General features: G+C 41.3%; 15 non-coding genes across 15 annotated transcripts; all 15 read right to left on the bottom strand.

Annotated features, from left to right (window-relative positions):
- Positions 1-19,702: 19,702 nt before the first annotated feature.
- Positions 19,703-19,775, bottom strand: TRNAV-AAC (transfer RNA valine (anticodon AAC)). The gene has a single exon. It is a non-coding gene; the product is annotated as a tRNA-Val (tRNA).
- A 2,432-nt stretch (positions 19,776-22,207) lies between these two features.
- Positions 22,208-22,280, bottom strand: TRNAV-AAC (transfer RNA valine (anticodon AAC)). The gene has a single exon. It is a non-coding gene; the product is annotated as a tRNA-Val (tRNA).
- A 1,395-nt stretch (positions 22,281-23,675) lies between these two features.
- Positions 23,676-23,748, bottom strand: TRNAV-AAC (transfer RNA valine (anticodon AAC)). The gene has a single exon. It is a non-coding gene; the product is annotated as a tRNA-Val (tRNA).
- Positions 23,749-24,412: 664 nt separating this feature from the next.
- Positions 24,413-24,485, bottom strand: TRNAV-CAC (transfer RNA valine (anticodon CAC)). Its single transcript has one exon. It is a non-coding gene; the product is annotated as a tRNA-Val (tRNA).
- A 1,011-nt stretch (positions 24,486-25,496) lies between these two features.
- TRNAV-CAC (transfer RNA valine (anticodon CAC)) lies at positions 25,497-25,569 on the bottom strand. The gene has a single exon. It is a non-coding gene; the product is annotated as a tRNA-Val (tRNA).
- Positions 25,570-26,490: 921 nt separating this feature from the next.
- Positions 26,491-26,563, bottom strand: TRNAV-AAC (transfer RNA valine (anticodon AAC)). Its single transcript has one exon. It is a non-coding gene; the product is annotated as a tRNA-Val (tRNA).
- Positions 26,564-28,063: 1,500 nt separating this feature from the next.
- On the bottom strand, positions 28,064-28,136 carry TRNAV-CAC (transfer RNA valine (anticodon CAC)). Its single transcript has one exon. It is a non-coding gene; the product is annotated as a tRNA-Val (tRNA).
- A 1,630-nt stretch (positions 28,137-29,766) lies between these two features.
- Positions 29,767-29,839, bottom strand: TRNAV-CAC (transfer RNA valine (anticodon CAC)). The gene has a single exon. It is a non-coding gene; the product is annotated as a tRNA-Val (tRNA).
- A 1,157-nt stretch (positions 29,840-30,996) lies between these two features.
- On the bottom strand, positions 30,997-31,069 carry TRNAV-AAC (transfer RNA valine (anticodon AAC)). The gene has a single exon. It is a non-coding gene; the product is annotated as a tRNA-Val (tRNA).
- Positions 31,070-31,484: 415 nt separating this feature from the next.
- Positions 31,485-31,557, bottom strand: TRNAV-CAC (transfer RNA valine (anticodon CAC)). Its single transcript has one exon. It is a non-coding gene; the product is annotated as a tRNA-Val (tRNA).
- A 1,143-nt stretch (positions 31,558-32,700) lies between these two features.
- TRNAV-AAC (transfer RNA valine (anticodon AAC)) lies at positions 32,701-32,773 on the bottom strand. Its single transcript has one exon. It is a non-coding gene; the product is annotated as a tRNA-Val (tRNA).
- A 3,536-nt stretch (positions 32,774-36,309) lies between these two features.
- On the bottom strand, positions 36,310-36,382 carry TRNAV-CAC (transfer RNA valine (anticodon CAC)). The gene has a single exon. It is a non-coding gene; the product is annotated as a tRNA-Val (tRNA).
- A 1,112-nt stretch (positions 36,383-37,494) lies between these two features.
- TRNAV-AAC (transfer RNA valine (anticodon AAC)) lies at positions 37,495-37,567 on the bottom strand. The gene has a single exon. It is a non-coding gene; the product is annotated as a tRNA-Val (tRNA).
- A 4,340-nt stretch (positions 37,568-41,907) lies between these two features.
- On the bottom strand, positions 41,908-41,980 carry TRNAG-ACC (transfer RNA glycine (anticodon ACC)). Its single transcript has one exon. It is a non-coding gene; the product is annotated as a tRNA-Gly (tRNA).
- A 663-nt stretch (positions 41,981-42,643) lies between these two features.
- TRNAV-CAC (transfer RNA valine (anticodon CAC)) lies at positions 42,644-42,716 on the bottom strand. The gene has a single exon. It is a non-coding gene; the product is annotated as a tRNA-Val (tRNA).
- Positions 42,717-60,948: the final 18,232 nt, after the last annotated feature.

The following is a 60,948-nucleotide window of genomic DNA, read 5'->3' as shown; positions in this document are numbered from 1 at the left end:
CAAACACTCACTGTACCTAGTTGTATCCTAAACGTGGCTATTGTACTTTTGTCTATTCACAGTATTGGAACGTTATTTGCAGCACGTCTGCCTGCATTGCACACTCAAACTTTTTTAAACTCAGCCATTATACTAGCAAACACTCAGTGTACCTAGTGGCATCCTAAACGTGGCTATTGTACTTTTGTCTATTCACACTATTGTAAACATATTTGCAGCATGTCTGCCTGCATTGCACACTCAAACTTTTTTAAACTCAGCCATTATACTAGCAAACACTCAGTGTACCTAGTTGTATCCTAAACGTGGCTATTGTACTTTTGTCTATTCACAGTATTGGAACGTTATTTGCAGCACGTCTGCCTGCATTGCACACTCAAACTTTTTTAAACTCAGCCATTATACTAGCAAACACTCAGTGTACCTAGTGGCATCCTAAACGTGGCTATTGTACTTTTGTCTATTCACACTATTGTAAACATATTTGCAGCATGTCTGCCTGCATTGCACACTCAAACTTTTTTAAACTCAGCCATTATACTAGCAAACACTCAGTGTACCTAGTTGTATCCTAAACGTGGCTATTGTACTTTTGTCTATTCACACTATTGTAAACATATTTGCAGCATGTCTGCCTGCATTGCACACTCAAACTTTTTTAAACTCAGCCATTATACTAGCAAACACTCAGTGTACCTAGTTGTATCCTAAACGTGGCTATTGTACTTTTGTCTATTCACAGTATTGGAACGTTATTTGCAGCACGTCTGCCTGCATTGCACACTCTAACTTTTTTAAACTCAGCCATTATACTAGCAAACACTCAGTGTACCTAGTGGCATCCTAAACGTGGCTATTGTACTTTTGTCTATTCACACTATTGTAAACATATTTGCAGCATGTCTGCCTGCATTGCACACTCAAACTTTTTTAAACTCAGCCATTATACTAGCAAACACTCAGTGTACCTAGTTGTATCCTAAACGTGGCTATTGTACTTTTGTCTATTCACAGTATTGGAACGATATTTGCAGCACGTCTGCCTGCATTGCACACTCTAACTTTTTTAAACTCAGCCATTATACTAGCAAACACTCACTGTACCTAGTTGTATCCTAAACGTGGCTATTGTACTTTTGTCAATTCACAGTATTGGAACGTTATTTGCAGCACGTCTGCCTGCATTGCACACTCAAACTTTTTTAAACTCAGCCATTATACTAGCAAACACTCACTGTACCTAGTTGTATCCTAAACGTGGCTATTGTACTTTTGTCTATTCACACTACTGCAAATCTATGTGCAGCACCTCTGCATGACAACCTCCTGCTCTGTTTTTAATAAGCTATAATGATAGCACAAAATACTGCCATTTAGTGGCATCATAGAACTGGCTGTTGTATTCCATTAGTGCCCCACTGGTGACAAGCTATTTCTAGCACCTCTACATTACACCCCCATGCACATTTTGATACGCTAATGTTATAGCAAACTCATGGAATTCATTGCTGCATTTCATAATTCGGAGGGATAGAAAGTCAGGCTTCCTTTAGCTTTTCCTTCTGTTCATAGACAGCATCTCCAAGACAAATTTCCCCTCCACGTCTAAGTGTGGAGAGTCAGCTAGTGCGCATGCGTGTGCCGATGTACCCCAGCTGCAGCATAATTACAGTGTTTCGCGTAGTGAGTATGCTCAGCCTGACTGTGTTATTCCTGACGCTAAGTCTTCGTTTCGGGATACAGCGCATGCTCCCACACTAAGTGTGAAAAGCCTCTTTGCACAGGTGCTTGCATTCCGTGCCGGGTCTAAGTCCTGTTTTGTGCCTAGACACCATGCTAAAGCTGATAGTCTTTTTTCAGAGACTGTATTTCATGCTACTGAGCATGCTCAGGCACTTCCTGCATCAGAGACTAGGTCCGGTAATGAACTCTTTGGCCCTGGCCCTGATGTGGGGGTCCCATATAGACCACAGGGCATCAGGTGTCCTCCCAAATGGCTTGCAGAGGCCCAAACCTATGACTTGTCACCGCATTATTGATGGTCAGACGATGACTGGTGAGGTGTTTGGGTCATGGCAGCCATGAGGTCATCATTGAAGTTGCGTTTCCAAATAGGACGCTAGTTATGCCACTGATGACGTGTCACTCTACTTTTGTCTCCAGGAGGTGCATTGTGGTTCACCCTGGTTTGGGGCGGACCCAGGTTATAAAAGGGGCTGGAGCCAACAAGGAGGTGCGCAGTCTTCTATTATGCTCCGAAAGAGCACACCTCCATGTGTTGAACCCATTGCGGCTTTAGGCCAGAGGTAGGCAGGGATAGGGTGGTGGATGCAGGCCACCACCACAGTTGGTAACGCAGAACGGTTAAGACCAGCTCCTGTCCTAACAGTCCTGCTTGTGCAGCCCAGTGGCATTAACAGGCCTGCTGCTGCTGATGCGCCTGCTGTCCACAGGTGTGGCCCCTACGCACACGGTCAGCGTACTCAATGGCCCCTGTGTTGTTAACAGGGAGTTCCTGGGCTGGGTGGGCATGTGGACCCTGTGACGCTAACAGGGCTCACAGTCTCCAGATCCGAATGGCGTCTAACTCGGTTCAGGCTACTATTAGTTTCATAGCCACACAGCTCTGTATCCTCCACCAAACCTTCAAGTTGCCAACCTCTCCTTTTCCAACTGGGAGCACGGTGGACACTGACTGCTGATGGGGATATATACCTTTCTCTTTCTTTTCTTATTAATTTTCGTTATATAGCGGTCACAGATTATATACCACTTTATCCAAATCTGCCAGTCCCACTGTAACAGATGTTGTTTCTTCAGCAAATGTTACAGTTGCTTAACCACCAAATCCACGGACCAAAACTTTTTTCCCCTTTCCAACACACCTGTTCCCCTTTCCAACAGCATCTGTCCTTTTTCAACTCATTTTGGGATATGACCAAAAGTGCAACTGTGCAGGGACACCGTACTCAACGCCATCTCAGCACAGCAGCCATCCCTCGGTCCCTCCCATGTAGACAAGTAAAAGACCATTTCCTCCTATCCATGACAAAGCGTTGAGATTCACTCTGTGCAGCACTGGTGTTTAGTGGAAAAGTAGATCTAAGATTGCGTACCACATTCTGCAGATACTCCTGTATACGTGCGTCTATTTCTATGGCAGGAATTAGTTAGCCAAATTTTGTCTTGTACCGGGGATCTAACAGTGTGGCAACCCAGTATTCAGGATTACTTCAAATTCATACAATCCGAGGGTTATGTAGGTAGTGCAGCAAGAAGGCGCTCATGTGTCTTGTGCATCCAGGAGGACCAAGTCCTTGGTGTGTTGGTGGCAGAGAGGTGAGAATCGTGCCTCCTTCCTCTGCCCTCTCCCCACAACCTCGCACAACCGAAATGTGAGCAAGCTCTTACTCATCTGCTGAGTCTTCCATGCCCATCGCCAGTTCGTCCTCCATTTCTTCATGGGCTCCTGCACTTTCATCAACACTTTTTGCTGATACTATGCGCCCTTGTTAATCCCTCTCCCTCACCATGACTGCCGCATAGGTGCCGCTGACCATCTGGACCTCGTAGATCTTGTTATCCCTTCCGCATATGACTCCTCCTGTACTTCCTCCCCTTCCTCTTGTCCCAACACCTGACTCCGAATAATAATTACAGTGTGCTCCATCATGTAGATGACCAGAATTGTCACGCTGAGAATGACATTGCCAGTGCTAAACATCTTCGTCGACATTTGTGAACTGTGTAGAAGGGTGCATAGGTCCTTGATCTGACACCACTCCAGCAGCGTGATCTGCACCACCTCTTGATCAAGTTATCCCAGGCTATATGTCATACCGTATTTCAGCAGGGCTCTGCGGTGCTGCCACACATGCTGCAACATGTGCAGATTCCAATTCCTGCGTGTCGGAACATCGCATTTCCGGCGTTTAACTGCCAGACCCTAAGACTTCCGGAGTGATGAAAGTTGTGGAGCTGCTGTGTGCGCACGATGGAAGTGAGCACATAGCGAGCGTGCATGCTGCACAAGGCCATGTAGGCCGTGATGGTGTTTTAAAAATTGCTGGAGAATCAGATTCAACACGTGAGCCATACAAGGCACGTGTGTCACATTGCCCTGAGGATGGCCCGCAGCCAGGTTTGCATCATTGCCGCACACGGCTGTTAAGTCACCAACGGAGTCCGCTCCGGCAATTTGTACTCCAGTCGCCAGGTGACAACGTGTTCCTTTCATGCATAGTGCTGATGATGGGAGAGGAGTCGATGCCAGCGGCGCAGGTGGACGCAGGTTATGCTCACCCACTGGGCTGCATTACCTTGACAGATGCAGAATCTCTGGCTGAATGTAGCTGGTGGGTATCTCACAGATGAAATACCATCATTCAGCTACAACCAATGTGAAGACACCACACCCTTTTTTATGCCCATCCTGTCTGCAGACCACTGCCAGACATAGCTATGAACCTCTGGTTAATTTTACCCCCAGTTCAGTTTTATGATTTTGTGTGCTTGTTACCTGACTACTTTTCCTGCTTGCTGTTTATGTACCTTGTTGGCCGATCCGCATTTCACCTCTGCTTGTTTTCTGATTAAGTCATGGCCGTCCCATTCTGTTCCTGTTCCTCAATTAATGTTTTGACCCTGCCTGACTACTATTCTCTGGAATAGCGGTGTGACTCACATTTCCCATACATTTCAAAGTAAAACTTTGACCACCTGATGGCATTGAGCTCTGCTGCCAGCATAGTAAGGAGGTGTGTGGTAGTCCTTGTGCGCAGTTGCAAGGAAGGGTGGCCTGACCACACAGGGTTTGCGCCAAGGTGGAGGACCCACACGAGGTTGAAGAGGCAGAAGCAGTGTATTAACTTCTACATACAGAACAAGGATTGAAACAACTCGTGGGGACGGCAAGACTTGTACAGCAGACCCTTCTCCATCTCTCACCATAGTTTGCCAGTGCCCAGTCAGCGACATGTAACATCCCTATCCATGCTTACTGGTCCAAGTATCGGTGGTGAAATGCACCTGTTCACACACAGAGTTTCTCAAGGAAGCGGTGATGTTGTGTGCGACATGCTGGTGTAGCGCAGGCACACCTTTCTTAGAGAAGTAGTGGCGACTGGGCATCTGATACTGGGGCACAGTGACAGACATAAGGTCTCTAAAATCCTGTGTGTCCACCATGCGGAAAGGCAGCATTTCGGTAGCCAACAGCTTACAGAGGGATAGAGTCAACCTCTTAGCTTTGTCATGGGTCGCAGGAAGTGGCCTTTTATTTGACCACATCTGAGGGACAGAGATCTGGCTGCTGTGTGTAGACGGTGTTGAGTAGGGTGTCCCTGGAAAAATGCAGGTTTGTGAGGAAAGTGCAGGCGGAGACATGATGTTGCCTTCATCTTGCCTTCAGATCTGTTCATCTTGTATCATTTTTAAAAAACACAGCAAGCAAGGGTTACTCCAAGCGGAGTCTACCTTTTTTCCAAAACTTGGGCACACAGACACCCCATCAGTGGCAGCACTTGTGCCATAGCTGCAAACAGGATGTTTTGATTTGCATCAAGCACATTCAAAAATACGCCATAATTAACCGTCTCCAGCATGACACCGGGGTAGGTAGGTAAAGTCTTTGCTGAACCATGACTTGGTCATCTTGTCTCCTTTTAAAAACAATGTAAGCAAGGGTTACTCCAAGCGGAGCCTCCCTTTTTTCCAAAAATTGTGCCCCACACACACCCACCCATTCAGTGGCAGCACTTGTGCCCTAGTTGCAAACAGGATGTTTTGATTTGCATCAAGCACATTCCAAATCCACAAGCATTTACTCTCCCCAGGATGACACAGGGGTAGTAAATTCATTCTGGATCCATGACTTGTTCATTTTGATGAACGTCAGTCTGTCCACATTGTCACTGGAAAGACGCGTGCGCTTATCTGTCAGCACAGACCCAGCAGCACTGAAGACACGTTCAGAGACAACGCTGGCAGCTGGACACGACAAAATCTTCAAGGCGTAACTGGAGAGCTCTGGACATTTTTCTAGATTTGAAGCCCAAAAGGAGCAAGGCTCCATTTGAAAAGTCATTGCATCGATGTTCATTTGGAGATACTCCTGTATCATCCTCTCCATCCGTTGACTATGTGTCAGACTTGTTGTCTCTGGTGGCCTTGCAAAGGAGGGTCTAAAAAAATTATTAAAAGATTCCATAAAATTGCTGTTACCAGCACCAGATCCGGTCCTACTGGTACGGGTAGACTGTTGAAGATGACGAGGCCGTCCCATGTTTGTCAAGTTCCAACTGGAAGAATCACTCCCTTCACCTGCACGGTTGTTTGGTGGAAAAGCCGAGCTAAGATCGAGTAACAGCTTCTGCTGATACTCCTGCATACGTGCGTCCCTTTCTATGGGTGGAATTATGTCACAAAATTTGGACTTGTACCGGGGATCTAATAGTGTGGCAAGCTAGTAGTCATCATCACTTCTAATTTTGACAATACGAGGGTCATGTTGGAGGTAGTGCAACAAGAAGGCACTCATGTGTCTTGCGCAGCCATGCGGACCAAGTCCACGCTGTGTTTGTGGCATAGAGGTGCTAACCGTTCTTTCTTCCTCTGACATCTCCCCCCAACCTCTTTCAACTGAAACTTGACCAAGCTCCCCCTCATCTGCTGAGTCTTCCATGTCCATGGACAGTTTGTCCTCCATATCTTCATGTCCTCCTGCACCTTCCTCAACATCTCTCCTGCTACCATGCGCCCTTGTTGATCCCTGTCCCCCATGGTCCCATGCCTGCCGCGTTGGTGATGATGAACGTCTGGACCTTGGTGATGTTGTTGTGTCTTGCGCATATGAATCCTCCTGTAGTTCCTCCCCTTCCTGTTGTCCCACCCCCTGACTCCGAATAGTGTTTAGCGTGTGCTCCAGCATGTAAATGACTGGAATCGTCATGATGATAATGGCATTGTCAGCGCTAAACATATTCGTCGCCATGTCGAAACTGTGCAGAAGGGTGCATAGGTCCTTGATCTGAGATCACTCCATCAGGGTGATCTGCCCCACCTCTGCATCTCGTTGGCCCAGGCTATACGTCATGACGTATTGCACCATGGCTCTGCGGTGCTGCCACAGTCGCTGTAACATGTGGAGAGTTGAATTCCAGCGTGTCGCCACATCGCATTTCAGGCGATGAACCGGCAGGCCGAAAGACTTCTGGAGCGATGCAAGTCGCTCAGCTGCGGCGCTTGAACGGCGGAAGTGAGCAGACAGTTTTCGTGCCCTGTTCAGAAGGCCATCTAGGCCGGGATAGTGTGTTAAAAATTGCTGGACGACAAGGTTCAACACGTGAGCCATACAAGGTACGTGTGTCACCTTGCCCAGGCGAAGTGCCGCACCCAGGTTTGCAGCATTGTCGCACACGGCCTTACCAGGCTGCAGGTTGAGTGGAGACAACCATTTATGAAACTCGGACCGCAGAGCTGACCACAACTCCTCAGCTGTGTGACTCTTATTCCCAAGACATGTCAAGCTAAAGACCGCCTGATGCCGTTGCGCTCTGCTACCAGCATAGTAATGAGGGTTGCGTGATTCCTTCTGCGCAGTGAGAACGCTGGTGGCCTGACCAGGCAGGCTTGGGGCGGAGGTGGAGGACCCAGATGAGGTGGAGGATGCAGAAGCAGTGGCGGAACTTGGACAGACAGAGGATTGACACACAAGTCGTGTGGACGGCAAGACTTGTGCAGCAGACCCTTCACCAACACCTATCACCATAGTTACCCAGTGGCCAGTCAGCGACATGTAACGTCCCTGTCCATGCTTACTGGTCCAAGTATCGGTGGTGAAATGCACCCGTTCACACACAGAGTTTCTCAAGGAAGCGGTGATGTTGTGTGTGACATGCTGGTGTAGCGCGGGCACACCTTTCTTAGAGAAGTAGTGGCGACTAGGCATCTGGTACTGGGGCACAGCGACAGACATAAGGTCTCTAAAATCCTGTGTGTCCACTAGGCGGAAAGGCAGCATTTCGGTAGCCAACAGCTTACAGAGGGATAGAGTCAACCTCTTAGCTTTGTCATGGGTCGCAGGAAGTGGCCTTTTATTTGACCACATCTGAGGGACAGAGATCTGGCTGCTGTGTGTAGACGGTGTTGAGTAGGGTGTCCCTGGAAAAATGCAGGTTTGTGAGGAAAGTGCAGGCGGAGACATGATGTTGCCTTCATCCAACGTTGGTGCTATCGATGTTTGAGAGAGCTGTACACAATCACTTGTTTCCCCTTCCAAACCAACTGACGACCTACCAAGCAAACTGCCTGTTGCGGTTACAGTGGTGGAAGTTGTGGGTGGAAAAACAGGTGTGACAGCTGTCCCCACAGTCCTAGAAGATGACGAGCGCGCGGATGCACTGGAAGGGGCAGGCGGTGGATGGTTGGCTCCGCTAGGCCGCATTGCAGCACGGTGAGCTTCCCACCAGGCCATATGATATTTATTCATGTAACGATTCATGGAAGAAGTTGTCAAACTGCTGAGGTTTTGACCTCTACTAAGATAACCATGCCAAATGTTACAGATCACATAATTAGGGCGATCTTTTTTTATGTCAAAAAAGGACCAGGCTAGGCAAGGCTTAGAGGCCATGCGACCTGTTGATCCACCCCGAATAATGCTCAGAGGCAGAGTGTTGGCTGAGGATGCAGTTGTAGACGTGCTACCAGTGCTCCGACTGTGTCCAGGAAGGCGCAAGGTTACTTCGACGTCGGTTGCATCCTCCTCCACCGCCTCTGTTGACCTCCTCGAGTGTCTGACTTTGGGTTGACAGTAGGTGGGATCTAGGACTTCATCATCAATTGTTGTGTTTGCACTCCCCTCCCCCTCAGACAGAGCCTCTTCTTGCCCTGACCGAATATTTAAGTTGTCATCCCAATCGGGTATCTGCGTCTCATCTTCATCAGTATGTTCCTCATTGTCTATAACCACATTTGTTGGAAAGGCAGCATTTTGGTAGCCAACAGTTTGCAGATGATGAAAGTCAACCTCCAAGCCATGTCATGCCCTTCTAAAAGCATGTAAAACACAGCGAGGGGACTCCAACCACAGTCTCCCTCGTTTCCACTAACTGGGCCACACACACCCCACTTGACTGGCATCGGTTGAGCCCCCTTTTGAAAAAGAAATAGATGCTTTGCATGAAGCACTCTAAAAATACGCGTGCCTTTCCCGTCCCCTGGCTGACCCAGGGGAAGAAAAGTCCTCTGAGAGCCATGACTTGTTCATCTTGGTTCTTTTAGAGACACAGCGAGGGGACTCCAACCACAGTCTCCTTCGTTTCCACTAACTGGGCCACACACACCCCACTTGACTGGCATCGGTTGAGCCCCCTTTTGAAAAAGAAAAAGATGCTTTGCATGAAGCACTCTCAAAAATACGCGTGCCTTTCCCGTCCCCTGGCTGACCCAGGGGAAGAAAAGTCCTCTGAGAGCCATGACTTGTTCATCTTGGTTCTTTTAGAGACACAGCGAGGGGACTCCAACCACAGTCTCCCTCGTTTCCACTAACTGGGCCACACACACCCCACTTGACTGGCATCGGTTGAGCCCCCTTTTGAAAAAGAAAAAGATGCTTTGCATGAAGCACTCTCAAAAATATGCGTGCCTTTCCCGTCCCCTGGCTGACCCAGGGGAAGAAAAGTCCTCTGAGAGCCATGACTTGTTCATCTTGGTTCTTTTAGAGACACAGCGAGGGGACTCCAACCACAGTCTCCCTCGTTTCCACTAACTGGGCCACACACACCCCACTTGACCGGCATCGGTTGAGTCCCCTTTTGAAAAAGAAAAAGATGCTTTGCATGAAGCACTCTCAAAAATACGCGTGCCTTTCCCGTCCCCTGGCTGACCCAGGGAAAGAAAAGTCCTCTGAGAGCCATGATTTGTTCATTTTGGGTCTTTTAGAAACACAGCGAGGGGACTCCAACCACAGTCTCCCTCATTTCCACTAACTGGGCCACACACACCCCACTTGACTGGCATCGGTTGAGCCCCCTTTTGAAAAAGAAAAAGATGCTTTGCATGAAGCACTCTCAAAAATACGCGTGCCTTTCCCGTCCCCTGGCTGACCCAGGGGAAGAAAAGTCCTCTGAGAGCCATGATTTGTTCATTTTGGGTCTTTTAGAAACACAGCGAGGGGACTCCAACCACAGTCTCCCTCGTTTCCACTAACTGGGCCACACACACCCCACTTGACTGGCATCGGTTGAGCCCCCTTTTGAAAAAGAAAAAGATGCTTTGCATGAAGCACTCTCAAAAATACGCGTGCCTTTCCCGTCCCCTGGCTGACCCAGGGGAAGAAAAGTCCTCTGAGAGCCATGACTTGTTCATCTTGGTTCTTTTAGAGACACAGCGAGGGGACTCCAACCACAGTCTCCCTCATTTCCACTAACTGGGCCACACACACCCCACTTGACTGGCATCGGTTGAGCCCCCTTTTGAAAAAGAAAAAGATGCTTTGCATGAAGCACTCTCAAAAATACGCGTGCCTTTCCCGTCCCCTGGCTGACCCAGGGGAAGAAAAGTCCTCTGAGAGCCATGACTTGTTCATCTTGGTTCTTTTAGAGACACAGCGAGGGGACTCCAACCACAGTCTCCCTCATTTCCACTAACTGGGCCACACACACCCCACTTGACTGGCATCGGTTGAGCCCCCTTTTGAAAAAGAAAAAGATGCTTTGCATGAAGCACTCTCAAAAATACGCGTGCCTTTCCCGTCCCCTGGCTGACCCAGGGGAAGAAAAGTCCTCTGAGAGCCATGACTTGTTCATCTTGGTTCTTTTAGAGACACAGCGAGGGGACTCCAACCACAGTCTCCTTCGTTGCCACTAACTGGGCCACACACACCCCACTTGACTGGCATCGGTTGAGCCCCCTTTTGAAAAAGAAAAAGATGCTTTGCATGAAGCACTCTCAAAAATACGCGTGCTTTTCCCGTCCCCTGGCTGACCCAGGGGAAAAAAAGTCCTCTGAGAGCCATGACTTGTTCATCTTGGTTCTTTTAGAGACACAGCGAGAAGACTCCAACCACAGTCTCCTTCGTTGCCACTAACTGGGCCACACACACCCCACTTGACTGGCATCGGTTGAGCCCCCTTTTGAAAAAGAAAAAGATGCTTTGCATGAAGCACTCTCAAAAATACGCGTGCCTTTCCCGTCCCCTGGCTGACCCAGGGGAAGAAAAGTCCTCTGAGAGCCATGTCCACATTGTCAGTGGACAGACGCGTGTGCTTATCTGCCAGCAGACCACCAGCAGCACTGAAGACAGGTTCCGAGAGAACGCTGGCTGCAGGACATGACAAGATCCCCAAGGCGTACGTGGCGAGCTCAGGCAATTTATCCAGATTGGAAGCCTAAAATGAGCAGGGCTCAAGTTGCACAATAATGGAATCGATGTTTCCTTGCATATACTCATATATCTGTGTGTCCTCCTCTTTTCCCTTGTCCAGCTCTTTTGTTTTCACATGAGTATATGTCCTTGTCACTTTCCCATGTGTTGTGAGTTGTTTGTCACCTTTTAAACACCTTTGAGGGTGTTTTCTAGGTGTTTTTCTGTGTTTGTGATTGCCTGCCATTGTTTCCTATGCAGTTCGAGTTCGGTTCGTCGAACGTTCGACGAGCCGAACTCGAACGGGAGCTCCGTTCGGCGAACCGACCTCGAGCCGAACCGGGACCGGTTCGCTCATCTCTACCCAGGACCTTCTGCGTGTTAAGCAGACGTGATGACCACTACACTATGAAACCTGATGAAATGTTACTGTGTATTGGCTAGCAGAGCAGAATTGTGACTGACGGGGCCTTTTTATTGCTGAAGGAAAGTATTTTTGGTAATGAAACATTTACAATTTTTATTACATATTTTACCAGTTTTATTCCTACAAAGGGATATTGCTTAAATTGAAGTTTACATTGAATGTGTTACTTTTTTCTACATAGTTTAGTCGTTTGCTTTTGTATTTATGGGAACTATATATTTTAAAACAAACAGGATTTTTTATAATATGGGATTATGTTTTCTGCTAAAATGTTCAATAAAAAAGAAACCCAAAATCGTAGTTCTCCTTGTGATAGAAGCCAAAATGTATTGTCATTTTTGCAACGAAACCAAGAATTTCATACTTTACAGGTTGATAGGAAATTACTTCAACACGGAAAACAGATTGGTTTAACTGGGTATTGATTCCAGAACGTTCTGTATATGAAGCAGACTTGATGACCACCACACTTTAAAACCTGTGAAATCCTGCAAAGTAATGGCAATTAGAGACGAGTTTTGACTGCCAGGAAAAAAAAAAATTCGTAGTTCTGTTGGTTATGAAAGCTAAAACATCCAGTCATTCGGCAACAAAGCCAAGAACTTCATGTATTGTAGTTGGATAGGGTATTATTTCAACACCAAGAGCAGACTGGTTTTACTGGGGATTAAACCAAGGACTTTCTGCGTGTTAAGCAGACGTGATGACCACTACACTATGAATACTAATGAAAAGTTTCTGTGTATTGGCTAGCAGAGCAGAATTGTGACTGACGGTGCCTTTTTATTGCTGAAGGAAAGTATTTTTGGTAATGAAACATTTACAATTTTTATTACATATTTTACAAGTTTTATTCCTACAAAGGGATATTGCTTAAATTGAAGTTTACATTGAATGTGTTACTTTTTTCTACACAGTTTAGTCATTTGCTTTTGTATTTATGGGAACTATATATTTTAAAACAAACAGGATTTTTATAATATGGGATTATGTTTTCTGCTAAAATGGTCAATAAAAAAGAAAGCCAAAATCGTAGTTCTTTGTGATGGAAGCCAAAATGTATTGTCATTTGGCAATGAAAGCAAAAATTTCATACTTTACAGGTTGATAGCAAATTACTTCAACAGCGAAAACGGCTTGTCTTTACTGGGGATTGAACCCAGGACATTCTGCGTGTGAAGCAGATGTGATGACTACTACACTTTGAAATCTGTGAAATCCTGCAAAGTAATGGCAATTAGAGAAGAGTTTTGACCGCCAGGGGAAAAAAAATAAATTATTAGTTCTGTTGGTGATGGAAGCCAAAACATCCCATCATTCGGCAACAAAGCCAAGAACTTCATATATTGTAGTTTGATAGGGTATTATTTCAACATCAAGAGCAGATTGCTTTTACTGGGGATTGAACCAGTGTTAAGCAGACGTGATGACTACTACACTATGAAACCTTCTGGAAAGTTACTGTGTATTGGCAAGCAGAGCAGAATTGTAACTGACGGGGCCTTTTTATTGCTGAAGAAAAGTGTTTTTGGTAATGAAACATTTACAATTTTTATTACATATTTTACCAATTTTATTCCTACAAAGGGATATTTCTTAAAATGAGGTTTACATTGAATGTGTTACTTTTTTCTACACAGTTTAATCGTTTGCTTTTGTATTTATGGGAACTATAAATTTTTAAACAAACAGGATTGTTATAATATGGGATTATGTTTTCTGCTAAAATGTTCAATAAAAAAGAAACCCAAAATCGTAGTTCTCATTGTGATAGAAGCCAAAATGTATTGTCATTTGGCAACGAAACCAAAAATTTCATACTTTACAGGATGATAGGAAATTACTTCAACACCGAAAACAGATTGGTTTCACTGGGTATTGAACCCAGAACGTTCTGCATATGAAGCAGACTTGATGATAACCACACTTTAAAACCTGTGATTCCTGCAAAGTAATGGCAATTAGAGACGAAATTTGACTGCCAGGAAAAAAAAAAAAATTCGTAGTTCTGTTGGTTATGGAAGCTAAAACCTCCCGTCATTCGGCAACAAAGCCAGGAACTTCATGTATTGCAGTTGGATAGGGTATTATTTCAACACCAAGAACAGATTGCTTTTACTGGGGATTAAACCCAGGACCTTCTGCGTGTTAAGCAGACACGATGACCACTACACTATGAATCCTGATGAAAAGTTACTGTGTATTGGCTAGCAGAGCAGAATTGTGACTGACGGGGCCTTTTTATTGCTAAAGGAAAGTATTTTTGGTAATGAAACATTTCCAATTTTTATTACATATTTTACCAGTTTTATTCCTACAAAGGGAAATTGCTTAAATTGAAGTTTACATTGAATGTGTTACTTTTTTCTACATAGTTTAGTCGTTTGCTTTTGTATTTATGGGAACTATATATTTTAAAACAAACAGGTTTTTTTATAATATGGGATTATGTTTTCTGCTAAAATGTTCAATAAAAAAGAAACCCAAAATCGTAGTTCTCCTTGTGATAGAAGCCAAAATGTATTGTCATTTGGCAACGAAACCAAGAATTTCATACTTTACAGGTTGATAGGAAATTACTTCAACACCGAAAACAGATTGGTTTAACTGGGTATTGAATCCAGAACGTTCTGCATATGAAGCAGACTTGATGACCACCACACTTTAAAAACTTGTGAAATCCTGCAAAGTAATGGCAATTAGAGACGAGTTTTGACTGCCAGGAAAAAAAAAAATTCGTAGTTCTGTTGGTTATGAAAGCTAAAACATCCAGTCATTCGGCAACAAAGCCAAGAACTTCATGTATTGTAGTTGGATAGGGTATTATTTCAACACCAAGAGCAGACTGGTTTTACTGGGGATTAAACCCAGGACTTTCTGCGTGTTAAGCAGACGTGATGACCACTACACTATGAATACTAATGAAAAGTTACTGTGTATTGGCTAGCAGAGCAGAATTGTGACTGACGGGGCCTTTTTATTGCTGAAGAAAAATATTTTTGGTAATGAAACATTTACAGTTTTTATTACATATTTTACCAGTTTTATTCCTACAAAGGGATATTGCTTAAATTGAAGTTTACATTGAATGTGTTACTTTTTTCTACACAGTTTAGTCGTTTGCTTTTGTATTTATGGGAACTATATATTTTAAAACAAACAGGATTTTTATAATATGGGATTATGTTTTCTGCTAAAATGGTCAAAAAAAAAGAAAGCCAAAATCGTAGTTCTTTGTGATGGAAGCCAAAATGTATTGTCATTTGGCAATGAAAGCAAGGATTTTAGATATTACAGGTTGATAGCAAATTACTTCAACAGCGAAAACAGCTTGTCGTTACTGGGGTATGAACCAAGGACATTCTGCGTGTGAAGCAGACGTGATGACTACTTCACTTTGAAACCTGTGAAATCCTGCAAAGTAATGGCAATTAAAGACGAGTTTTGACCACCAGGGAAAAAAAAAATAATTCGTAGTTCTATTGGTGATGGAAGCCAAAACATCCCGTCATTCGGCAACAATGCCAAGAACTTCATATATTGTAGTTGCATAGGGTATTATTTCAACACCAAGAACAGACTGGTTTTTACTGGGGATTAAACCCAGGACCTTCTGCGTGTTAAGCAGACGTGATGACCACTACACTATAAAACCTGTGAAATCCTGTTGATAGCAAATTACTTCAACAGCGAAAACAGATTGGTTTCACTGGGGATTGAACCCAGGACCTTCTGCGTGTGAAGCAGACATGATGACCACTACACTATGAAACCTGTGAAATCCTGCAAAGCAATGGCAATTGAAAACGAGTTTTGACCGCCAGGGGAAAAAAAATATTAGTTCTGTTGGTGATGGAAGCCAAAACATCCCATCATTCGGCAACAAAGCCAAGAACTTCATATATTGTAGTTTGATAGGGTATTATTTCAACACCGAGAACAGATTGCTTTTACTGGGGATTGAACCAGTGTTAAGCAGACGTGATGACTACTACACTATGAAACCTTCTGGAAAGTTACTATGTATTGGCAAGCAGAGCAGAATCGTAACTGACGGGGCCTTTTTATTGCTGAAGAAAAGTGTTTTTGGTAATTAAACATTTACAATTTTTATTACATATTTTACCAGTTTTATTCCTACAAAGGGATATTGCTTAAATTGAAGATTACATTGAATGTGTTACTTTTTTCTACACAGTTTAATCGTTTGCTTTTGTATTTATGGGAACTATAAATTTTGAAACAAACAGGATTGTTATAATATGGGATTATGTTTTCTGCTAAAATGTTCAATAAAAAAGATTGAACCCAGGACCTTCTGCGTGTGAAGCAGACGTGATGACCACTGCACTATGAAACCTGTGAAATCCTGCAAAGCAATGGCAATTGAAAACGAGTTTTGACAGCCAGGGGAAAAAAATTATTAGTTCTGTTGGTGATGGAAGCCAAAACATCCCATCATTCGGCAACAAAGCCAAGAACTTCATATATTGTAGTTTGATAGGGTATTATTTCAACACCAAGAACAGATTGCTTTTACTGGGGATTGAACCAGTGTTAAGCAGACGTGATGACCACTACACTATGAAACCTTCTGGAAAGTTACTGTGTATTGGCAAGCAGAGCAGAATTGTAACTGATGGGGCCTTTTTATTGCTGAAGAAAAGTGTTTTTGGTAATGAAACATTTAAAATTTTTATTACATATTTTACCAGTTTTATTCCTACAAAGGGATATTGCTTAAATTGAAGATTACATTGAATGTGTTACTTTTTTCTACACAGTTTAATCATTTGCTTTTGTATTTATGGGAACTATAAATTTTGAAACAAACAGGATTGTTATAATATGGGATTATGTTTTCTACTAAAATGTTCAATAAAAAAGAAACCCAAAATCGTAGTTCTCCTTGTGATAGAAGCCAAAATGTATTGTCATTTGGCAACGAAACCAAGAATTTCATACTTTACAGGTTGATAGGAAGTTACTTCAACACCGAAAAAAGATTGGTTTCACTGGGTATTGAACCGAGAACGTTCTGCATATGAAGCAGACTTGATGACCACCACACTTTAAAACCTGTGATTCCTGCAAAGGAATGGCAATTAGAGACGAAATTTGACTGCCAGGAAAAAAAAAAATTCGTAGTTCTGTTGGTTATGGAAGCTAAAACATCCCGTCATTCGGCAACAAAGCCAAGAACGTCATGTATTGCAGTTGGATAGGGTATTATTTCAACACCAAGAACAGACTGGTTTTTACTGGGGATTAAACCCAGGACCTTCTGCGTGTTAAGCAGACGTGATGACCACTACACTATAAAACCTGTGAAATCCTGTTGATAGCAAATTAGTTCAACAGCGAAAACAGATTGGTTTCACTGGGGATTGAACCCAGGACCTTCTGCGTGTGAAGCAGACATGATGACCACTACACTATGAAACCTGTGAAATCCTGCAAAGCAATGGCAATTGAAAACGAGTTTTGACCGCCAGGGGAAAAAAAATATTAGTTCTGTTGGTGATGGAAGCCAAAACATCCCATCATTCGGCAACAAAGCCAAGAACTTCATATATTGTAGTTTGATAGGGTATTATTTCAACACCGAGAACAGATTGCTTTTACTGGGGATTGAACCAGTGTTAAGCAGACGTGATGACTACTACACTATGAAACCTTCTGGAAAGTTACTATGTATTGGCAAGCAGAGCAGAATCGTAACTGACGGGGCCTTTTTATTGCTGAAGAAAAGTGTTTTTGGTAATGAAACATTTCCAATTTTTATTACATATTTTACCAGTTTTATTCCTACAAAGGGATATTGCTTAAATTGAAGATTACATTGAATGTGTTACTTTTTTCTACACAGTTTAATCGTTTGCTTTTGTATTTATGGGAACTATAAATTTTGAAACAAACAGGATTGTTATAATATGGGATTATGTTTTCTGCTAAAATGTTCAATAAAAAAGATTGAACCCAGGACCTTCTGCGTGTGAAGCAGACGTGATGACCACTACACTATGAAACCTGTGAAATCCTGCAAAGCAATGGCAATTGAAAACGAGTTTTGACAGCCAGGGGAAAAAAATTATTAGTTCTGTTGATGATGGAAGCCAAAACATCCCATCATTCGGCAACAAAGCCAAGAACTTCATATATTGTAGTTTGATAGGGTATTATTTCAACACCAAGAACAGATTGCTTTTACTGGGGATTGAACCAGTGTTAAGCAGACGTGATGACTACTACACTATGAAACCTTCTGGAAAGTTACCGTGTATTGGCAAGCAGAGCAGAATTGTAACTGATGGGGCCTTTTTATTGCTGATGAAAAGTGTTTTTGGTAATGAAACATTTACAATTTTTATTACATATTTTACCAGTTTTATTCCTACAAAGGGATATTGCTTAAATTGAAGATTACATTGAATGTGTTACTTTTTTCTACACAGTTTAATCATTTGCTTTTGTATTTATGGGAACTATAAATTTTGAAACAAACAGGATTGTTATAATATGGGATTATGTTTTCTACTAAAATGTTCAATAAAAAAGAAACCCAAAATCGTAGTTCTCCTTGTGATAGAAGCCAAAATGTATTGTCATTTGGCAACGAAACCAAGAATTTCATACTTTACAGGTTGATAGGAAATTACTTCAACACCGAAAACAGATTGGTTTAACTGGGTATTGAATCCAGAACGTTCTGCATATGAAGCAGACTTGATGACCACCACACTTTAAAACCTGTGAAATCCTGCAAAGTAATGGCAATTGGAGACGAGTTTTGACCGCCAGGGAAAAAAAAAAAAATTCGTAGTTCTGTTGGTTATGGAAGCTAAAACATCCCGTCATTCGGCAACAAAGCCAAGAACTTCATGTATTGTAGTTGGATAAGGTATTATTTCAACACCAAGAACAGACTGGTTTTACTGGGGATTAAACCCAGGACTTTCTGCGTGTTAAGCAGACGTGATGACCACTACACTATGAATCTTAATGAAAAGTTACTGTGTATTGGCTAGCAGAGCAGAATTGTGACTGACGGGGCCTTTTTATTGCTGAAGGAAAGTATTTTTGGTAATGAAACATTTACAATTTTTATTACATATTTTACCAGTTTTATTCCTACAAAGGGATATTGCTTAAATTGAAGTTTACATTGAATGTGTTACTTTTTTCTACACAGTTTAATCGTTTGCCTTTGTATTTATGGGAACTATAAATTTTGAAACAAACAGGATTGTTATAATATGGGATTATGTTTTCTGCTAAAATGTTCAATAAAAAAGAAACCCAAAATCGTAGTTCTCCTTGTGATAGAAGCCAAAATGTATTGTCATTTGGCAACGAAACCAAGAATTTCATACTTTACAGGTTGATAGGAAATTACTTCAACACCGAAAACAGATTGGTTTCACTGGGTATTGAACCCAGAACGTTCTGCATATGAAGCAGACTTGATGACCACCACACTTTAAAACCTGTGATTCCTGCAAAGTAATGGCAATTAGAGACGAAATTTGACTGCCAGGAAAAAAAAAAAATTCGTAGTTCCGTTGGTTATGGAAGCTAAAACATCCCGTCATTCGGCAACAAAGCCAAGAACTTCATGTATTGCAGCTGGATAGGGTATTATTTCAACACCAAGAAGAGACTGGTTTCACTGGGGATTGAACCCAGGACCTTCTGCGTGTTAAGCAGACGTGATAACCTTTACACTATGAAACCTGTGAAATCCTGCAAAGCTATGGCAATTGGAGACGAGTTTTGACCGCCAGGGAAAAAAAAAAAAATTCAAAGTTCTGTTGGTGATGGAAGACAAAACATCCTGTTATTCGGCAACAAAGCCAAGAAATTCATATATTGTAGTTGGATAGGGTATTATTTCAACACCAAGAAGAGATTGGTTTCACTGGGGATTGAACCCAGGACCTTCTGCGTGTTAAGCAGACGTGATGACCACTACACTATAAAACCTGTGAAATCCTGTTGATACCAAATTACTTCAACAGCGAAAACAGATTGGTTTCACTGGAGATTGAACCCAGGACATTCTGCGTGTGAAGCAGACGTGAGGACCACTACACTATGAAACCTGTGAAATCCTGCAAAGCAATGGCAATTGAAAACGAGTTTTGACCGCCAGGGGAAAAAAATTATTAGTTCTGTTGGTGATGGAAGCCAAAACATCCCATCATTCGGCAACAAAGCCAAGAACTTCATATATTGTAGTTTGATAGGGTATTATTTCAACACCAAGAACAGATTGCTTTTACTGGGGATTGAACCAGTGTTAAGCAGACGTGATGACTACTACACTATGAAACCTTCTGGAAAGTTACTATTTATTGGCAAGCAGAGCAGAATTGTAACTGACGGGGCCTTTTTATTGCTGAAGAAAAGTGTTTTTGGTAATGAAACATTTACAATTTTTATTACATATTTTACCAGTTTTATTCCTACAAAGGGATATTGCTTAAATTGAAGATTACATTGAATGTGTTACTTTTTTCTACACAGTTTAATCGTTTGCTTTTGTATTTATGGGAACTATAAATTTTGAAACAAACAGGATTGTTATAATATGGGATTATGTTTTCTGCTAAAATGTTCAATAAAAAAGATTGAACCCAGGATCTTCTGCGTGTGAAGCACACGTGATGACCACTACACTATGAAACCTGTGAAATCCTGCAAAGCAATGGCAATTGAAAACGAGTTTTGACAGCCAGGGGAAAAAAATTATTAGTTCTGTTGGTGATGGAAGCCAAAACATCCCATCATTCGGCAACAAAGCCAAGAACTTCATATATTGTAGTTTGATAGGGTATTATTTCAACACCAAGGACAGATTGCTTTTACTGGGGATTGAACCAGTGTTAAGCAGACGTGATGACTACTACACTATGAAACCTTCTGGAAAGTTACTATGTATTGGCAAGCAGAGCAGAATTGTAACTGACGGGGCCTTTTTATTGCTGAAGAAAAGTGTTTTTGGTAATGAAACATTTACAATTTTTATTACATATTTTACCAGTTTTATTCCTACAAAGGGATATTGCTTAAATTGAAGATTACATTGAATGTGTTACTTTTTTCTACACAGTTTAATCGTTTGCTTTTGTATTTATGGGAACTATAAATTTTGAAACAAACAGGATTGTTATAATATGGGATTATGTTTTCTGCTAAAATGTTCAATAAAAAAGATTGAACCCAGGACCTTCTGCGTGTGAAGCACACGTGATGACCACTACACTATGAAACCTGTGAAATCCTGCAAAGCAATGGCAATTGAAAACGAGTTTTGACAGCCAGGGGAAAAAAATTATTAGTTCTGTTGGTGATGGAAGCCAAAACATTCCATCATTCGGCAACAAAGCCAAGAACTTCATATATTGTAGTTTGATAGGGTATTATTTCAACACCAAGAACAGATTGCTTTTACTGGGGATTGAACCAGTGTTAAGCAGACGTGATGATTGCTACACTATGAAACCTTCCGGAAAGTTACTGTGTATTGGCAAGCAGAGCAGAATTGTAACTGATGGGGCCTTTTTATTGCTGAAGGAAAGTATTTTTGGTAATCAAACATTTACAATTTTTATTACATATTTTACCAGTTTTATTCCTACAAAGGGATATTGCTTAAATTGAAGTTTACATTGAATGTGTTACTTTTTTCTACACAGTTTAATCGTTTGCCTTTGTATTTATGGGAACTATAAATTTTGAAACAAACAGGATTGTTATAATATGGGATTATGTTTTCTGCTAAAATGTTCAATAAAAAAGAAACCCAAAATCGTAGTTCTCCTTGTGATAGAAGCCAAAATGTATTGTCATTTGGCAACGAAACCAAGAATTTTATATATTACAGGTTGATAGCAAATTACTTCAACAGCGAAAACAGATTGGTTTCACTGGGTATTGAACCCAGAACGTTCTGCATATGAAGCAAACTTGATGACCACCACACTTTAAAACCGGTGATTCCTGCAAAGTAATGGCAATTAGAGACGAAATTTGACTGCCAGGAAAAAAAAAAATTCGTAGTTCCGTTGGTTATGGAAGCTAAAACATCCCGTCATTCGGCAACAAAGCCAAGAACTTCATGTATTGCAGCTGGATAGGGTATTATTTCAACACCAAGAAGAGACTGGTTTCACTGGGGATTGAACCCAGGACCTTCTGCGTGTTAAGCAGATGTGATAACCTTTACACTATGAAACCTGTGAAATCCTGCAAAGCAATGGCAATTGGAGACGAGTTTTGACCGCCAGGGAAAAAAAAAAAAATTCAAAGTTCTGTTGGTGATGGAAGACAAAACATCCTGTTATTCGGCAACAAAGCCAAGAAATTCATATATTGTAGTTGGATAGGGTATTATTTCAACACCAAGAAGAGATTGGTTTCACTGGGGATTGAACCCAGGACCTTCTGCATGTTAAGCAGACGTGATGACCACTACACTATGAAACCTGATGAAAAGTTACTGTGTATTGGCTAGCAGAGCAGAATTGTGACTGACGGGGCCTTTTTATTGCTGAAGGAAAGTATTTTTGGTAATGAAACATTTACAATTTTTATTACATATTTTACCAGTTTTATTCCTACAAAGGGATATTGCTTAAATTGAAGTTTACATTGAATGTGTTACTTTTTTCTACACAGTTTAGTCGTTTGCTTTTGTATTGATGGGAACTATATATTTTTAAACAAACAGGATTTTTATAATATGGGATTATGTTTTCTGCTAAAATGGACAATAAAAAAGAAACCCAAAATAGTAGTTCTCTTTGTGATGGAAGCCAAAATGTATTGTCATTTGGCAACGAAACCAAGAATTTTATATATTACAGGTTGATAGCAAATTACTTCAACAGCGAAAACAGATTGGTTTCACTGGGTATTGAACCCAGAACGTTCTGCATATGAAGCAAACTTGATGACCACCACACTTTAAAACCGGTGATTCCTGCAAAGTAATGGCAATTAGAGACGAAATTTGACTGCCAGGAAAAAAAAAAATTCGTAGTTCTGTTTGTTATGGAAGCTAAAACATCCCGTCATTCGGCAACAAAGCCAAGAACTTCATGTATTGCAGTTGGATAGGGAATTATTTCAACACCAAGAACAGACTGGTTTTTACTGGGGATTAAACCCAGGACTTTCTGCGTGTTAAGCAGACGTGATGACCACTACACTATGAATCTTAATGAAAAGTTACTGTGTATTGGCTAGCAGAGCAGAATTGTGACTGACGGGGCCTTTTTATTGCTGAAGGAAAGTATTTTTGGTAATGAAACATTTACAATTTTTATTACATATTTTACCAGTTTTATTCCTACAAAGGGATATTGCTTAAATTGAAGTTTACATTGAATGTGTTACTTTTTTCTACACAGTTTAATCGTTTGCCTTTGTATTTATGGGAACTATAAATTTTGAAACAAACAGGATTGTTATAATATGGGATTATGTTTTCTGCTAAAATGTTCAATAAAAAAGAAACCCAAAATCGTAGTTCTCCTTGTGATAGAAGCCAAAATGTATTGTCATTTGGCAACGAAACCAAGAATTTCATACTTTACAGGTTGATAGGAAATTACTTCAACACCGAAAACAGATTGGTTTCACTGGGTATTGAACCCAGAACGTTCTGCATATGAAGCAGACTTGATGACCACCACACTTTAAAACCTGTGATTCCTGCAAAGTAATGGCAATTAGAGACGAAATTTGACTGCCAGGAAAAAAAAAGAATTCGTAGTTCCGTTGGTTATGGAAGCTAAAAGATCCCGTCATTCGGCAACAAAGCCAAGAACTTCATGTATTGCAGCTGGATAGGGTATTATTTCAACACCAAGAAGAGACTGGTTTCACTGGGGATTGAACCCAGGCCCTTCTGCGTGTTAAGCAGACGTGATAACCACTACACTATGAAACCTGTGAAACCCTGCAAAGCAATGGCAATTGGAGACGAGTTTTGACCGCCAGGTAAAAAAAAAAAAAATTCAAAGTTCTGTTGGTGATGGAAGACAAAACATCCTGTTATTCGGCAACAAAGCCAAGAAATTCATATATTGTAGTTGGATAGGGTATTATTTCAACACTAAGAAGAGATTGGTTTTACTGGGGATTGAACCCAGGACCTTCTGCGTGTTAAGCAGACGTGACGACCACTACACTATGAAACCTGATGAAAAGTTACTGTGTATTGGCTAGCAGAGCAGAATTGTGACTGACGGGGCCTTTTTATTGCTGAAGGAAAGTATTTTTGGTAATGAAACATTTACAATTTTTATTACATATTTTACCAGTTTTATTCCTACAAAGGGATATTGCTTAAATTGAAGTTTACATTGAATGGGTTACTTTTTTCTACACAGTTTAGTCGTTTGCTTTTGTATTTATGGGAACTATATATTTTTAAACAAACAGGATTTTTATAATATGGGATTATGTTTTCTGTTAAAATGGACAATAAAAAGAAACCCAAAATAGTAGTTCTCTTTGTGATGGAAGCCAAAATGTATTGTCATTTGGCAACGAAACCAAGAATTTTATATATTACAGGTTGATAGAAAATTACTTCAAGAGCGAAAACAGATTGGTTTCACTGGGGATTGAACCCAGGACCTTCTGCGTGTGAAGCAGATGTGATGACCACTACACTATGAAACCTGTGAAATCCTGCAAAGCAATGGCAATTGAAAACGAGTTTTGACAGCGAGGGGAAAAAAATTATTAGTTCTGTTGGTGATGGAAGCCAAAACATCCCATCATTCGGCAACAAAGCCAAGAACTTCATATATTGTAGTTTGATAGGGTATTATTTCAACACCAAGAACAGATTGCTTTTACTGGGGATTGAACCAGTGTTAAGCAGATGTGATGACTACTACACTATGAAACCTTCTGGAAAGTTACTGTGTATTGGCAAGCAGAGAAGAATTGTAACTGATGGAGCCTTTTTATTGCTGAAGAAAAGTGTTTTTGGTAATGAAACATTTACAATTTTTATTACATATTTTACCAGTTTTATTCCTACAAAGGGATATTGCTTAAATTGAAGATTACATTGAATGTGTTACTTTTTTCTACACAGTTTAATCGTTTGCATTTGTATTTATGGGAACTATAACTTTTGAAACAAACAGGATTGTTATAATATGGGATTATGTTTTCTGCTAAAATGTTCAATAAAAAAGAAACCCAAAATCGTAGTTCTCCTTGTGATAGAAGCCAAAATGTATAGTCATTTGGCAACGAAACCAAGAATTTCATACTTTACAGGTTGATAGGAAATTACTTCAACACCGAAAACAGATTGGTTTCACTGGGTATTGAACCCAGAACGTTCTGCATATGAAGCAGACTTGATGACCACCACACTTTAAAACCTGTGATTCCTGCAAAGGAATGGCAATTAGAGACGAAATTTGACTGCCAGGAAAAAAAAAAATTCGTAGTTCTGTTGGTTATGGAAGCTAAAACATCCCGTCATTCGGCAACAAAGCCAAGAACTTCATGTATTGCAGTTGGATAAGGTATTATTTCAACACCAAGAACAGACTGGTTTTACTGGGGATTAAACCCAGGACCTTCTGCGTGTTAAGTAGACGTGATGACCACTACACTATGAAACCTGTGAAATCCTGTTGATAGCAAATTACTTCAACAGCGAAAACGGATTGGTTTCACTGGGGATTGAACCCAGGACCTTCTGCGTGTGAAGCAGACGTGATGACCACTACACTATGAAACCTGTGAAAGCCTGCAAAGCAATGGCAATTGAAAACGAGTTTTGACCGCCATGGGAAAAAAATTATTAGTTCTGTTGGTGATGGAAGCCAAAACATCCCATCATTCGGCAACAAAGCCAAGAACTTCATATATTGTAGTTTGATAGGGTATTATTTCAACACCAAGAACAGATTGCTTTTACTGGGGATTGAACCAGTGTTAAGCATTAATCGTTTGCTTTTGTATTTATGGGAACTATAAATTTTGAAACAAACAGGATTGTTATAATATGGGATTATGTTTTCTGCTAAAATGTTCAATAAAAAAGAAACCCAAAATCGTAGTTCTCCTTGTGATAGAAGCCAAAATGTATTGTCATTTGGCAACAAAACCAAGAATTTCATACTTTACAGGTTGATAGGAAATTACTTCAACACCGAAAACAGATTGGTTTCACTGGGTATTGAACCCAGAACGTTCTGCATATGAAGCAGACTTGATGACCACCACACTTTAAAACCTGTGATTCCTGCAAAGTAATGGCAATTAGAGACGAAATTTGACTGCCAGGAAAAAAAAAAAATTCGTAGTTCCGTTGGTTATGGAAGCTAAAACATCCCGTCATTCGGCAACAAAGCCAAGAAATTCATGTATTGCAGTTGGATAGGGTATTATTTCAACACCAAGAAGAGACTGGTTTCACTGGGGATTGAACCCAGGACCTGCTGCATGTTAAGCAGACGTGATAACCACTACACTATGAAACCTGTGAAATCCTGCAAAGCAATGGCAATTGGAGACGAGTTTTGACCGCCAGGGAAAAAAAAAAAAATTCAAAGTTCTGTTGGTGATGGAAGACAAAACATCCTGTTATTCGGCAACAAAGCCAAGAAATTCATATATTGTAGTTGGATAGGGTATGATTTCAACACCAAGAAGAGATTGGTTTCACTGGGGATTGAACCCAGGACCTTCTGCGTGTTAAGCAGACGTGATGACCACTACACTATGAAACCTGATGAAAAGTTACTGTGTATTGGCTAGCAGAGCAGAATTGTGACTGACAGGGCCTTTTTATTGCTGAAGGAAAGTATTTTTGGTAATGAAACATTTACAATTTTTATTACATATTTTACCAGTTTTATTCCTACAAAGGGATATTGCTTAAATTGAAGTTTACATTGAATGTGTTACTTTTTTCTACACAGTTTAGTCGTTTGCTTTTGTATTTATGGGAACTATATATTTTTAAACAAACAGGATTTTTATAATATGGGATTATGTTTTCTGCTAAAATGGACAATAAAAAAGAAACCCAAAATAGTAGTTCTCTTTGTGATGGAAGCCAAAATGTATTGTCATTTGGCAACGAAACCAAGAATTTTATATATTACAGGTTGATAGCAAATTTCTTCAACAGCGAAAACAGATTGGTTTCACTGGGGATTGAACCCAGGACCTTCTGCGTGTGAAGCAGACATGATGACCACTACACTATGAAACTTGTGATAGCCTGCAAAGCAATGGCAATTGAAAACGAGTTTTGACAGCCAGGGGAAAAAAATTATTAGTTCTGTTGGTGATGGAAGCCAAAACATCCCATCATTCGGCAACAAAGCCAAGAACTTCATATATTGTAGTTTGATAGGGTATTATTCCAACACCAAGAACAGATTGCTTTTACTGGGGATTGAACCAGTGTTAAGCAGACGTGATGACTACTACACTATGAAACCTTCTGGAAAGTTACTGTGTATTGGCAAGCAGAGCAGAATTGTAACTGATGGGGCCTTTTTATTGCTGAAGAAAAGTGTTTTTGGTAATGAAACATTTACAATTTTTATTACATATTTTACCAGTTTTATTCCTACAAAGGGATATTTCTTAAATTGAAGATTACATTGAATGTGTTACTTTTTTCTACACAGTTTAATCGTTTGCTTTTGTATTTATGGGAACTATACATTTTGAAACAAACAGGATTGTTATAATATGGGATTATGTTTTCTGCTAAAATGTTCAATAAAAAAGAAACCCAAAATCGTAGTTCTCCTTGTGATAGAAGCCAAAATGTATTGTCATTTGGCAACGAAACCAAGAATTTCATACTTTACAGGTTGATAGGAAATTACTTCAACACCGAAAACAGATTGGTTTCACTGGGTATTGAACCCAGAACGTTCTGCATATGAAGCAGACTTGATGACCACCACACTTTAAAACCTGTGATTCCTGCAAAGTAATGGCAATTAGAAACGAAATTTGACTGCCAGGAAAAAAAAATAATTCGTAGTTCTGTTGGTTATGGAAGCTAAAACATCCCGTCATTCGGCAACAAAGCCAAGAACTTCATGTATTGCAGTTGGGTAGGGTATTATTTTAACACCAAGAACAGACTGGTTTTACTGGGGATTAAACCCAGGACCTTTTGCGTGTTAAGCAGACGTGATCACCACTACACTATGAAACCTGTGAAATACTGTTGATAGCAAATTACTTCAACAGCGAAAACAGATTGATTTCACTGGGGATTGAACCCAGGACCTTCTGCGTGTGAAGCAGACGTGATGACCACTACACTATGAAACCTGTGAAAGCATGCAAAGCAATGGCAATTGAAAACGAGTTTTGACCGCCAGGGGAAAAAAATTATTAGTTCTGTTGGTGATGGAAGCCAAAACATCCCATCATTCGGCAACAAAGCCAAGAACTTCATATATTGTAGTTTGATAGGGTATTATTTCAACACCAAGAACAGATTGCTTTTACTGAGGATTGAACCAGTGTTTAGCAGATGTGATGACTACTACACTATGAAACCTTCTGGAAAGTTACTGTGTATTGGCAAGCAGAGCAGAATTGTAACTGATGGGGCCTTTTTATTGCTGAAGAAAAGTGTTTTTGGTAATGAAACATTTACAATTTTTATTACATATTTTACCAGTTTTATTCCTACAAAGGGATATTGCTTAAATTGAAGTTTACATTGAATGTGTTACTTTTTTCTACACAGTTTAATCGTTTGCTTTTGTATTTATGGGAACTATAAATTTTGAAACAAACAGGATTGTTATAATATGGGATTATGTTTTCTGCTAAAATGTTCAATAAAAAAGAAACGCAAAATCGTAGTTCTCCTTGTGATAGAAGCCAAAATGTATTGTCATTTGGCAACGAAACCAAGAATTTCATACCTTACAGGTTGATAGGAAATTACTTCAACACCGAAAACAGATTGGTTTCACTGGGTATTGAACCCAGAACGTTCTGCATATGAAGCAGACTTGATGACCACCACACTTTAAAACCTGTGATTCCTGCAAAGTAATGGCAATTAGAGACAAAATTTGACTGCCAGGAAAAAAATAAAATTCGTAGTTCTGTTGGTTATGGAAGCTAAAACATCCCGTCATTCGGCAACAAAGCCAAGAACTTCATGTATTGCAGTTGGATAGGGTATTATTTCAACACCAAGAAGAGACTGGTTTCACTGGGGATTGAAATCAGGACCTTCTGCGTGTTAAGCAGACGTGATGACCACTACACTATGAAACCTGTGAAATCCTGCAAATCAATGGCAATTGGAGACGAGTTTTGACCGCCAGGGAAAAAAAAAATAATTCTTAGTTCTGTTGGTGATGGGAGCCAAAACATCCCATCATTCTGCAACAAAGCCAAGAACTTCATATATTGTAGTTTGATAGGGTATTATTTCAACACCAAGAACAGACTGGTTTTACTGGGGATTAAACCCAGGACCTTCTACGTGTTAAGCAGATATGTTGACCACTACACTATGAATCTTGATGAAAAGTTACTGTGTATTGGCTAGCAGAGCAGAATTGTGACTGACAGGGCCTTTTTATTGCTGAAGGAAAGTATTTTTGGTAATGAAACATTTACAATTTTTATTACATATTTTACCAGTTTTATTCCTACAAAGGGATATTGCTTAAATTGAAGTTTACATTGAATGTGTTACTTTTTTCTACACAGTTTAGTCGTTTGCTTTTGTATTTATGGGAACTATATATTTTTAAACAAACAGGATTTTTATAATATGGGATTATGTTTTCTGCTAAAATGGACAATAAAAAAGAAACCCAAAATAGTAGTTCTCTTTGTGATGGAAGCCAAAATGTATTGTCATTTGGCAACGAAACCAAGAATTTTATATATTACAGGTTGATAGGAAATTACTTCAACAGCAAAAACAGATTGGTTTCACTGGGGATTGAACCCAGGACCTTCTGCGTGTGAAGCAGACGTGATGACCACTACACTATGAAACCTGTGAAATCCTGCAAAGCAATGGCAATTGAAAACGAGTTTTGACTGCCAGGAAAAAAAAAAAATTCGTAGTTCTGTTGGTTATGGAAGCTAAAACATCCCGTCATTCGGCAACAAAGCCAAGAACTTCATATATTGTAGTTTGATAGGGTATTATTTCAACACCAAGAACAGAATGCTTTTACTGGGGATTAAACCCAGGACTTTCTGCGTGTTAAGCAGAAGTGATGACCACTACACTATGAATCTTAATGAAAAGTTACTGTGTATTGGCTAGCAGAGCAGAATTGTGACTGACGGGGCCTTTTTATTGCTGAAGGAAAGTATTTTTGGTAATGAAACATTTACAATTTTTATTACATATTTTACCAGTTTTATTCCTACAAAGGGATATTGGTTAAATTGAAGTTTACATTGAATGTGTTACTTTTTTCTACACAGTTTAATCGTTTGCTTTTGTATTTATGGGAACTATAAATTTTGAAACAAACAGGATTGTTATAATATGGGATTATGTTTTCTGCTAAAATGTTCAATAAAAAAGAAACCCAAAATCATAGTTCTCCTTGTGATAGAAGCCAAAATGTATTGTCATTTGGCAACGAAACCAAGAATTTCATACTTTACAGGTTGATAGGAAACTACTTCAACACCGAAAACAGATTGGTTTCACTGGGTATTGAACCCAGAACGTTCTGCATATGAAGCAGACTTGATGACCACCACACTTTAAAACCTGTGATTCCTGCAAAGTAATGGCAATTAGAGACGAAATTTGACTGCCAGGAAAAAAAAAAAATTCGTAGTTCCGTTGGTTATGGAAGCTAAGATATCCCGTCATTCGGCAACAAAGCCAAGAACTTCAAGTATTGCAGTTGGATAGGGTATTGTTTCAACGCCAAGAAGAGACTGGTTTCACTGGGGATTGAACCGACGACCTTCTGCGTGTTGAGCAGACGTGATAACCACTACACTATGAAACCTGTGAAATCCTGCAAAGCAATGGCAATTGGAGACGAGTATTGACCGCAAGGGAAAAAAAAAAAAATTCAAAGTTCTGTTGGTGATGGAAGACAAAACATCCTGTTATTCGGCAACAAAGCCAAGAAATTCATATATTGTAGTTGGATAGGGTATTATTTCAACACCAAGAAGAGATTGGTTTCACTGGGGATTGAACCCAGGACCTTCTGCGTGTTAAGCAGACGTGCTGACCACTACACTATGAAACCTGATGAAAAGTTACTGTGTATTGGCTAGCAGAGCAGAATTGTGACTGACGGGGCCTTTTTATTGCTGAAGGAAAGTATTTTTGGTAATGAAACATTTACAATTTTTATTACATATTTTACCAGTTTTATTCCTACAAAGGGATATTGCTTAAATTGAAGTTTACATTGAATGTGTTACTTTTTTCTACACAGTTTAGTCGTTTGCTTTTGTATTAATGGGAACTATATATTTTTAAACAAACAGGATTTTTATAATATGGGATTATGTTTTCTGCTAAAATGGACAATAAAAAAGAAACCCAAAATAGTAGTTCTCTTTGTGATGGAAGCCAAAATGTATTGTCATTTGGCAACGAAACCAAGAATTTTATATATTACAGGTTGATAGCAAATTACTTCAACAGCGAAAACAGATTGGTTTCACTGGGGATTGAACCCAGGACCTTCTGCGTGTGAAGCAGACGTGATGACCACTACACTATGAAACCTGTGCAATCCTGCAAAGCAATGGCAATTGAAAACGAGTTTTGACAGCCAGGGGAAAAAAATTATTAGTTCTGTTGGTGATGGAAGCCAAAACATCCCATCATTCGGCAACAAAGCCAAGAACTTCATATATTGTAGTTTGATAGGGTATTATTTCAACACCAAGAACAGATTGCTTTTACTGGGGATTGAACCAGTGTTAAGCAGACGTGATGATTGCTACACTATGAAACCTTCCGGAAAGTTACTGTGTATTGGCAAGCAGAGCAGAATTGTAACTGATGGGGCCTTTTTATTGCTGAAGGAAAGTATTTTTGGTAATCAAACATTTACAATTTTTATTACATATTTTACCAGTTTTATTCCTACAAAGGGATATTGCTTAAATTGAAGTTTACATTGAATGTGTTACTTTTTTCTACACAGTTTAATCGTTTGCCTTTGTATTTATGGGAACTATAAATTTTGAAACAAACAGGATTGTTATAATATGGGATTATGTTTTCTGCTAAAATGTTCAATAAAAAAGAAACCCAAAATCGTAGTTCTCCTTGTGATAGAAGCCAAAATGTATTGTCATTTGGCAACGAAACCAAGAATTTCATACTTTACAGGTTGATAGGAAATTACTTCAACACCGAAAACAGATTGGTTTCACTGGGTATTGAACCCAGAACGTTCTGCATATGAAGCAGACTTGATGACCACCACACTTTAAAACCTGTGATTCCTGCAAAGTAATGGCAATTAGAGACGAAATTTGACTGCCAGGAAAAAAAAAAAATTCGTAGTTCCGTTGGTTATGGAAGCTAAAACATCCCGTCATTCGGCAACAAAGCCAAGAACTTCATGTATTGCAGCTGGATAGGGTATTATTTCAACACCAAGAAGAGACTGGTTTCACTGGGGATTGAACCCAGGACTTTCTGCGTGTTAAGCAGATGTGATAACCTTTACACTATGAAACCTGTAAAATCCTGCAAAGCAATGGCAATTGGAGACGAGTTTTGACCGCCAGGGAAAAAAAAAAAAAATTCAAAGTTCTGTTGGTGATGGAAGACAAAACATCCTGTTATTCGGCAACAAAGCCAAGAAATTCATATATTGTAGTTGGATAGGGTATTATTTCAACACCAAGAAGAGATTGGTTTCACTGGGGATTGAACCCAGGACCTTCTGCATGTTAAGCAGACGTGATGACCACTACACTATGAAACCTGATGAAAAGTTATTGTGTATTGGCTAGCAGAGCAGAATTGTGACTGACGGGGCCTTTTTATTGCTGAAGGAAAGTATTTTTGGTAATGAAACATTTACAATTTTTATTACATATTTTACCAGTTTTATTCCTACAAAGGGATATTGCTTAAATTGAAGTTTACATTGAATGTGTTACTTTTTTCTACACAGTTTAGTCGTTTGCTTTTGTATTGATGGGAACTATATATTTTTAAACAAACAGGATTTTTATAATTTGGGATTATGTTTTCTGCTAAAATGGACAATAAAAAAGAAACCCAAAATAGTAGTTCTCTTTGTGATGGAAGCCAAAATGTATTGTCATTTGGCAACGAAACCAAGAATTTTATATATTACAGGTTGATAGCAAATTACTTCAACAGCGAAAACAGATTGGTTTCACTGGGTATTGAACCCAGAACGTTCTGCATATGAAGCAAACTTGATGACCACCACACTTTAAAACCGGTGATTCCTGCAAAGTAATGGCAATTAGAGACGAAATTTGACTGCCAGGAAAAAAAAAAATTCGTAGTTCTGTTTGTTATGGAAGCTAAAACATCCCGTCATTCGGCAACAAAGCCAAGAACTTCATGTATTGCAGTTGGATAGGGTATTATTTCAACACCAAGAACAGACTGGTTTTTACTGGGGATTAAACCCAGGACCTTCTGCGTGTTAAGCAGACGTGATGACCACTACACTATAAAACCTGTGAAATCCTGTTGATACCAAATTACTTCAACAGCAAAAACAGATTGGTTTCACTGGGGATTGAACCCAGGACCTTCTTCATGTGAAGCAGACGTGAGGACCACTACACTATGAAACCTGTGAAATCCTGCAAAGCAATGGCAATTGAAAACGAGTTTTGACCGCCAGGGGAAAAAAATTATTAGTTCTGTTGGTTATGGAAGCCAAAACATACTATCATTCGGCAACAAAGCCAAGAACTTCATATATTGTAGTTTGATAGGGTATTATTTCAACACCAAGAACAGATTGCTTTTACTGGGGATTGAACCAGTGTTAAGCAGACGTGATGACTACTACACTATGAAACCTTCTGGAAAGTTACTATGTATTGGCAAGCAGAGCAGAATTGTAACTGACGGGGCCTTTTTATTGCTGAAGAAAAGTGTTTTTGGTAATGAAACATTTACAATTTTTATTACATATTTTACCAGTTTTATTCCTACAAAGGGATATTGCTTAAATTGAAGATTACATTGAATGTGTTACTTTTTTATACACAGTTTAATCGTTTGCTTTTGTATTTATGGGAACTATAAATTTTGAAACAAACAGGATTGTTATAATATGGGATTATGTTTTCTGCTAAAATGTTCAATAAAAAAGATTGAACCCAGGACCTTCTGCGTGTGAAGCACACGTGATGACCACTACACTATGAAACCTGTGAAATCCTGCAAAGCAATGGTAATTGAAAACGAGTTTTGACAGCCAGGGGAAAAAAATTATTAGTTCTGTTGGTGATGGAAGACAAAACATCCCATCATTCGGCAACAAAGCCAAGAACTTCATATATTGTAGTTTGATAGGGTATTATTTCAACACTAAGAACAGATTGCTTTTACTGGGGATTGAACCAGTGTTAAGCAGACGTGATGATTGCTACACTATGAAACCTTCCGGAAAGTTACTGTGTATTGGCAAGCAGAGCAGAATTGTAAATGATGGGGCCTTTTTATTGCTGAAGAAAAGTGTTTTTGGTAATGAAACATTTACAATTTTTATTACATATTTTACCAGTTTTATTCCTACAAAGGGATATTGCTTAAATTGAAGATTACATTGAATGTGTTACTTTTTTCTACACAGTTTAATCGTTTGCTTTTGTATTTATGGGAACTATAAATTTTGAAACAAACAGGATTGTTATAATATGGGATTATGTTTTCTGCTAAAATGTTCAATAAAAAAGAAACCCAAAATCGTAGTTCTCCTTGTGATAGAAGCCAAAATGTATTTTTATTTGGCAACGAAACCAAGAATTTCATACTTTACAGGTTGATAGGAAATTACTTCAACACCGAAAACAGATTGGTTTCACTGGGTATTGAACCCAGAACGTTCTGCATATGAAGCAGACTTGATGACCACCACACTTTAAAACCTGTGATTCCTGCAAAGTAATGGCAATTAGAGACGAAATTTGACTGCCAGGAAAAAAAAAAAATTCGTAGTTCTGTTGGTGATGGAAGCTAAAACATCCTGTCATTCGGCAACAAAGCCAAAAACTTCATGTATTGCAGTTGGATAGGGTATTATTTCAACACCAAGAACAGACTGGTTTTACTGGGGATTAAACCCATGACCTTCTGCGTGTTAAGCAGACGTGATGACCACTACACTATGAAACCTGTGAAATCCTGTTGATAACAAATTACTTCAACAGCGAAAACGGATTGGTTTCACTGGGGATTGAACCCATTACCTTCTGCGTGTGAAGCAGACGTGATGACCACTACACTATGAAACCTGTGAAATCCTGCAAAGCAATGGCAATTGAAAACTAGTTTTGACCGCCAGGGGAAAAAAAATTATTAGTTCTGTTGGTGATGAAAGCCAAAACATCCCATCATTCGGCAACAAAGCCAAGAACTTCATATATTGTAGTTTGATAGGGTATTATTTCAACACCAAGATCAGATTGCTTTTACTGGGGATTGAACCAGTGTTAAGCAGATGTGATGACTACTACACTATGAAACCTTCTGGAAAGTTACTGTGTATTGGCAAGCAGAGCAGAATTGTAACTGATGGGGCCTTTTTATTGCTGAAGAAAAGTGTTTTTGGTAATGAAACATTTACAATTTTTATTACATATTTTACCAGTTTTATTCCTACAAAGGGATATTGCTTAAATTGAAGATTACATTGAATGTGTTACTTTTTTCTACACAGTTTAATCGTTTGCTTTTGTATTTATGGGAACTATAAATTTTGAAACAAACAGGATTGTTATAATATGGGATTATGTTTTCTGCTAAAATGTTCAATAAAAAAGAAACCCAAAATCGTAGTTCTCCTTGTGATAGAAGCCAAAATGTATTGTCATTTGGCAACGAAACCAAGAATTTCATACTTTACAGGTTGATAAGAAATTACTTCAACACCGAAAACAGATTGGTTTCACTGGGTATTGAACCCAGAACGTTCTGCATATGAAGCAGACTTGATGACCACCACACTTTAAAACCTGTGATTCCTGCAAAGTAATGGCAATTAGAGACGAAATTTGACTGCCAGGAAAAAAAAAAATTCGTAGTTCTGTTGGTTATGGAAGCTAAAACATCCCGTCATTCGGCAACAAAGCCAAGAACTTCATGTATTGCAGTTGGATAGGGTATTATTTCAACACCAAGAACAGACTGGTTTTACTGGAGATTAAACCCAGGACCTTCTGCGTATTAAGCAGACGTGATGACCACTACACTATGAAACCTGTGAAATCCTGTTGAAAGCAAATTACTTCAACAGCAAAAACAGATTGGTTTCACTGGGGATTGAACCCAGGACCTTCTGCGTGTGAAGCAGACGTGATGACCACTACACTATGAAACCTGTGAAATCCTGCAAAGTAATGGCAATTGAAAACGAGTTTTGACCGCCAGGGGAAAAAAGTTATTAGTTCTGTTGGTGATGGAAGCCAAAACATCCCATCATTCGGCAACAAAGCCAAGAACTTCATATATTGTAGTTTGATAGGGTATTATTTCAACACCAAGATCAGATTGCTTTTACTGGGGATTGAACCAGTGTTAAGCAGATGTGATGACTACTACACTATGAAACCTTCTGGAAAGTTACTGTGTATTGGCAAGCAGAGCAGAATTGTAACTGATGGGGCCTTTTTATTGCTGAAGAAAAGTGTTTTTGGTAATGAAACATTTACAATTTTTATTACATATTTTACCAGTTTTATTCCTACAAAGGGATATTGCTTAAATTGAAGTTTACATTGAATGTGTTACTTTTTTCTACACAGTTTAATCGTTTGCTTTTGTATTTATGGGAACTATGAATTTTGAAACAACCAGGATTGTTATAATATGGGATTATGTTTTCTGCTAAAATGTTCAATAAAAAAGAAACCCAAAATCGTAGTTCTCCTTGTGATAGAAGCCAAAATGTATTGTCATTTGGCAACGAAACCAAGAATTTCATACTTTACAGGTTGATAGGAAATTACTTCAACACCGAAAACAGATTCTGCATATGAAGCAGACTTGATGACCACCACACTTTAAAACCTGTGATTCCTGCAAAAAAATGGCAATTAGAGACGAAATTTGACTGCCAGGAAAAAAAAAAAATTCGTAGTTCCGTTGGTTATGGAAGCTAAAACATCCCGTCATTCCTCAACAAAGCCAAGAACTTCATGTATTGCAGTTGGATAGGGTATTATTTCAACACCAAGAAGAGACTGGTTTCACTGGGGATTGAACCCATGACCTTCTGCGTGTTAAGCAGACGTGATAACCACTACACTATGAAACCTGTGAAATCCTGCAAAGCAATGGTAATTGGAGACGAGTTTTGACCGCCAGGGAAAAAAAAAAAAATTGAAAGTTCTGTTGGTGATGGAAGACAAAACATCCTGTTATTCGGCAACAAAGCCAAGAAATTCATATATTGTAGTTGGATAGGGTATTATTTCAACACTAAGAAGAGATTGGTTTCACTGGGGATTGAACCCAGGACCTTCTGCGTGTTAAGCAGACGTGATGACCACTACACTATGAAACCTGCTGAAAAGTTACTGTGTATTGGCTAGCAGAGCAGAATTGTGACTGACGGGGCCTTTTTATTGCTGAAGGAAAGTATTTTTGGTAATGAAACATTTACAATTTTTATTACATATTTTACCAGTTTTATTCCTACAAAGGGATATTGCTTAAATTGAAGTTTACATTGAATGTGTTACTTTTTTCTACACAGTTTAGTCATTTGCTTTTGTATTTATGGGAACTATATATTTTTAAACAAACAGGATTTTTATAATATGGGATTATGTTTTCTGCTAAAATGGACAATAAAAAAGAAACCCAAAATAGTAGTTCTCTTTGTGATGGAAGCCAAAATGTATTGTCATTTGGCAACGAAACCAAGAATTTTATATATTACAGGTTGATAGCAAATTACTTCAACAGCGAAAACAGATTGGTTTCACTGGGGATTGAACCCAGGAACTTCTGCGGGTGAAGCAGACGTGATGACCACTACACTATGAAACCTGTGAAATCCTGCGAAGCAATGGCAATTGAAAACGAGTTTTGACCGCCAGGGGAAAAAAACTTATTAGTTCTGTTGGTGATGGAAGCCAAAACATCCCATCATTCGGCAACAAAGCCAAGAACTTCATATATTGTAGTTTGATAGGGTATTATTTCAACACCAAGAACAGATTGCTTTTACTGGGGATTGAACCAGTGTTAAGCAGACGTGATGACTACTACACTATGAAACCTTCTGGAAAGTTACTGTGTATTGGCAAGCAGAGCAGAATTGTAACTGATGGGGCCTTTTTATTGCTGAAGAAAAGTGTTTTTGGTAATGAAACATTTCCAATTTTTATTACATATTTTACCAGTTTTATTCCTACAAAGGGATATTGCTTAAATTGAAGTTTACATTGAATGTGTTACTTTTTTCTACACAGTTTAAACGTTTGCTTTTGTATTTATGGGAACTATAAATTTTGAAACAAACAGGATTGTTATAATATGGGATTATGTTTTCTGCTAAAATGTTCAATAAAAAAGAAACCCAAAATCGTAGTTCTCCTTGTGATAGAAGCCAAAATGTATTGTCATTTGGCAACGAAACCAAGAATTTCATACTTTACAGGTTAATAGGAAATTACTTCAACACCGAAAACAGATTGGTTTCACTGGGTATTGAACCCAGAACGTTCTGCATATGAAGCAGACTTGATGACCACCTCTCTTTAAGACCTGTGGTTCCTGCAAAGTAATGGCAATTAGAGACGAAATTTGACTGCCAGGAAAAAAAAAAATTCGTAGTTCTGTTGGTTATGGAAGCTAAAACATCCCGTCATTCGGCAACAAAGCCAAGAACTTCATGTATTGCAGTTGGATAGGGTATTATTTCAACACCAAGAACAGACTGGTTTTACTGGGGATTAAACCCAGTACCTTCTGCGTGTTAAGCAGACGTGATGACCTTCTACGTGTTAAGCAGACATGATGACCACTACACTATGAATCCTGATGAAAAGTTACTGTGTATTGGCTAGCAGAGCAGAATTGTGACTGACAGGGCCTTTTTATTGCTGAAGGAAAGTATTTTTGGTAATGAAACATTTACAATTTTTATTACATATTTTACCAGTTTTATTCCTACAAAGGGATATTGCTTAAATTGAAGTTTACATTGAATGTGTTACTTTTTTCTACACAGTTTAGTTGTTTGCTTTTGTATTTATGGGAACTATATATTTTTAAACAAACAGGATTTTTATAATATGGGATTATGTTTTCTGCTAAAATGGACAATAAAAAAGAAACCCAAAATAGTAGTTCTCTTTGTGATGGAAGCCAACATGTATTGTCATTTGGCAATGAAAGCAAGGATTTTAGATATTACAGGTTGATAGCAAATTACTTCAACAGCGAAAACGGCTTGTCTTTACTGGGGATTGAACCCAGGACATTCTGCGTGTGAAGCAGATGTGATGACTACTACACTTTGAAACCTGTGAAATCCTGCAAAGTAATGGCAATTAGAGACGAGTTTTGACCGCCAGGGGAAAAAAAATAAATTATTAGTTCTGTTGGTGATGGAAGCCAAAACATCCCATCATTCGGCAACAAAGCCAAGAACTTCATATATTGTAGTTTGATAGGGTATTATTTCAACATCAAGAACAGATTGCTTTTACTGGGGATTTAACCAGTGTTAAGCAGACGTGATGAATACTACACTATGAAACCTTCTGGAAAGTTACTGTGTATTGGCAAGCAAAGCAGAATTGTAACTGACGGGGCCTTTTTATTGCTGAAGAAAAGTTTTTTTGGTAATGAAACATTTACAATTTTTATTACATATTTTACCAGTTTTATTCCTACAAAGGGATATTGCTTAAAATGAAGTTTACATTGAATGTGTTACTTTTTTCTACACAGTTTAATCGTTTGCTTTTGTATTTATGGGAACTATAAATTTTGAAACAAACAGGATTGTTATAATATGGGATTATGTTTTCTGCTAAAATGTTCAATAAAAAAGAAACCCAAAATCGTAGTTCTCATTGTGATAGAAGCCAAAATGTATTGTCATTTGGCAACAAAACCAAAAATTTCATACTTTACAGGATGATAGGAAATTACTTCAACACCGAAAACAGATTGGTTTCACTGGGTATTGAACCCAGAACGTTCTGCATATGAAGCAGACTTGATGACAACCACACTTTAAAACCTGTGATTCCTGCAAAGGAATGGCAATTAGAGACGAAATTTGACTGCCAGGAAAAAAAAAAAATTCGTAGTTCTGTTGGTTATGGAAGCTAAAACATTCCCGTCATTCGGCAACAAAGCCAGAAACTTCATGTATTGCAGTTGGATAGGGTATTATTTCAACACCAAGAACAGATTGCTTTTACTGGGGATTAAACCCAGGACCTTCTGCGTGTTAAGCAGCCACGATGACCACTACACTATGAATCCTGATGAAAAGTTACTGTGTATTGGCTAGCAGAGCAGAATTGTGACTGACGGGGCCTTTTTATTGCTGAAGGAAAGTATTTTTGGTAATGAAACATTTCTAATTTTTATTACATATTTTACGAGTTTTATTCCTACAAAGGGAAATTGCTTAAATTGAAGTTTACATTGAATGTGTTACTTTTTTCTACATAGTTTAGTCGTTTGCTTTTGTATTTATGGGAACTATATATTTTAAAACAAACAGGTTTTTTTATAATATGGGATTATGTTTTCTGCTAAAATGTTCAATAAAAAAGAAACCCAAAATCGTAGTTCTCCTTGTGATAGAAGCCAAAATGTATTGTCATTTGGCAACGAAACCAAGAATTTCATACTTTACAGGTTGATAGGAAATTACTTCAACACCGAAAACAGATTGGTTTAACTGGGTATTGAATCCAGAACGTTCTGCATATGAAGCAGACTTGATGACCACCACACTTTAAAACCTGTGAAATCCAGCAAAGTAATGGCAATTAGAGACGAGTTTTGACTGCCAGGAAAAAAAAAAATTCGTAGTTCTGTTGGTTATGAAAGCTAAAACATCCAGTCAATCGGCAACAAAGCCAAGAACTTCATGTATTGTAGTTGGATAGGGTATTATTTCAACACCAAGAACAGACTGGTTTTACTGGGGATTAAACCCAGGACTTTCTGCGTGTTAAGCAGACGTGATGACCACTACACTATGAATACTAATGAAAAGTTACTGTGTTTTGGCTAGCAGAGCAGAATTGTGACTGACGGGGCCTTTTTATTGCTGAAGGAAAATATTTTTGGTAACGAAACATTTCCAATTTTTATTACATATTTTACCAGTTTTATTCCTACAAAGGGATATTGCTTAAATTGAAGTTTACATTGAATGTGTTACTTTTTTCTACACAGTTTAGTCGTTTGCTTTTGTATTTATGGGAACTATATATTTTAAAACAAACAGGATTTTTATAATATGGGATTATGTTTTCTGCTAAAATGGTCAATAAAAAAGAAAGCCAAAATCGTAGTTCTTTGTGATGGAAGCCAAAATGTATTGTCATTTGGCAACGAAAGCAAGGATTTTAGATATTACAGGTTGATAGCAAATTACTTCAACAGCGAAAACAGCTTGTCTTTACTGGGGATTGAACCAAGGACATTCTACGTGTGAAGCAGACGTGATGACTACTTCACTTTGAAACCTGTGAAATCCTGCAAAGTAATGGCAATTAGAGACGAGTTTTGACCACCAGGGAAAAAAAAAAATAATTCGTAGTTCTATTGGTGATGGAAGCCAAAACATCCCGTCATTCGGCAACAATGCCAAGAACTTCATATATTGTAGTTGCATAGGGTATTATTTCAACACCAAGAACAGATTGGTTTCACTGGGGATTGAACCCAGGACCTTCTGCATGGTAAGCAGACGTGATGACCACTACACTATGAAACCTGTGAAATCCTGCAAAGCAATGGCAATTGGAGACGATTTTGACCGCCAGGGAAAAAAAAAAAAATTCAAAGTTCTGTTGGTGATGGAAGCAAAAACATCCTGTTATTTAACAACAAAGCCAAGAACTTCATATATTGTAGTTGGATAGGGTATTATTTCAACACCAAGAAGAGATTGGTTTCACTGGGGATTGAACCCAGGACCTACTGCGTGTTAAGCAGACGTGATGACCACTACACTATGAAACCTGATGAAAAGTTACTGTGTATTGGCTAGCAGAGCAGAATTGTGACTGACGGGGCCTTTTTATTGCTGAAGGAAAGTATTTTTGGTAATGAAACATTTACAATTTTTATTACATATTTTACCAGTTTTATTCCTACAAAGGGATATTGCTTAAAATGAAGTTTACATTGAATGTGTTACTTTTTTCTACACAGTTTAGTCGTTTGCTTTTGTATTTATGGGAACTATATATTTTTAAACAAACAGGATTTTTATAATATGGGATTATGTTTTCTGCTAAAATGGACAATAAAAAAGAAACCCAAAATAGTAGTTCTCTTTGTGATGGAAGCCAAAATGTATTGTCATTTGGCAACGAAACCAAGAATTTTATATATTACAGGTTGATAGCAAATTACTTCAACAGCGAAAACAGATTGGTTTCACTGGGGATTGAACCCAGGACCTTCTGCGTGTGAAGCAGACGTGATGACCACTACACTATGAAACCTGTGAAATCCTGCAAAGCAATGGCAATTGAAAACGAGTTTTGACCGCCAGGGGAAAAAAAAAATAATTCGTAGTTCTGTTGGTGATGGAAGCCAAAACATCCTGTTATTCGGCAACAAAGCCAAGTACTTAATATATTGCAGGTTGATAGGATATTATTTCAACACAAAGGACAGATGGGTTTCACGGGGGTTTGAACCCAGGATCTTCTGCGTGTAAAGCAGACGTGCTTACCACTACACTATGAAACCTGTGAAATCCTGCAAAGCAATGGCAATTAGAGACGAGTTTTGACCGCCAGGGCAAAAAAAAAAAAATCGTAGATCTGTTGGTGATGGAAGCCAAAACATCCCGTTATTCGGCAACAAAGCCAAGAACTTCATATATTGTAGTTAGATAGGGTATTATTTCAACACTAAGAAGAGATTGGTTTTACTGGGGATTAAACTCAGGACCTTTTGCGTGTTAAGCAGACGTGATGACTTGAGTTGAGCGCGGTTCGAGGTTCGAGGTTCTCCAGTTCTAGGCTCGAGTGATTTTGGGGGCTGTTCGAGATCAAACTAGAACTCGAGCTTTTTGCAAAAGCTCGATAGTTCTAGATACGTTCGAGAACGGTTCTAGCAGCAAAAAGCAGGGCTTTTTACAGCTACAGTGTGCAAGAGCCATCGCTGGCAGCTTGCCAGAAGCTGGTAACCAAGATAAACATCGGGTATCCAACCAAAGCGCTTTGGTTAGTAACCCGATGTTTATCCTAGTTACGTGCAGGAAGCCCACACTTCCCCGCTCAGCTCGCTCCGCCCCCTCCTGCCCGCGGCATGTATTGTACACACGTACACACACACACACACACACGGTCCCGCTCGGCTTACCTGCGGTGATGAAGTCCCACCATCCCGACCTCAGCGCTGTCACTGTCCTCCATGCCTGCTGCTTGTCACATCACCTTCTCTCGCTTCCAACCCGAGATTGACTAGTGGTGACGTCACGGGCCTCTCGCGATACTTGGTGTGAAGGCGCCGGTCATTGAACTCAGTGACAGGGGCTGTCAGTGTGCTGGAGATCAGTGCAGGTAATGTACCTCGCTGACAGCAGCACTTGTTATGCCCTGCAGTGACCTGGGCTGACCCATTGATGTTAGCTCAGGTCACTGCACTGCTCTCCCAGCCAATGGGGAACATCCTGCTCTTCATTGACTGGGACAGTGTGGATCGTCATGGCAACCCCTTGGATTACACCAGACCTGGAATTGTTTTTCATTCTAATAAATTTGTTAAAGAGGGAATGTTTTGGGGAGTGTTTTTTCAAATAAAAATGTGTTTGTAGTCTATTTTTTTTTATTACTGACTGGGTTGGTGATGTCGGGTATCTGATAGACGCCTGACCTCACCAACCCCAGGCCTTGATGCCAGGTGACATTACACATCTGGTATTAACCCCATATATTACCCCGTTTGCCACCGCACCAGGGCGCAGGATGAGCTGGCGCGAAGCACCAAGATTGGCGCATCTAATGGATGCACCACTTCTGGGGCGGCTGCGGCCTGCTATTTTTAGGCTGGGGAGAGTCCAATAACCATGGACCTCCCTAGTCTGAGAATATCAGGCCCCAGCTGTCTGCTTTACCTTGGCTGGTGATCCAATTTTGGGGGACCCCTACGTGTTTTTTTTTTAATTATTTATTTAATTTAAAATAACAGCGTGGGGTGCCCTCAGTTTTGGATTACCAGCCAAGGTGAGGTTGCCAGCTGTGGTCTGCAGGCTGCAGCCGTCTGCTTTACCCTAGCTGGCTACAAAACTAGGGGGAACCCTACGTCATTTTTTTTTTCATTTTTTTGGCTAAATACAAAGCTAAGCACCCCTTAGTGCCACATGAAAGGCACCAAAGGGTGCTCCACTTTTTCTCCACTTTTTCTCCACTTTTTCTCCACTTTTTCTCCATTTTGTTCTCCACTTTTTCTCCACTTTTTCTCCACTTTTTCTCCACTTTTTTTTCTCCACTTTTTCTCCACTTTTTCTCCATTTTTTCTCCATTTTTTTCTCCACTTTTTCTCCACTTTTTCTCCACTTTTTCTCCACTCGTTCTCCATTTTTTTCTCCACTTTTTCTCCACTTTTTCTCCACTTTTTTCTCCATTTTTTCTACACTTTTTCTCCACTTTTTCTCCACTTTTTCTCCACTTTTTCTCCATTTTTTCTCCACTTTTTCTCCACTTTTTCTCCATTTTTCTCTCCATTTTTTCTCCACTTTTTCTCCACTTTTTCTCCGTTCTTTTTCTATGGTCGGTCTACCCATTAGCTCTGCCATGCATACTGTAGCTCTACACCTACTGCACATGTTACTTTATGATTGACATCTTTCGTACCAGAGCTGTCTAAACCTACTCTGACCCCATATTTGTCATTACTATATTGTCCTTGTACTGTATTATGACATTTGTATCATGTGTTTCATTTCTTGCTGTGTTGCATTTTTTTTGCTGCATCCCAATTGTACCTCTACATTGTTCGAGTTTATGTTATTGTTCTCTCACTCTTATGTGATACTGATTATTGTCATTTTTCATGATTACATGCAGATAAGTCCAATCTGACGAAGGCTCAGGCCGAAACGTCATTTGTAACTTGTTTTGGACAAAAACATATATGCTTATGAAAAAAATTTTTTTCTTAATACGGACCAATAAAGAGTGATTTTGCATTACTATCCGTTGTGACTTACTGACTTAGTCTGGGAGATTTAGAGTGCCGAGGTTACTCACTAATTTTATCTATTATTACCTCTGAGCACCTATATACCAGTGAGCAGAGCTTCCTCTACAGTAGTTCTCCTGATTAGGCATGCCCTTACCTCATGAGCAGGGCATTGCAGCTTTGGTAGCAACCATTACGACATGGACTCTGCTGCTGTGGACCCGAGAAGAGTGAGTGCAGATTCATTGCACCCACACTCCTCACATGAAGGGTCCGCACTCCTAGAAAATGGGGGATACGTTCCCTAAGTGTCCCCCCCATATTCTAGACGGTCCAGAGTCGTCGTGGGACCCCTTTATTTTTTTTCTTACAATAAATTGGTGAAAGAGGAAATGTTTTGGGGACTGATTTTTCAAATAAATTTCTTTTGTCGATTTTTTTTTTTTGTTAGTACTGACAGTTTATGATGTTGATAATCTAATAGACGCCATGACATCACAAACTGCTGGGCTTGATCTCAGGTTACTTTACAGCTAGTATCAACCCGATTTATTACCCCGTTTGCCACTGCACCAGGGCACGGGATGAGCTGGGGTGAAGCGCCAGGATTGGCGCATCTAGTGGATGCGCCACTTCTGGGGTGCCTGTGGCCTGCTATTTTTAGACTGTGAAGGCCCAATAACTATGGACCTTCCCACCCTGAGAATACCAGACCACAGCTGTCCGCTTTACCTTGGCTGGTGATCCAATTTGGGGGGGACCCTACTTTTATTGTGTAATTATTAATATTTATAATTATAAAAAAGAGCCTGAGGGGACCTCCACATTGGATCCCCAACCACGGTAAAGCTGGCAGCTGTGGTTTTCAGGCTCCAGCCGTCTGCTTTACCCTAGCTGGCTATCAAAAATGGGGGGACCCAACGTCATTTTTTTTTTTAACTATTTTTTAAATAGAAAAAATTAATGGGCTTCCCTGTATTTTGATTGCCAACCAAGGTAACGGCAGGCAGATGGGGGTGGCAACCCATAGCTGTCTGCTTTATCTGCGCTGAGAATCAAAAATACCGCGGAGCGCTACGTCATTTTTTTAAAGATTTATTTTTACAGCACTGTGATGTCCAGCAATCAAAATACAGGGAAGCCCATTTTATTTTTAGTTATTTAAATAAATAATTAAAAAATATATATATGGGCTCCCGCTGCATTTTTTGTATTGCTAGGTAAGGGTAATCCAAGCAGCTACTGGCTGCTAACCCCCACTGCTTGGTGTTACCTTCACTGGCAATGGAAAATCCAGGGAAGCATTTTTTATTTTTTTTGCCAAAAAACTACAAAAAAAGGATGTGAGCTTCGCCATATTTTTGTATGCTAGCCAGGTATAGCAGGCAGGTGCTGGAAGAGTTGGATACAGCGCCAGAAGATGGCACTTCTATGAAAATGCCATTTTCTGAGGCGGCTGCAGACTGCAATTCGCAGCAGTGGGGCCCAGAAAGCTCAGGCCAACCTGTGCTGCGGATTCCAATCTCCAGCTGCCTAGTTGTACCTGGCTGGACACAAAAATGGGGCGAAGCCTACGTCATTTGTTTTCTAATTATTTCATGAAATTCATGAAATAATAAAAAAAGGGCTTCCCTTTATTTTTGGTTCCCAGCCGGGTACAAATAGGCAACTGGGGGTTGGGGGCAGCCGTACCTGCCTGCTTTACCTGGCTAGCATACAAAAATATGGCGAAGCCCACATAATTTTTTCAGGGGGCAAAAAACTTCTGCATACAGTCCTGGATGGAGTATGCTGAGCCTTGTAGTTCTGCAGCTGCTGTCTGTCTGTATGGAGAAGAGCAGACAGCAGCTGCAGAACTACAAGGCTCAGCATACTCCATCCAGGACTGTATGCAGAATTTTTTTGCCCACCAAAAAAATGACGTGGGCTTCGCCATATTTTTGTATGCTAGCCAGGTACAGCAGGCAGCCACGGGCTGCCTCCAACCCCCAGTTGCCTATTTGTACCCGGCTGGGAACGAAAAATATAGGGAAGCCCGGTTTTTTTTTAATTATTTCACTTATTTCATGAAATAATTAAAAAACAAATGACGTGGGCTTCGCCCCATTTTTGTGTCCAGCCGGGTACAACTAGGCAGCTGGGGATTGGAATCCGCAGCACAGGTTAGCCCGAGGTTTCTGGGCGCCTCTGCTGCGGATTTCAGTCCGCAGCCATCCCAGAAAATGGCGCTCTCATAGAAGCGCCATCATCTGGCGCTGTATCCAACTCTTCCAACAGCCCTGGAGCCGGGTGGCTTGTTGGGTAATCATGAGTTAATACTGGCTTTGTTTTACTAGCCAGTATTAAGCCAGAGATTCTTAATGTCAGGCACGTTTGACCCGGCCATTAAGAATCTCCAATAAAGGGTTAAAAAAAAACACCACACAGAGAAAAAATACTTTAATAGAAATAAATACACAGACACATTAGAGACTCCATCTTTATTACCCCCTGTCAGCCCTCCACGATCCTGCTCTTTTGTCTTCTTTCTTTCTAGTGTAGTAGTAGTGACGATTGTAGTGAGCATGAGGTGCACCAGCCCATCACTTGGGGCTGGGGAACCTCATCCTCAGTACAATCATCACTACAATCGGGAAGCAGCGTGCAGCCTTCACTCAGTGAGAGATCAGTGCTGCTGGCTGTCAGCGGTAACAGCGGTAACGCTGACAGACGCGTTACCATAGCAACGGTGCTCTCGGAGCCGCGGTTAGCGGTGACGTCACCGCTAACTGCGTTGCTATGGCAACGGTGATCTCCGTTAATGACCGGCTGTGTCAGCTGGTCCCTAACGGAACGGGGAGTCGACCGTGTGCTAGAGCATGTCGCCGGTACACGGCGATACACATATGTGCACCGTGTACCGGAGAGATGCACTCGCAGGTCCTACATGACGTGTCATAGTCATGTGACCAGTCTGTAGCCAATGAGATAATAGCCACGTGACTGGTCACATGGCTATTTTGACGTCATGATAGGTCCTGCATCTCTGCTGGCAGTGCCGTCACCGGGAGGATTCAGCGATCATCGGATGGAATAGCGACAGGAGACAGAGTGCAGAAGAAATCGCGAGGACCGGTAAGTGTTATGGCAATGTTTATTAACTGTTTGTGTACATTTATAATGCATTTTTATGTGTTTGTGATTGCCTCCCATTATAGCCTATTGGTTCGAGTTTGGTTCGTCGAACGTTTGACGAACCGACCTCGAGCCGAACCGCGACCGGTTCGCTCATCTCTAATGATGACCACTACACTATGAAACCTGATGAAAAGTTACTGTGTATTGGCTAGCAGAGCAGAATTGTGACTGATGGGGCCTTTTTATTGCTGAAGGAAAGTATTTTTGGTAATGAAACATTTACAATTTTTATTACATATTTTACCAGTTTTATTCCTACAAAGGGATATTGCTTAAATTGAAGTTTACATTGATTGTGTTACTTTTTTCTACACAGTTTAGTCGTTAGCTTTTGTATTTATGGAAGCTATATATTTTGAAACAAACAGGATTTTTATAATATGCGATTATGTTTTCTGGACAATAAAAAAGAAACCCAAAATAGTAGTTCTCTTTGTGATGGAAGCCAAAATGTATTGTCATTTGGCAACGAAACCAAGAATTTTATATATTACAGGTTGACAGCAAATTACTTCAACAGCGAAAACAGATTGTTTTCACTGGGGATTGAACCCAGGACCTTCTGCGTGTGAAGCAGACGTGATGACAGCTACACTATGAAACCTGTGAAATCCTGCAAAAAAAAAAAAATTCTTAGTTCTGTTGGTGATGGAAGCCAAAACATCCCATCATTCGGAAACAAATACAAGAACTTCATATATTGTAGTTTGATAGGGTATTATTTCAACACCAAGAACAGATTGCTTTTACTGGGGATTGAACCAGTGTTAAGCAGTAGAGTTGAGCGCGGTTCGTGGTTCGTGGTTCTCCAGTTCGCGGCTCGAGTGATTTTGGGGCATGTTCTAGATCGAACTAGAACTCGAGCTTTTTGCAAAAGCTCGATAGTTCTAGAAACGTTCGAGAACGGTTCTAGCAGCCAAAAAACAGCTAAATCCTAGCTTGGTTTCTGCTGTAATAGTGTAAGTCACTCTGTGAATCAAACTATTATCACATTTCAGTGTATAGTGTGCGTGAACAGCGCCTTCAGATCACTGCTGTTTCTATAATGGCGATCGCCATTTTTTTTTTCTTGTCTTCCTTCCCTAAGCGCGCGCGTCTTGTGGGGCGGGCCAGCATGTCAGCCAATCACAGACACACACACACCTAAGTGGACTTTGAGCCAGAGAAGCAACGGCATGTGTGATAGGATCTGCATGTCACATGTCCCTGCATTATAAAACCGGACATTTTCTTCACGAACGCCATTATCTGCCTTCTGCGTCTTTGGTGTCAGACATCAGTGTCGCAGCTCCGTCCTCCTGAGTCCTATAGCCGATACAGCTGTATGAGCTGCATACACAGCGTTAGACAGCTTAGGGAGAGCACATTCTAGCAGTCCTTTTAAGGGCTCAAAGCGGCAGGGTCAGAGAGCCATAAGTGACAGGTCCTGCAAACAGCAACAGCGTCTGTGTAGCCCAGGTCAGGGATTTCCTCCCTGCATTTCACCATTAGGAGGGAATAGAAAGGCAGGCTTCCATTCCTCTACCCAGAGCACCACAATCCTGCCACTGTACCCTCTTGTCCTCTGCACACTCCAACTCATTCTAAGTAAGCCATTATACTAGCAAACATTCAGTGTACCTAGTGGCATCCTATACGTGGCTATTGGACTTTGCTATAGTCCCACTAGTGCCAAGACATTTGCAGCACGTCTGCCTGCGTTGCACACTCCAACTAATTATAACTAAGCCATTATACTAGCACACACTCAGTGTACCTAGTGGCATCCTATACGTGGCTATTGGACTTTGCTATAGTCCCACTAGTGCCAAGACATTTGCAGCACGTCTGCCTGCGTTGCACACTCCAACTAATTATAACTAAGCCATTATACTAGCACACACTCAGTGTACCTAGTGGCATCCTATATGTAGCTATTGGACTTTGCTATAGTCCCACTAGTGCCAAGACATTTGCAGCACGTCTGCCTGCGTTGCACACTCCAACTAATTATAACTAAGCCATTATACTAGCACACACTCAGTGTACCTAGTGGCATCCTATACGTGGCTATTGGACTTTGCTATAGTCCCACTAGTGCCAAGACATTTGCAGCACGTCTGCCTGCGTTGCACACTCCAACTAATTATAACTAAGCCATTATACTAGCACACACTCAGTGTACCTAGTGGCATCCTATACGTGGCTATTGGACTTTGCTATAGTCCCACTAGTGCCAAGACATTTGCAGCACGTCTGCCTGCATTGCACACTCCAACTAATTATAACTAAGCCATTATACTAGCACACACTCAGTGTACCTAGTGGCATCCTATACGTGGCTATTGGACTTTGCTATAGTCCCACTAGTGCCAAGACATTTGCAGCACGTCTGCCTGCATTGCACACTACAACTTTTTTAAACTAAGCAATTTTACTAGCAAACACTCAGTGTACCTAGTGGCATCCTATACGTGGCTATTGGACTTTGCTATAGTCCCACTAGTGCCAAGACATTTGCAGAGCGCATCTGCCTGCGTTGCACACTCCAACTAATTATAACTAAGCCATTATACTAGCACACACTCAGTGTACCTAGTGGCATCCTATACGTGGCTATTGGACTTTGCTATAGTCCCACTAGTGCCAAGACATTTGCAGCACGTCTGCCTGCGTTGCACACTCCAACTAATTATAACTAAGCCATTATACTAGCACACACTCAGTGTACCTAGTGGCATCCTATACGTGGCTATTGGACTTTGCTATAGTCCCACTAGTGCCAAGACATTTGCAGCACGTCTGCCTGCATTGCACACTACAACTTTTTTAAACTAAGCAATTTTACTAGCAAACACTCAGTGTACCTAGTGGCATCCTATACGTGGCTATTGGACTTTGCTATAGTCCCACTAGTGCCAAGACATTTGCAGAGCGCATCTGCCTGCGTTGCACACTCCAACTAATTATAACTAAGCCATTATACTTGCACACACTAAGTGTTTTTTAGTGGCATCCTATACGTGGCTATTGGACTTTGCTATAGTCCCACTAGTGCCAAGACATTTGCAGCACGTCTGCCTGCGTTGCACACTCCAACTAATTATAACTAAGCCATTATACTAGCACACACTCAGTGTACCTAGTGGCATCCTATACGTGGCTATTGGACTTTGTTATAGTCCCACTAGTGCCAAGACATTTGCAGCACGTCTGCCTGCGTTGCACACTCCAACTAATTATAACTAAGCCATTATACTAGCACACACTCAGTGTACCTAGTGGCATCCTATACGTGGCTATTGGACTTTGCTATAGTCCCACTAGTGCCAAGACATTTGCAGCACGTCTGCCTGCGTTGCACACTCCAACTAATTATAACTAAGCCATTATACTAGCACACACTCAGTGTACCTAGTGGCATCCTATACGTGGCTATTGGACTTTGCTATAGTCCCACTAGTGCCAAGACATTTGCAGCACGTCTGCCTGCGTTGCACACTCCAACTAATTATAACTAAGCCATTATACTAGCACACACTCAGTGTACCTAGTGGCATCCTATACGTGGCTATTGGACTTTGCTATAGTCCCACTAGTGCCAAGACATTTGCAGCACGTCTGCCTGCGTTGCACACTCCAACTAATTATAACTAAGCCATTATACTAGCACACACTCAGTGTACCTAGTGGCATCCTATACGTGGCTATTGGACTTTGCTATAGTCCCACTAGTGCCAAGACATTTGCAGCACGTCTGCCTGCGTTGCACACTCCAACTAATTATAACTAAGCCATTATACTAGCACACACTCAGTGTACCTAGTGGCATCCTATACGTGGCTATTGGACTTTGCTATAGTCCCACTAGTGCCAAGACATTTGCAGCACGTCTGCCTGCGTTGCACACTCCAACTAATTATAACTAAGCCATTATACTAGCACACACTCAGTGTACCTAGTGGCATCCTATATGTGGCTATTGGACTTTGCTATAGTCCCACTAGTGCCAAGACATTTGCAGCACGTCTGCCTGCGTTGCACACTCCAACTAATTATAACTAAGCCATTATACTAGCACACACTCAGTGTACCTAGTGGCATCCTATACATGGCTATTGGACTTTGCTATAGTCCCACTAGTGCCAAGACATTTGCAGCACGTCTGCCTGCGTTGCACACTCCAACTAATTATAACTAAGCCATTATACTAGCACACACTCAGTGTACCTAGTGGCATCCTATACGTGGCTATTGGACTTTGCTATAGTCCCACTAGTGCCAAGACATTTGCAGCACGTCTGCCTGCGTTGCACACTCCAACTAATTATAACTAAGCCATTATACTAGCACACACTCAGTGTACCTAGTGGCATCCTATACGTGGCTATTGGACTTTGCTATAGTCCCACTAGTGCCAAGACATTTGCAGCACGTCTGCCTGCGTTGCACACTCCAACTAATTATAATTAAGCCATTATACTAGCACACACTCAGTGTACCTAGTGGCATCCTATACGTGGCTATTGGACTTTGCTGTAGTCCCACTAGTGCCAAGACATTTGCAGCACGTCTGCCTGCGTTGCACACTCCAACTAATTATAACTAAGCCATTATACTAGCACACACTCAGTGTACCTAGTGGCATCCTATACGTGGCTATTGGACTTTGCTATAGTCCCACTAGTGCCAAGACATTTGCAGCACGTCTGCCTGCGTTGCACACTCCAACTAATTATAACTAAGCCATTATACTAGCACACACTCAGTGTACCTAGTGGCATCCTATACGTGGCTATTGGACTTTGCTATAGTCCCACTAGTGCCAAGACATTTGCAGCACGTCTGCCTGCGTTGCACACTCCAACTAATTATAACTAAGCCATTATACTAGCACACACTCAGTGTACCTAGTGGCATCCTATACGTGGCTATTGGACTTTGCTATAGTCCCACTAGTGCCAAGACATTTGCTGCACGTCTGCCTGCGTTGCACACTCCAACTAATTATAACTAAGCCATTATACTAGCACACACTCAGTGTACCTAGTGGCATCCTATACGTGGCTATTGGACTTTGCTATAGTCCCACTAGTGCCAAGACATTTGCAGCACGTCTGCCTGCGTTGCACACTCCAACTAATTATAACTAAGCCATTATACTAGCACACACTCAGTGTACCTAGTGGCATCCTATACGTGGCTATTGGACTTTGCTATAGTCCCACTAGTGCCAAGACATTTGCAGCACGTCTGCCTGCGTTGCACACTCCAACTAATTATAACTAAGCCATTATACTAGCACACACTCAGTGTACCTAGTGGCATCCTATACGTGGCTATTGGACTTTGCTATAGTCCCACTAGTGCCAAGACATTTGCAGCACGTCTGCCTGCGTTGCACACTCCAACTAATTATAACTAAGCCATTATACTAGCACACACTCAGTGTACCTAGTGGCATCCTATACGTGGCTATTGGACTTTGCTATAGTCCCACTAGTGCCAAGACATTTGCAGCACGTCTGCCTGCGTTGCACACTCCAACTAATTATAACTAAGCCATTATACTAGCACACACTCAGTGTACCTAGTGGCATCCTATATGTGGCTATTGGACTTTGCTATAGTCCCACTAGTGCCAAGACATTTGCAGCACGTCTGCCTGCGTTGCACACTCCAACTAATTATAACTAAGCCATTATACTAGCACACACTCAGTGTACCTAGTGGCATCCTATACGTGGCTATTGGACTTTGCTATAGTCCCACTAGTGCCAAGACATTTGCAGCACGTCTGCCTGCGTTGCACACTCCAACTAATTATAACTAAGCCATTATACTAGCACACACTCAGTGTACCTAGTGGCATCCTATACGTGGCTATTGGACTTTGCTATAGTCCCACTAGTGCCAAGACATTTGCAGCACGTCTGCCTGCGTTGCACACTCCAACTAATTATAACTAAGCCATTATACTAGCACACACTCAGTGTACCTAGTGGCATCCTATACGTGGCTATTGGACTTTGCTATAGTCCCACTAGTGCCAAGACATTTGCAGCACGTCTGCCTGCGTTGCACACTCCAACTAATTATAACTAAGCCATTATACTAGCACACACTCAGTGTACCTAGTGGCATCCTATACGTGGCTATTGGACTTTGCTGTAGTCCCACTAGTGCCAAGACATTTGCAGCACGTCTGCCTGCGTTGCACACTCCAACTAATTATAACTAAGCCATTATACTAGCACACACTCAGTGTACCTAGTGGCATCCTATACGTGGCTATTGGACTTTGCTATAGTCCCACTAGTGCCAAGACATTTGCAGCACATCTGCCTGCGTTGCACACTCCAACTAATTATAACTAAGCCATTATACTAGCACACACTCAGTGTACCTAGTGGCATCCTATACGTGGCTATTGGACTTTGCTATAGTCCCACTAGTGCCAAGACATTTGCAGCACGTCTGCCTGCGTTGCACACTCCAACTAATTATAACTAAGCCATTATACTAGCACACACTCAGTGTACCTAGTGGCATCCTATACGTGGCTATTGGACTTTTCTATAGTCCCACTAGTGCCAAGACATTTGCTGCACGTCTGCCTGCGTTGCACACTCCAACTAATTATAACTAAGCCATTATACTAGCACACACTCAGTGTACCTAGTGGCATCCTATACGTGGCTATTGGACTTTGCTATAGTCCCACTAGTGCCAAGACATTTGCAGCACGTCTGCCTGCGTTGCACACTCCAACTAATTATAACTAAGCCATTATACTAGCACACACTCAGTGTACCTAGTGGCATCCTATACGTGGCTATTGGACTTTGCTATAGTCCCACTAGTGCCAAGACATTTGCAGCACGTCTGCCTGCGTTGCACACTCCAACTAATTATAACTAAGCCATTATACTAGCACACACTCAGTGTACCTAGTGGCATCCTATACGTGGCTATTGGACTTTGCTATAGTCCCACTAGTGCCAAGACATTTGCAGCACGTCTGCCTGCGTTGCACACTCCAACTAATTATAACTAAGCCATTATACTAGCACACACTCAGTGTACCTAGTGGCATCCTATACGTGGCTATTGGACTTTGCTATAGTCCCACTAGTGCCAAGACATTTGCAGCACGTCTGCCTGCGTTGCACACTCCAACTAATTATAACTAAGCCATTATACTAGCACACACTCAGTGTACCTAGTGGCATCCTATACGTGGCTATTGGACTTTGCTATAGTCCCACTAGTGCCAAGACATTTGCAGCACGTCTGCCTGCGTTGCACACTCCAACTAATTATAACTAAGCCATTATACTAGCACACACTCAGTGTACCTAGTGGCATCCTATACGTGGCTATTGGACTTTGCTATAGTCCCACTAGTGCCAAGACATTTGCAGCACGTCTGCCTGCGTTGCACACTCCAACTAATTATAACTAAGCCATTATACTAGCACACACTCAGTGTACCTAGTGGCATCCTATACGTGGCTATTGGACTTTGCTATAGTCCCACTAGTGCCAAGACATTTGCAGCACGTCTGCCTGCGTTGCACACTCCAACTAATTATAACTAAGCCATTATACTAGCGCACACTCAGTGTACCTAGTGGCATCCTATACGTGGCTATTGGACTTTGCTATAGTCCTACTAGTGCCAAGACATTTGCAGAGCGCATCTGCCTGCGTTGCACACTCCAACGAATTATAACTAAGTTACATTGTCAGGGATATTTATTCTTTATTATTCTGCTGTTAATAAAGCTAGACCACCACTGCAATCTTCACCACCTCTCAATTTTTACTACCACATTTTCAGTCCACAATCTTGTCGCAATCAACATGAGTGGCAAAATGACAGATGCTGGTGGAAAGGGGAAGAGGCGTGGTGGAAAAGGCAAAAAAGGTTTTGTCAGTGGGGAAGGTGCCAAAGCTCCATTATCATCTGCTGAAGATAGACCATCTACTAGCAAAAGTAAGATGTCTACTACTTATTGTGGACAATCCGATGTGCTCCCTTTTTTACGGACACGAACAAGAGGAACAAAGGTAGATGATGGGCAAAAAAGGAAAATGCTTGAATGGATCTCAAGTGGTCCAACAAGTGCCCTCTCAGCCACTTCAAGTACCGCATCCAAAAAACACCATTCCTCTGAGTTGTCATCCCAATCACACTTGATTTCTCCCAGCTCTGAAGTCTCCATCAGCCCTGCACAGTATGGTGGAACTGAGATGGCTGAGTCTGCAGAGCTGTTCAGTCACACTATAGCCTGGGAATCAGAGGTCTGCTCCCAAGCTACAGTGAGTACAGAACAGGAAATGGTCTGCAGTGATGCCCAGAACCTTTGTGACTCAGATTCAGGCCGTGAGGACCAAGTTTCTGAGCATAATGTTGACCCTTTGTCACAAACTGTAACACCTGTGGTTATTGACAATGAGGAACATACTGATGAAGATGAGACGCAGATACCCGATTGGGATGACAACTTAAATATTCGGTCAGGGCAAGAAGAGGCTCGGTCTGAGGGGGAGGGGAGTGCGAACACAACAATTGATGATGACGTTCTAGATCCCACCTACTGTCAACCCCCAGTCAGGCACTCGAGGAGGTCAACAGAGGCGGTGGAGGATGATGTAACCGATGACGAAGTTACCTTGCGCCTTCCTGGACAGAGTCGGAGCACTGGTAGCACGTCTACAACTGCATCCTCAGCCACCACTCTGCCTATGAGCATTATTCGGGGTGGATCAACAGGTCGCATGGCCTCTAAGCCTTGCCTAGCCTGGGCCTTTTTTCACATCGAAAAAGATCGCCCAACTCATGTGATATGTAACATTTGTCATGATTCTGTTAGTAGAGGTCAAAATCTCAGCAGTTTGACAACTTCTTCCATGAATCGTCACATGAATAAATATCATAAGTCCCGGTGGGAAGCTCACCGTGCTGCAATGCCGGCTAGCGGAGCGAACCATCCACCGCCCGCCCCTTCCAGTGCATCCGCGCGCTCTTCATCTTCTAGGACTGTGGGGACAGCTGTCACACCTGTTTTTCCACGCAAAACTTCCACCACTGTAACCGCAACAGGCAGTTTGCTTGTAAGGTCGTCAGTTGGTTTGGAAGGGGAAACAAGTGAGTGTGTACAGCTCTCTCAGACATCGATAGCACCAACGTTGGATGAAGGCAACATCATGTCTCCGCCTGCACTTTCCTCACAAACCTGCATTTTTCCAGGGACACCCTACTCAACACCGTCTACACACAGCAGCCAGATCTCTGTCCCTCAGATGTGGTCAAATAAAAGGCCACTTCCTCCGACCCATGACAAAGCTAAGAGGTTGACTCTATCCCTCTGTAAGCTGTTGGCTACCGAAATGCTGCCTTTCTGCCTAGTGGACACACAGGATTTTAGAGACCTTATGTCTGTCGCTGTGCCCCAGTACCAGATGCCTAGTCGCCACTACTTCTCTAAGAAAGGTGTGCCCGCGCTACACCAGCATGTCGCACACAACATCACCGCTTCCTTGAGAAACTCTGTGTGTGAACGGGTGCATTTCACCACCGATACTTGGACCAGTAAGCATGGACAGGGACGTTACATGTCGCTGACTGGGCACTGGGTAACTATGGTGATAGATGGTGAAGGGTCTGCTGCACAAGTCTTGCCGTCCCCACGACTTGTGTGTCAATCCTCTGTCTGTCCAAGTTCCGCCACAGCTTCTGCATCCTCCACCTCATCTGGGTCCTCCACCTCCGCCCCAAGCCTGCCTGGTCAGGCCACCAGCGTTCTCACTGCGCAGAAGGAATCACGCACGCCTCATTACTATGCTGGCAGCCGAGCGCAACGGCATCAGGCGGTCTTTAGCTTGACATGTCTTGGTAATAAGAGTCACACAGCTGAGGAGTTGTGGTCAGCTCTGCGGTCCGAGTTTAATAAATGGTTGTCTCCACTCAACCTGCAGCCTGGTAAGGCCGTGTGCGACAATGCTGCAAACCTGGGTGCGGCCCTTCGCCTGGGCAAGGTGACACACGTACCTTGTATGGCTCACGTGTTGAACCTTGTCGTGCAGCAATTTTTAACACACTATCCCGGCCTAGATGGCCTTCTGAACAGGGCACGAAAACTGTCTGCTCACTTCCGGCGTTCAAGCGCCGCAGCTGAGCGACTTGCATCGCTACAGAAGTCTTTCGGCCTGCCGGTTCATCGCCTGAAATGCGATGTGGCGACACGCTGGAATTCAACTCTCCACATGTTACAGCGACTGTGGCAGCACCGCAGAGCCCTGGTGCAATACGTCATGACGTATAGCCTGGGCCAACGAGATGCAGAGGTGGGGCAGATCACCCTGATGGAGTGGTCTCAGATCAAGGACTTATGCACCCTTCTGCACAGTTTCGACATGGCGACGAATATGTTTAGCTCTGACAATGCCATTATCAGCATGACGATTCCAGTCATTTACATGCTGGAGCACACGCTAAACACTATTCGGAGTCAGGGGGTGGGACAACATGAAGGGGAGGAACTACAGGAGGATTCATATGTGCAAGGGACAACAACATCACCAAGGTCCAGACGTTCATCATCACCAACGCAGCAGGCATGGGACCATGGGGAACAGGGATCGACAAGGGCGCATAGTAGCAGGCGAAATGTTGAGCAAGGTGCAGGAGAACATGAAGAAATGGAGGACGAACTGTCCATGCACATGGAAGACTCAGCGGATGAGGGAGACCTTGGTCAAATTTCAGTTGAAAGAGGTTGGGGGGAGATGTCAGAGGTAGAAAGAACGGGTAGCACCTCTATGCCACAAACACAGCGTGGACTTGGTCCGCATGGCTGCGCAAGACACATGAGTGCCTTTTTGTTGCACTACCTCCAACATGACAGTCGTATTGTCAAAATTAGAAGTGATGATGACTACTGGATTGCCACACTATTAGATCCCCGGTACAAGTCCAAATTTTGTGACATAATTCCAGCCATAGAAAGGGACGCACGTATGCAGGAGTATCAGCAGAAGCTGTTACTCGATCTTAGCTCGGCTTTTCCACCAAACAACCGTGCAGGTGCAGGGAGGGAATCTCCCAGTTGTAACTTGACAAACATGGGACGGTCTCGTCATCTTCACCAGTCTACCCGTACCAGTAGGACCGTATCTGGTGCCGGTAACAGCAATTTTATGGAATCTTTTCATAATTTTTTTAGACCCTCTTTTGCAAGGCCACCAGAGACAACAAGTCTGACACATACTCAACGGCTGGAGAGGATGATACAGGAGTATCTCCAAATGAACATCGATGCCATGACTGTGCAACTGGAGCCTTGCTCCTTTTGGGCTTCAAACATAGAAAAATGGCCAGAGCTCTCCAGTTACGCCTTGGAGATTCTGTCGTGTCCAGCTGCCAGCGTTGTCTCTGAACGTGTATTCAGTGCTGCTGGGTGTGTGCTGACAGATAAGCGCACGCGTCTGTCCAGTGACAATGTGGACAGACTGACGTTCATCAAAATGAACAAGTCATGGATCCAGAAGGAATTTACTACCCCTGTGTCATCCTGGGGAGAGTAAATGCTTGTGGATTTGGAATGTGCTTGATGCAAATCAAAACATCCTGTTTGCAACTAGGGCCCAAGTGCTGCCACTGATGGGGTGGGTGTCTGTGTGGCCCAATTTTTGGAAAAAAGGGAGACTCCGCTTGGAGTAACCCTTGCTTACATTGTTTTTAAAAGAAGCCAAGATGAACAAGTCATGGGTCAGCAAAGACTTTGCTACCTACCCCGGTGTCATCCTGGGGACGGTTAATTATGGGGTATTTTTGAATGTGATTGATGCAAATGTAGCTGTGAAGTGTACAACTAGGGCCCAAGTGCTGCCACTGATGGGGTGGGTGTCTGTGTGGCCCAATTTTTGGAAAAAAAGGGAGACTCCGCTTGGAGTAACCCTTGCTTGATGTGTTTTTAAAAGAAGCCAAGATGAACAGAGCTGGGATCAGCAAAGACTTTGCTACCTACCCCGGTGTCATCCTGGGGACGGATAAGAATGGCGTATTTTTGAATGTGCTTGATGCAAATCAAAACATCCTGTTTGCAACTAGGGCCCAAGTGCTGCCACTAATGGGGTGGGTGTCTGTGTGGCCCAATTTTTGGAAAAAAAGGGAGACTCCGCTTGGAGTAACCCTTGCTTGATGTGTTTTTAAAAGAAGCCAAGATGAACAGAGCTGGGATCAGCAAAGACTTTGCTACCTACCCCGGTGTCATCCTGGGGACGGATAAGAATGGCGTATTTTTGAATGTGCTTGATGCAAATCAAAACATCCTATTTGCAACTAGGGCCCAAGTGCTGCCACTGATGGGGTGGGTGTCT

This window comes from Anomaloglossus baeobatrachus, chromosome 2 (genome assembly GCF_048569485.1).
Source record: "Anomaloglossus baeobatrachus isolate aAnoBae1 chromosome 2, aAnoBae1.hap1, whole genome shotgun sequence".
NCBI lineage: Eukaryota > Metazoa > Chordata > Amphibia > Anura > Aromobatidae > Anomaloglossus > Anomaloglossus baeobatrachus.
This window is presented reverse-complemented; position numbering and strand designations above follow the sequence as displayed.